The sequence below is a fragment of the Juglans microcarpa x Juglans regia genome, chromosome 6S (genome assembly GCF_004785595.1).
Source record: "Juglans microcarpa x Juglans regia isolate MS1-56 chromosome 6S, Jm3101_v1.0, whole genome shotgun sequence".
NCBI classification, from domain to species: domain Eukaryota; kingdom Viridiplantae; phylum Streptophyta; class Magnoliopsida; order Fagales; family Juglandaceae; genus Juglans; species Juglans microcarpa x Juglans regia.
The window spans coordinates 10,267,378-10,339,466 of record NC_054605.1 but is presented as its reverse complement, the minus strand read 5'-3'; the positions used below and the strand labels follow the sequence as shown (position 1 = coordinate 10,339,466).

Genomic DNA, 72,089 nt, shown 5'->3' with positions numbered 1-72,089 from the left:
CTAAAAATTATTTACACTTAAGAGGATTCTAACCTTAAACCTAGAAGGAGCATACCACCAAGATCAAGACTTTTACCACTTGAGCCATCCCTTAGGGATTGTAAGGCAAACAATTAGTATAAATGAACTATTGCACCTACAACATTGTCTTCTTGTCTGATGCTAAAAAAAGAGCTGAGAGGGAAAGAAAGAAATTGAGACAAAAGAAAAGAGATATTAAGGTGCAACAAAATTGTGCATTTGTGGCATTTTATCAACAGGTTCTATGCAGACCAACCCACGTAAGACCAAGCCACCTATGAACATCTCGTGGACATCATTCAGCTAAATCTGGTACAAAGATCATTGCATTGAAACATAATCCGAGAGAAGAGATTTTTTTACCCGCTTTGGCTCTTGGTTCGATCTGACTCGACCATTAGGGTTTAGTAATACAATTCGACCTACTAATTAGGATTTACTATATACTGTATTAAACTCTTGTACAACTGCACTGTATCTTTGAATTTTATTTGAATAAAATTCTCTACAGCTCTGTGGACGTAGGCACATTGCCAAACTATGTAAATCTTGTGTTGCGTATGATTGATTCTATTTTCTCCTTTACATTTTCTCTTATCGTACCTAATATGTTGTACATAAAATGCTTTTAAAAATTAATGCCCTTGTGAATGCATAGCTCTGATAGTGCGAGAGCTCTCATGGTTGCTGGGTGCATTGGTGTCACTATAACAAAAAGTTGAAATGAGATGAGATGAGATGAAAGTTGAATAAAATATTGTTAGAATATAAATTTTTAATATCATTTTTGTTTTGAGATTTGAAAAAGTTGAATTATTTATTTTATTTTGTGTGAAAATTTAAAAAAGTGATTAGATGAGATGAGTTGAGAAATTTTGTAAAAACGAACGAGGCCGTTTTAGAGATGAAATTAAAATTTCGTTCCTAAATACTGTCGGTAATCGTTTACCATTCGAACAATCACTATTACGTTCGAACGGGTTATTTAGGGATGCAAAATTCCATCCCTAATAAAAAGTTCAATCATGAAAGAAAAAAGCATTTGAACGAAAATTAATTACGACTGAACTAAAAACTGGCAGGATAAGTTAATAATTTAAGTGGAAAATTGGCTTACCCTTCGATCGATTTATATAATTGCTCGAATGCAAAGGGATTTTTTTTATGGAATTGAAAATAGAACAATGATAGTTTGAACGCTTTATATTTCATTCAATCGATATTCTTGGAGATGGAAGAAGTTGTTCCAAATAATATAATCGTTCGAACATGGTTAGCAACCATTTGAATGCACATTTAGAACGAGTTCAAACAGACAATATAGTTTGAACATAAAATATGGCAAAATCAATAATTTCTTAGGTGGGAGTAGAAAATCCGTTCATGGCTTGTACAATACGTTCGAATAGGATCAGAATTGCTATTTATTGTTATGTCAAAACAATATCTTAATCAATTGTGGATAAATATTTAATTCATATTAAGAAATAGCAGTTAAAAAATATATAGACTAAAGATCAATAAATAATTTAGGAAAGGAAAAGATGGATGGACATTAAAAAAACTCGATTATTAGAGAAAAATAAGGACAAATAAATGCGATAGAAGTGACGATGCTAGTACGTACGTCAGAGATAACACTTTGGATCTCTGTATGTACGTCAGAGATGACACTCAGGATCTCTGTACGCACTGCATCCATCGCCTCTATTGTGCACAGAGCTCTACATGCACTATATATGTAATCTCTTCATGAATAGTAGTGAGTGTTGCCCCTTGTGTAGAGGCCTCACCCGATATCTCAGTATCTATTGGGCGTGTATCTCTCCGAATTTCGGTTGTCTCAGTAGTGGGAGCAAGGGGCCTCTTGGTGGAGTGTCGCTTGTTGTGTGACAAGGTAGAGGAGTTGATCGGCCGAATGGACTCCCGAACACGCTCAGCAAAAATTGTATGATCAAGACCCTAAAGGGCAAGATATCTGTCATAATATAGTACGCCTCTGATCAAATCCTAGCAAAGGTATAACTCGCTAGGTCAATAAGCTCCCCCACTATGGGTGTAACCGGTCCAATTCGGTCTGGTTTTGTACATTTTTTATAATTGAATCGGTATATACTAGTTTTGAAAATTTAAGATTAATTTTATGTTATATCACATGTTATATTAATTTTATCTTATAAGATTAATAAACTTAAATAATAAGATTAGAATTTCATGTTATATTAATTATCAATTTAGCATATAATATATATAATATAATATAAAAAATTCTAAATACATATACCGGTCCCGTTCGGTTTAAATTGGTTTTCCAAATATGAAAATTGGTACTGCATCGATTTTGATTCTCAATAACAAGTACCGCACTGGACCACTTACAAACCGGATTGAACCCACCAGTTCGGTCCAGCCCGATCTGGTTCAACAGATTTTTGGTTTTTTTTTTTTTTTACACCTTTACTCCCCACGAGCGACGTATATCATAAATCATGCTCAAGACATGCCTAGCTCAGTCTTGCGCTGCGATGATTAAGTTCATTATCTTAAGAAAATCATATAAATCAGCTTGTTTGATGCTTTTCGTCCCACCATAGGGAGAAGAACCCAAACTCACAACTAATTATCGAACCTCATGATCAGGGAGGAAATCTAGCCCATCTACACTAGTGCCGTCATCCTCAACCGTCTCTCTATCACCTGCAGATGTAGACTCCCTAGACACCCCGTTCAGATATGCAGTGGGCAATCGAGAGATACCAAGAAACTTAGTGACTGCGTCCACTAAAAATGTAACGGATACACCCTAAATGGAGATTGTGTATGCCTCATCATCTCGGCTGGCACTGCCAAGCTCTCTACAAAGCTCAAATACCATGTCAATGTAGGCGATAATATTGTCTGTCCCTTCATCCTTCTGGTCTATAAAGATAGATGTCAATTATGCTCTATAAAGATAGATGCTAGGGACCACCCTCCCAGCAAAGATCTTGAAAGTTCGAGATCTTTACCTTACGCTCTAGTAATACTGTTCTCCCTCGGACATCCTCGTTGGAGGGCAGACTTGCCCTACCACGCTTCCTACCCCTATAAACTATGGTGAACCTAAAATTTCAAAAGTAATACAAACAATAATGGTTATAAAACAATTATTATTAGTGCATGTAAGAAAATAATTATAGGAAATAAAAACAATATTAATAATTAGCTTATTAATACAATGACTAATTATTTTATATGTATACCATTTAATCAAAATTGAAAATAATCACTTTCTGTTCAAACAAAATCGTTATTGTTCGAATGGGACACAAGCGGTCAAACATATGTTCGAATGTATGAATGCGGTTGAATGCCCAGTTTGATTGTTGGTTCAAATGGTTAATTAAACATTCGGCCAGTAAATAACTACCGATCGAATGATTATTGAAAGCATTCAAACAGTTTCTAGATCAAATTCAATAATGACTGAGTCAACTCAATTTCCATTAAAACCAAATGGTTTGGCTAATTCATTTGGTTATTCCACAAATAACAAGCAAACAATTATTGCTCTGAGTTGTGTACCCTTGGTGTAAAAGCGAAGGTTGATCGTGGTGGCGACAACGATGGTGTTGGGCTGCAATTTGAAGCGTTCAGCAGAGAATGAGGTTTTTTTCTTTTTTGAATGGTGTGATATCCCCAACCCTCATAAGTTGTTATATGTTTGAATCTATTCAAACGCTTAATTATTAAGTTTGAACGAAATTCCATGAGATGTGGTCGAAGGTTTCATTTCATCGTTTGAACATAAAGTCATGTGATACATAATGATTTCACGTGTTATAGATATAGTATTAGTCATAATAATATGTCCCTATACATATATTTTATACTATATATATAGTGATATACTAATATAGGTCACTAATACTATATTATATATCACTCATATATAATATACTAATATTAGTAATATCGTTATATATATTTATAACTAATCTATATATATAACTAATACTATATATATATACAATTATTCTATTATAGTATATAATATATATACTACTATATTATAATATTATCGCTAGTATACTAGTATATGTATTAGTATATTACTAATACATATACTAGTATGATATAGTGATTCATAAGAGATAATTTATAATAGATATATATTTTTTCATATAGTGATATAGTAATATATAGTAATATTGTGATTTATTAGAGATTTATACTAAAAGATATAGTAATTTATACATAGTGAGTAATATAGTAATATATAGTATCATATAGTGATCCTACATAAAATTAGCATGATATGTCATATGCTATATATAAGCTAGCTAATTAAAAATAAACATTCGAGCGTAGATTCATATGTTCAAATGAGTATGTTGGTGTTCGAATGTAGATATAATGAGAAATCATACATTTGAACGCTACGTGGTTATTTTGGGGCATTTGAATGTACTAAAACTAAAATTCTCCCAACAGAAAAAGGCTGGCACGTACAAAAATTCTCGTGTTCGATTTAATGTTAGTAATGTTTGAATGAAAATAAAAAACAAGACGCGCAAGTGACGAGATTTTCTATCATAATAAGCTTTATTTTAATTAGAACGATGTCATTTTGTGCTTCTCATTTTTACAATGACTTTTTTGGCCATAATAACTTTGAAATCCAAAAAAAGGAGACACATAGACTTGATAAACCAAGCTAGATTGAGGCAGATTTGGGGGCAAAGACAAGATGAGATTTCTCATTTCATCTCATCTCATCATTACAACTTTCTTAAATTTACACACAAAATATAATAAACAATTCAACTTTTTCAAATCCCAATTCAATTTTTTCAAATCTCAAAACAATAATAATATTTTGAATTAATATTTTAAACTTTCATCTAAAATCAAAAATTCTCATCTCACTTCCCAAACATAATATATCCAGAAAAATATAGGGTGTGAAAGAGAAGGAAAAATTCACAAAGAATTACCACAGTCGTTCGGTTTTCTTTCCTTGGTGTGTTTCTTGAAAGATTTCTATGCATTTATATTTACATGTATATTGTGTTTTTCACTTAATAATTTCATGGTATGTACTAAATGTGGTGTAGGTGATTTGTGGTTTATTGGGTTGCTTTACATTTGCATTTAAGGTAATTATTCCAATTTCTCTACACCATTTTTTTTTTTTTCAATTTGCTATGGATTATTTGGTTGATTTGGTTTATAGTGAAAAATTCAAAAAGGTTATAGTATTTGTTTGGTAATGGATAAACAATATGTGTTTGTGTTGTGTATGATGAAAGAGTTGTTTATTGTAGAAATAATTAGTTAATTTGGTGAATTCTTGTATGTTATTGATCTGTGTTGAAGATTGGAAACTGCCCAAAAATGGCTCAAACAATAACTATACATTTCAAACGTAAATTCAGGGGTGAGACAAACCGTTCGAACCAAAGGTATATCCGTTCCACCATGTACCCACCACTATTACAGACAAAGATGTTAATTACATAGTAAGACTTGAATGAGATATTTAAAAAGAAAAGACATAATTAATTATATTTTAGAACAAAAATATAACATAATTAACATCATAACTAATTAGGATAAATTACAACTTTATAATGAAAAAGAATTAGTTTACGTTAAAAAGGAAAAGAAAAGACATTTATATTAAATGGGAACAAAAGATATTTAAAATTTAGAAACATCCCATCTTATATGCAGTTAAGTTGTTCTCGTTCGATATTGTGATTTTGGTATAATCATCCCATCTTATTATCTATATATGCAGTTAAGTTGTTGGTGTAGATGCGTTACTCGTCGATGCATCTGACTAAACGAGTATATTTGGAAAACTATGAGAAGATACTGCCAAAGTTTCGTTGGACGTGACAGATAATAGTTGGGAGATTAGTGTAATACCCCGCTCCCCAATAAAGATATTTTTAAAATGTTCGGAGAGCTAGTGTGCTACTAAACTTGACTAAAAACTGTTGTCTTAATGGCGCGCTAGACGCGAAAGATTCCATAAATAAAATAAAATTTATTAAATACTTAAAATCTAAAATAGAGTCTGCGGAAACACTTATTAAAAAAAAATACTAAAATCTCATGTGCTTATTTATTTAAACCTTAAATCATAAACTGAACATGACATAAATTATCTAGGCCTCTGCCTCGCCTCCCTGGGTCAAGTTTTTTCTTGCAGTCTCATCCTCATAAATTTCATCACTTGAGGTGGTTTAAAAACATAAAAATATATAATAAAAAAAATCGAATACTCAATAAGCAACACATCATACAGTAAACATAATAAACATAAGATTTTTTGAAAAACATGCATACTCATAAATACATACATAAATAAGATGATCATGAACATGAACTTATCTTTCACTTGTCATAGGCCGATCCCCACTGTTGACTCCCGTAAGTTAGGGTTGTAGAATTCATACATAAGAAAGACATACTAGGTGCACTACCAGCATGTACAACCTGACAATGCAACATGCTCATAACATAGGTACCGTCTTCATATTATAACATATGTCATTACATATCTTATCATTCATACTTCATGATAATCATACTTGCATACTTGTCATAGCATAGATTTCAAAAGAAATCACATGCATACTTGTCATATCATATCATAGATTTCAAATGAAATCGCATTCTTTCATAATATGTCGTGATACATGACTCCTCACATAAAATCATGATTTTTCATAAATATTTTGATGCATAAATCTTCACATAAAATCTTGCATGGTTTTTCATAAATATTTTAATGCATAACTCTCACATACAATCATGCCTTTTCATAAATATTTTGATGCACAACTCATTTCATAAAATCATGAATTTTCATAATTTTATCATGACTTAGGTATGTAAAAAGGGGTTTTCAATGGAGGGCATACATGCATAATAATTTTATAAAAAACATGCCGTTTACCATACATAGGTGTAAGGATATTATCATGCTACTTACCTTGCACTGCTAATCCACTATTTTTGACGCGTAATCGGTCGCCTATAAAAATAAACACGTAATTTGCATAAATTTCTAATTAAATATGTGATTTTATTTAAAATCTAAACTACTAAAATAACTTATATTTCCTAAACCTAAAATCTTCTTAACACTAAATTATTCTCAATTTTTAATCCTAAAAAGGTAGGGACATTTTTATAATTTAACTAACCCACCTAAATTTCGTGCTAGGTTTCACGCATTTGGCAATGGATTTATGCGAGAGGCACTTACCATGAGCTAGGCAACGAGTGGCGGACTTAGTGAATTTTGAGAGCAGCAGTACCGCACTGTGATGAGTGAGAGATAAAGTGATGAGAGAGAGAGAGAGAAAGATGTGAGAGTGAGAGAGACCGCACGGGATACTCATCGAGAAGGCAGCAATGCGGCGGCAATAAGGTGGTTAGGCAGCGGTAGGTGGTGAAGGCTTATCCTCTGGCGTCTTTTGCTTTCAGTAGTGTTATTTGTGGCTTTGGCAACTGGTGGGACGATGGCTTATGGGCGGTGGGTTGGTTGAGTAAAATGCTCCGTTTTAGGTATATAGAAACAGAGGTACGATGGCTATTGGTTGTATCCAGTTTTCCGTTTGCTTGAGGATGACCTGGTAGCTTTCTTAAAAGGTGGATGCGATGGCTGAGTAGTGGGCTATCACGATAGTGGTGCAGGGACAACAACAGAGATGGCTGAAAGGTGTAGTCTTTTGATTGTTTGGATGGCTTGAACGTATGGGGTTGGCATGAATCAGGGCAGGCAGTGGCTTTCGGTGGTCGTCATGGAGGAGGTCTTGGGTGGTGGAAGGTTGCACATGGGGTACGATATGGACTTACGGTCGCACACATGTTGTGGCAATTCCATGAAGGGAAAGGCTTCGTGCAGGAGGTTAGGCATGTGCATGGTAGCGTGATGCATGGCGGTTTACACTTTGAGAAGGGAGAGACCAAGGGTTGTAGGATAGAGGAATGATTGTTTTACCTAGCTTGCGGTGAAAGTATCTGGAGGTGGTGCTTGAATAGAAGGGCAGCGTGCATGGAAGGGAAGGCTACAAAGGACTGCGACTTGGAGTTTTCTTTTCATCTAGAGGATGAGCATACTATATATAGGTGATTGAGAACCCAAAAAAAAAATCCTAGATAAAAAGAGACGTGCATGTGCATGGGAGTGGAGCTGTGGGTATAGACTTATAGTAGTTGGTATGGGTTAGGAATCTTAATGGAGACAGAACTCTAAAATAATAATCCGCGAAGTGGGAGATGTGTGTGACATAGGGTTTTTGTTAGAGTTTTTGGCATTTGACTCAACCTCTAAAATAATTCAGTTTTTTTCACAAAAATTTCTCGATAGATAAAAAAATTTCCACCTATTCTAAAAATATTATAACATGGCAAGCTCTATAACAAAATCGATATCTGCCATAATAAAAATCCTAGGCCCGTAATCTATTCAAAAAATACTCGAACACTCAATTAGGCTTCTATAATAATTGGCCCATTAACCTAATTTAGGCCCAATAAAATTATCCATAGTTTATCTCTAATAATATTGGATTGGGTCGTTACAATTAGCGACTATGATCTTACAATCCCGAATGAGGCATGACCAACTGTGAAACGTAGGGAGTACACAATAGATAACTATGTGCTTGCTTCTTGATGTGCATATGATTGTTTGTAATACAGTTTTAGACATAGATAAGAGTTGGATGTGAGCTAGAGATCGATTGGGTATAGATTACAACGTATATGCAGAAGGTGTTAAGAAATTATTGAAGTTTGCACACAGTACAATTGATAGTCACGGGCGAATCAGATGTCTATGTCTAAAATGAAAGAATTTGTTTTCTCAAAAGATAGACTTGGGAGCATCTATGCCAATGGTATTGACCATGGTTACACAGATTGAGTTTTACTTGATAAACCATATCCAACATTGGAGCCTCGGCATGATGAAGCTAACATCGATAAAGATGCATAGACAGAGGTTGTAGTGATGACTACAATGAGGATATGGAAGAAATGCTGAGTGATATTGGTGTGAAAATGTTTATGGATGAAGGTACTATGGACACATCAACTGCAAATGATGCAGGTCAATGTGAATTATATCCAAGATGTAGAAGGCACAATAAATTGTTCTTTACAATTATACTACTTCATATAAAATCCATATGTTGCATTTTTGTTAAGGCTATCAATATGTTACTTGAATTATTTAAAGAGGCACTTCCATCAGACAATGTTTTACCTCACAACTTTTATGAAGTTAAGCAATTGAAGGAAAGACTTGGATTTGACTACAATATAATCCTTATATGCAATAATGATTGTGTCATATTTTGGCAAGAGAATGAGCATGTGAATGAGTGTCCCGTGTGCCATGAATCAAGATGGATATATGATAAGCAGAATGTGCCCCAAAAGGTGAGAATATATTGTCATATCCTGTTGATTCTCAAGTTTGGATGAGTTTGACTTAGAACACCCATGATTTGCTAAAAAACTTCGGAATATGCGACTTTGGTTGGCAACAAATGAGTTTAATCCGTTTAGAAACATTACTAGTCATAGTACTTGGCCAGTAGTACTTGTGTAATATAATTTACCACTATGGAAATGCCTAAAAGATCCATATTTCATGATGAGTTTGCTCATTCCTGGTCTGACATCACTAGAAAATGAGATAGACATATATATTTACAATCATTGATTGAGAAGTTGAAAGATTTACTGGAAAATGGGGTCCAGACATTTGATACATTAACATGCGAGTCGTTTAAGATGCATGCTCCAATGTTATGGACAATAAATTATTATCCTGCACACGAGAACTTATCAAGTTGGAGTATTAATGGGAAAATAGTATGTCCAAATTAATAGAAAAATGCTTGTTGTAACCGCCTTGTGTAAACGTTGCGGAACTGGCACACCTTTTGATAAAAAAATAATGGCAACCCAGGCATTGAGAACAAGGCTTGACGTCCACCGACTCTTACTTTGCTTCTCTCCTCGTAACCATTTTCACTCTCTCTCACCATTCAGAAGAAAAGCATAGAGGTATGGGTGATAATTTCACTGTCCGGAGACCTAAACACTCGGTCAGTATTACAAATCTCTTTAGCTCTTCTCCATTAATGGCAGAGGCTTCCTGAGTAGAGCTATTATTTGACAAAGAAAGTGTTCTTTTGAGAAACTTTATGCTCTTACTACTGCTCGTTGCTTTTGACATGTTGGGAAGCTTTCTCCATTTCTTGCGAATCTATCAAAGCTAACAATCTCTCTGATTTTGTTACACTTAGTGAGAAGAGATTTTTTTTCCTTAGATTTTTTCCTAAGACAGAGCTAAAGAGAGAAGATAAGATTGGGAATTTCATAGTCCTAGCCACCTGTACCACAAACCACTATTTCTTCTAAATTTTAGTCTCAACCAGCTCTCCCACACCTATTTATCTAATTCTTTACATTTTTTTACCTTGGTTGAAAATTAAAAGGGTGAATGACAGATTTACTTCCATCACCATGAAGGTGAGATCCAAGTGGGGAAATTAGGTGAGTCATTGTTCGAAGAAGAGGTTTAGGACCAAGTTCACATAGGAGCAAAAGGACAAGATGTTGGGGCTGGTCGAGAGTCTAGGGTGGAGGATTCAGAAGAATGATGAGGCCGTGGTGCAGCAGTTCTGTAACGAGACCGAGTCAAGCCAAGGATTTTTATAAAGAAGCCAAGGATTCAGAGCACACACTTGGTAAGAAGCCCAACAAGAATTGAAAAAAAAATCTAAGAAAAAAAAAATCTCTTTTAGATGACATCGAGAGATTCACCACGAGAACAAGCTCGTGATGAGAGCAAGCATTGAAAAAGGAAGGCTCTTTCTTTCTTAAGACATTATTTTCATGATTTAAATGTTGATCCAAGGGTGAAAAGGATTTTCTTTTCTCCTTCTTTCTTAGACAATTTTGTGAATAATTTTGGAACTCCATTCAACTTCGGTGGCCTCTAAAGGATAGATATGCCCATTTGTAAAATTCTCATGAATTAAATCCAAGGATAGATATACCCTGCTTGATTCGAATGCTTGTTTAAAGTGAAATAGCTCCTGCTCCCACGAAGACGACGACAGAAATCAAAACTCTATTTTTTTTTTCCAAATATATCAGCTGACGTGACATTATGCCACGTCAGCCGTTTACCTGGCAGTTCCCCACCGCCTGTTGTATGTAGAAGAACTGAAATTAATATACCCAATCCTAATAACTTACATATGGGAGGAAACTATACTTTATGGGTCATCGTCGATATTTACTTGTTGGCCATAAATGGCGTGGAAACACTTGAAGGTTTCATGGTACTGTGGAATGGGGCACCCTCCACCAAATTATTCTGGACAAGATGTATTTACACAATTGGTGGATGTTTCTGATAATAACTTTGGAAAAAAATGATGGAAGCGGAAGTGAACTGCACATGAGTTGAATTGGACAAAGAATAACATATTTTTTTAACTGTTGTACTGGTTAACATTAAACTTGAGGGATAGCCTCGATGTTCTGCATGTTGAGAAAAATATATGTAATTCAGTGTTGGGCACATTGATGTTAGTTGAAGGCAAAACAAAAGATACAACTAACTCACATAAGGATCTGAAACGATTGGAAATAAGATTGGAAATGCACTTGCAACAAAGTGACTCATTTATCTATATGTCAGTTGCTTCTTATACACTGTGAAGGAACGAAAGGGTTAGATTTTGCGAGTGATTAATGAAACTTAAATTATCAGAATGGAATGCCTTGAATATAACAAGGTGTGTGAGTACACTTGATTGGTTGAGCATTGGATTAAAAATTCATGATTGTCATTTTTTTTTACAATGTATCTTGCTAGTTGGATTCCGTGGTTACTTGATGAGAGATGTGCGCGTGGCTCTAATTGAGTTAGGTGCATTTTTAAAAAATCTATGTGCTAGAACATTGAATGTACAAGCTTTGGAACTAATGGAACGAGAAATTACTATAATAAGTTGGAGTGTATTTACCCACCATTGTTCTTGAATGTAATAGTCCACTTAGTCATTCACTTGCCATGGGAGGCTCGACTTGCAGGACCAGTCCAGTATATGTGGATGTATCCCATTGAAAGATTCATTGGAAAGCTAAAACACATAGTGAGTAACTAATATAAACCAAAAACATTAATAAGAGTTCCCGAAATATTTGAACAACGGGTAATGACATTACAAATGCCTTTTTGAATAATAGCTTTGCACTTATGATTGTTTGCATATTGTATGTTTATAATATATTCATAATATAGGTTGTACAAATGCGTGTGAGTAATCCGAACAATATCTCGGAAGAACTGTATGCATTGCCTCGTGGCCCATTGAGATGTGCAGCTCGATTTTCTGCATATATTTCTAGCAGAAGTACGTATTACATAATAGATTGAGAACATCAAAAAACATAAAACAGTGGTGTCTTAGTTGAAGGAAGTCATGAGGGAGAAAATATTGATTTCTTTGGAATTATTGTCGATATAATTGGTTCGAAATATTTGCGGGAGCTTGTAGTATGCCTGTTTAAGTGCAAGTGGAGAGATTTAAGCATTTTTTGAAGGGTCACGCGCAATGATGAATATTGTTTTAGTATTAATACATTGCAAAAATGGTAACATAATAATCATTTTGTTTTGGCTTCTCATGTATTATTTTTAGATGATCCTGATTTAGGGAATCAATGACAGGTGGTATAAAGGCTTTCTCCAAGAATTATATATGGTTTTATTTCCAAGGCAGAGGGACAAGACAAAGATCAAGAAAATGGTTCCTCTACTCAAGAAACATACTAAGAGAGTCAACCCTTCTATAACTTGTTTGTGAATTTGAGTCAGTATGACATAATTCCTTTACATAGTGAAGATATTAAGATTGAAATTGTTAATGTAGCAATCGAAAAAAATCTTGAATCATCTAAAGTATCTACAGATGAAGAGGATGAATGGTCAACTGAAACTGATACTGATTAGTGATGTATTTTGTGTTTGCATGACACTTTATGACAAACTTTTTATGTGATGTATGTCTCAATGCTTTTAAATCATGCCACTCAAGAGGACGAAAATTCGCATCCCATCTCCACTCATTCCTATCTCTCCGATTGACTCACCAGTGAAAATTTAGCTCTCCAAAACGAGGTAAAATATTGATAAAAATTGTCTCAATTAAAGTAAATCATATATATTAAATATTTTATAATTTATCCTTTCCTTCATTTCTACCCTAAATTGATTTTCTTTAAATCTAACAGTACAATCTCATTGAGTTCGAGGCACTACTAGAGGCGTCAAATTAGAAAAATATCTTAAAATGGGTAAGATTAAACTTAACATTCCTGATGATTATATCAGAGGTGAAGGAGAACCAGTAGCTTGGCTAGTTTAAAATGTGGGTGTTTTTACACAAACTTATACACATTTGACTATGAGTTCATGGCATAAAATCTCTCAAAATGTCAAAAATCTTATCAAAAAATGTTGTTTGGTAATGTTTAATTTATTTATCAAATTATGTAATGTGTAGGCAAAATATAGAATATGCAAATGATTTGTTGATATAATAATCTTTTCAGGGATGACTTCGAATTAAATTTTGGCGTGAGCGAGGAGTGAAAGACTGTTGATGAGCTTATGTGTAATGCATTCAGAAAATATAAGTTCGAGAACAAAGACGAGGCGCACCAACATCCTTTTCAGGATGTCCAACCTTCTGATTGGAAAAAACTTTGTGACATGTTTGAAAATTCTGCATATAAGGTAAATAACTTATTTTACGTGTCATATTTTATAATTTTTTCTTACTAATATGAACTAATTATTTGTAGAAGTGAAGTTCTATAAACAAAGTAAATAAATCAAACTTGAAGATTCACCATTATGCACGCTCAAGATCTTTCCATCATCTGTCTAAGAAATTGGTAATGCTATTTTATATAATGGGTTGCTCAAGTTTATTGTTTGTCGTATTTTGATTAGTTTATATCTATAAAATATGTGTATTGTAGCAAGAATCAAATATAACAAAATTATATGTTGTATTACATTCTAATCGTAATGGAGAGTGGATTCATCTCGACATACGTAAAAATTATGTAGGCATTATTATCTGTTTTAATTAAAGATATTGGTATATTTGTCGCAATATTAATTTTTTTCTCCTATGAGTAGAAAAAATGATTGACCTACATGCTGAATCTGCATTTCATCATAATTCCTCAACAAGTGATATTGACATTTTTACAAAAGTTTTGGGTCCATGTTAGGACATTTGAGGGTTTTTTATCGTTGCGTCAAGCCTTCTAGTTTGTACTCATCATCCAATAATGCTTCCAACACTTCTAAAGTTTTAGAGAAAGCAAGGTTTGAGATTGAACAATTGAAGACAAAGCAGAATAGGTTCAATTGACCCAACAAGCAGATATGGAGATGCAATTAAAACAACAAGAACAACAAAACGAGCAGTTCAGGATAGCGATGCAACTCTAAATACAGATGATTATGCAACAATTTAAGCCTCCTAACAATTGATTTTATAATTTTACTACTACTTGTGTATGATGAACAATGTTTTCTTTATTTAGTTTGTACTTATGAGACTACTTTTCATGTTTCTTTAGTTAATTATAATGTATTTTTCAAGATATTATGTATATGTATTTAAGGTTTATCATTATTTGATATAAAAAAACTCCCACTGTTCGAACGTCCAAAAACCAATCGAACGCATAATCAGTCTAACCATTCGAACGAGTGCAAAAAATATTCGAACGTAATATGTAATTGGCGTATCAAACAAAGATACAACATTCGAATATAAAGAACTCCGCATTCGACCGTAATAAGCATTCAAATGATTTCTTACGACATCGAACATTACATCTACGTTCGAAGACTATATTGAATGTTCGAATGATTTTTCCTAATAATACGTTTAAATATATTAGAATTCGTTCGACCATTTAACGCAATGCGTTCGAACATAGTTGTATGGCCGAACACTAAATTTAACGATCGAACATTTATCCGTAATAATATGTTCAAACGTATTTGAATTCGATCGACTACTCAATCCAATGCCTTCGGACATAGCGTTACTGTCAAACGTAATGAATTAACTGTTCGAGCGTCCATTTGGGATGAAATTTAATCGTCCCAAAAAGATCTTTACGTTCGAACGCCATCGAACAATTTCATTTTGTTTCATCTTGGAAAGTATTTTTTGAGACGAAATTCAAATTTTCATTCCAAAAAATCTTTTGGAGCATTGATACTAGGACTACCTTAAGATGATATTTTTTTTGTTCCAAAAAAATTTTGGGATGAAATTGTTACATTTTGGGATGAAAATTTTCCTCCCAAACAAGTTTTTCTATTGTAGTGTGTAACGTGCACAAGATTGGTCATTTGGATCCTCGTTGCCCGACTAATTGGACAAGGGGTGGGCATGGTCTAGAAAAACTAGCATGGTCACCATCAGCGCTCCTTCCTAAAGGTAAAGTATCCCCGTACTATCTTCCACGTCGAATGAGATGGTCATGTTTGTCAAACGCCTTATCTACTTTGTCAGGTGCTTCTCTATGGAAAATACCTCCCCATACCAAGCTTTCCTAGAGTACGCTTCCTACTAAAGGAGGTGAGGCCACTTCCAACAAAGCCTCTGGCGATGGTACTAATCTCCCCTAGGGAGCTGTCACTGTGGGTCGAGGTCTAGAAAGGCGCTTTCTAGGTATCCCTTGATCCACTCTTCGCCGTTTAGGACTCTCAATCCTAAGCAGCCTTTGAAGCCACTCCATTCTTTGCTTTGACGATTGCCCTCGATCCATCGAATGTTGGGCAACCACTGGTTCCAGTTCTCCAATTCCCTTCATTTCTTCTATTTTCTTCTTGAGAGTGTAGCAATCTTCAGTCCTGTGACTTTCTATCCGATGGTAGGTACAGAAGTGGCAAGCTCTTCGTTCATGGTAGTCGGCGTCCCGAGCAGTTGGCTTGCTTTATGCTTGCACATCCAAACTGGCGTGTGAGTGACCCGCGCCTTGCCCTCTTGAAGATGTGTTATCTTTTCACCTTTGGTTGTGATGCCCCTTTTTAGACTTCTCTGGGGCCTTTGTACAACTCGGTCTATTAGATACCTTCTCTACTTGTTCTAACTCATCTTTCCTTGGGGCCGTTAAGGCCCTATGAGTCTCCTATTTTTTATGAATCTATTCACCTTGTCCATGAACTCTTGTAATGTTATCGGGGTCTTCCTCGCCAACTTGGCCATGAAAGGGTTTTAAGGCCAAATGTCTCCCAAGAGCATTGCCAACGTGGTCTTCTCATCCTGGTCGCTGTTATCATACACTCTTTGTTGAACCACACTAAGTACACCTTCAAACAGTCATCATCCCATTGCATGACGGTGAGAATGTATGTTGCAGACCATCACCTACTCCAGCTTGCCAGAAACTGCGTTAAAAACAGCCTTGCAATTTCTCCAAGGCTATCAATTGAGCCCGATGGTAAAGATCTAAACCATCCTCTCGTTGTTCCTTTAAGTGTCAACAGGCCATTTCTCTGCAAAACCCATAAAGAGTCATATGGGCCTTAAAGGTCTCCAGGTGCTCGAGGGAGTCTCTGTACTCGTTGTACATCTCTATTTGCAGAACCTTGAACTTTGGCAAGAGTGGTGCCGCCATCACCTCCACACTGTAGGATAGGTCCGTACTATTAAGCAACTGGTCAATCAACAACGACGCTCTCATTCTCTCGACCATCTCCTCATACTTGTCCACATGGCTACGTAGCATGTGGTGCATCTTCCTTCTTTCTTATTCGCCGGCATCTATCCCTCCATTACTCTGCGACTCGGCACCCTCATTTGGGCTTGGTGCTACATCCTCTTGAGTTCCTCCGCTTCTTCTCTTTAGGATTTTATTTTCCTATTAGAGATTTTTCATTTCCGCTGCCATCCTCTTCATGCTCTCCTCTATTTCTGCAAACCTTCCTTCCATGTTCCTCGAGGTTTCTTCTTGACCATGGGTTGTGTGAGAGCGAGTTGTAGCCAGCATGTGAAAGACAGGTTAATTTACAAAAATCCCACAAGCAGTGCCACTATTGACGACGTGTTTCACACACTAGTCCACGAGCTTAATGATCCTGCACACAAGCAATGTCAGGGCTCGATAGGTTATGAAACACCTCTAATGCCGAAGTCAGCCTACTAGGGGATCGAGAGAATTTTCTATGTAAGAGTGTGTGAGAGTGTTTTTGACCTAGGGCGAGGCTTTTATACTCCCTATCAATGTGGGCCCATTTTTTGTGCCAGGGATGTCCGTCTTCTGTACTCAATACAAGGCTATTACATTTAATGTGGCATGACTCTCCTAGGTCGCATCCTCAAGTAGGTGAGTGTAGCCACTATCCAGGCTCTTTGTCAAGAACAACGCCTCTCATCAGGATCTCCCGTCTGTGTTCCATATCTTACCTATTTAGTGCGGCGTGGTGTCCCTGCAGGTCATCTGGACAAGCTTATGTCAGAGCGAATATTGCCCCATCCTCCTACGTTGATCCTTTTCTTGTGTTGATTTTGGGCTCTCTTTCTCTTATCTCGGTTGGTGGGCCAATTACGCTCTAGCAGTTGGGCCTCCTAGAGGAGGACCAAGCCCAACCTAATGGGTAGTGATAATATCCCTTCCACATATAGTTTCCGGATTATGTTTATATGTTCAATGGAGAATGGGGTTTTGTTGATTGGATTATGGATATAGTTGAGTTGAATTGTGATTTGGATGTTTCATTAATTAATTTTATTCGGATTTCAGATTTTGATTATGATTTAGATTGGGTGTTCAATTCGAAATCCTAACCTAATTTAGGATCTTATATTGAAACCCTAAATGATTTTAAGGTTTTAGTTCGAAATCTTAAATTGGTTTATTCTTTATGACTTTGTGTATTTTAACTAATAGTATATTCGTCATTTTTATTTCTACAATAGCCTCAAATTCCATTTTTAGTACCGGATGGCGCATATTGGATCCCTTTAAGAGTTCATTTTCTCCTACTGAAATTACCCAAGTACCCCTGTATGTAATGCAGTGAAAATATCTACCAATTCACTCAACAAATTGGTTAGTATTCAAGCATGCAATTAATTTAATATTTAAACAATAACATAAAATAAATAAATTGCATAGCATTAAGATTGGTGTCGAAGGGAAACCGTTTAAAGAACTATTTAAAGATAAAACCCTACGGGGCAACCAAACCCAGGAAAGTCAATCTTATTATTTGAAAATCAATTACAAGTACTCATCAATTACAAAACCTTTGTAACTTAACTCTCTTACTTACCCAGACAAACGACCAGTTTATCTTCTACCACTGTAGCAGCCAGAACCGCTGGCGATCTTCAAATATTGCCTTTCCTCCTAGAACTCTAGGGGCTGAAATCCAATTACACGATCCTCCATGCACGAAGCACAATCACACTCAAAGAGAGATCACAAATATGAAAATTCGCTAAGGAATTTTCTCACCAACCAATTCACTAGAAAGTGCTCTAGAAAATATGTAGATCTGAATCTGATCCTTTAAATAAACAATCTGAAAAGAGTCTCAGTTGAAGTAGAATTCTGCGGACGGGCAGAATCTGTCGTGAAGACGTCTCCAGACGGATTGCTGACATGTCGCGATAACTCCTCTCTGTAATTACTGAACTGTATTCAACTTCTGTTCTGGATAATTGCAGATCTTGTTGAATTCAAATTTCATGTTGCTGACTTATCTAACCAACCTTAAAGACTCCTAGATAAACTTAATATTGTTTAAAATAAAGTGAACAATTATTTTACATTCATTCAAATTCAAACTTATTGATAAGATAAACTCTATCATTTTAGTCACATAATCCTATACAAACTTATCAACTTAGTCACCTAGTCCTAGTCAAACTTTACATCTACAATCTCTCCCTTTGGCTGATTGGTGACAAAGTCAACTTGAGGAATGTCTTGCATCTACAATCTCTCCCTTTGGTGGATTGGTGACAAAACCAACTTGATGAATGTAATATAAAACCTGTCAACAACACAAACAGTAGACCAAGAGACCGAGTAGAGATTCCAGGCCAAAACTAATCACATAGAACAATAATTAAATTTCACAAGATTTAAAATCTATTCATGTTCTAGTCTTGGAGTTGAATTATATCCATATTTTAGTTCTCCCCCTCAATATAAAACTTTATTAATCAGAACAATAAAAATTCATTCAACTCCCCTTCAACAACTCACTTACTCAAACTCATCCTAAAACAATACCTGAAAGTAAATCAATCTTTTAATATATCTCCCTCTTTTTGTCACTAATCTGACATGACTTATAACTTTCCTGTGTCTCAACTTTTCATGGATTAAATGCATCTGATGTATGAGCATGAATGCAAATAAAATTATGACAAAATGAATAAATAAATAAAATTTAACAAAATCTTTATTTTTTTTTTTTTTTTATATATAAGCAATGAGGCAAGTAACATGCCTAGATACATCTTAGTTTAAACATAGTGTCACTCATAAAAAAAAACTTTCAATAGAGTACACCTTCTTATTTGCAACAACCACCATGGATGTTCACACCTCATAAGATCATCAATGTCAAAGTTCATGTGAGTGTGTGAGTGAGAAAACTTATATAGAAAATTAACTCTTTATTTCTTTTTCTCTTCAATATATTTTTGATAACTTTATTCATGAATATTTTCTTCTTATAGATGCTCCCAAGAGATTTTCACTCACCTCAAAAGTCAAACTTTATACTAGGGCCTAGATACATGAGTATCTCCTCCAAACACTAGTTTGCACAACCCTTTTTTTTATGTCCATTTTTGTTGCTCATCTTTTTTCACAATGATTTGAACCACGATTCTTTCTATAAGGAGTTAAGGGATAGATCTGTGTATGATGTTTGTCTTTTTCCATAATGATGTAACACCGACTTTTTCTATATGGATCAACTATTTGTATTTGGCAAGGAAAGATCTCTCTATTATTATACTAGGTTCAACTAGTATTAGTCAATTCAAGGCATGGACTCCCTCTATGATGAGCATCTCAAGAATAAATATGGAATTTAATTATAAGGTGCATACACATAAGTTTCTCACAGTGCTTTGTAAATGAACTTTGTCAAGATGACTCAAAGGGTTAGTATGCACAAAGTGAACTGCACAAAGTAGAGAGATGCATGAGTTCAAAAATTTATTTTGTGAGAACACATGTGCTCAAAACTTTGATATATCAAGCATGTACTCCCCAAAAAAATTAGAAACAAACTAGAAAATTTTTTATATTATTTTTCTTATTAAAAAAACTGAAAACAGAAACATAACTTTAAAACTGAAAAATAAAATGTATGTCCTAGACTAATAAAATGAAAAGCAAGACTGTAAGAACATGCAAGTGGTCATATCAATTAATGTGACACGACATCTTCTTTGATCACCCACTTTGCTTTAAATTTTGGCCTATTATTTTCATTAATACCACTTTGTATGATCTTTTCTTTATTGTGAAAGTAAAATTCTACTAGTTCACAAAGCTTTAGAGTAATGAAGGTAATTTGTTGACTCATCTCATTAACTTGATTTTCTAGAGTCTTTCCATTCCTTTTTAACTTTCTTTCACCTCTATTTTTCTTTACTTTATTCAAGTTAAAGCAATATGGTCTTATATGGCCAAGAATACTACAATGATGACAAGTAGGAATAAACTTACCTTCAGACTTACTTTGGTTGGGCTTCTTTGTCATTGATCTATCATGTAAGGCTCTTGGAACATGAGTTTTAGACACAACATTCTTTGGAGCTTCCTCATCTTGACTTCCTTTAACAAATGTGATACTTTTTGATAAAGTGGCAGCAGATGATGAGCTTTTAAGTTCCATACCTTGGGAAGTCATATACCCCAAACCCGTGCGATCATAACTAGATTTTTGAGAACTCAACATCTCTTCTAATTTCTGTGTTGCTGTTTTCTGCTTGCACTCCTAAAACTTTTCTAATTCTTTTTCAAGTGCAACATTTTGATCTTTTAATATTGATATTTCATCATCAGAAATTTTTAATGCCTTAGAGAGATTGTTTTTCTTATTCTCCATAGTAGTAAATTTATTGTACAGCTTTTTGTTGAGTTTCTTTAATTTGACCACTTCTTCACACACATCATTGTATGCTTCATGTAAACTTAGTTCTTGGTTAGCATCAACAAGTGATACATCCGAATCACTGTAATCACAACCACTTTCAGATTTTGTTAATGCAATCTCAGGAAAATCATTCACAATAGAAGGAAAAGTCATAAAAGATTTTTTATCATCAGATGATGAGCTTGAACTTTCAGAATCTAAACTATCACTAAGTGTGACATTCAATGCTTTTCCTTTACTTTTCTTGAAATTTGGACATTCAATTCTTATGTGGCCATAACCCGAACATTCATAGCACTTTACTTTATTTTTATTATCAAATTTTTCTTTATTCCAATTTTCAGAATAATTTTTCTTTATAAAAAATTATTTACCTTGCTTTTGTTTTCCATTATGTTTCTTGTTAAACAAGAATTTTCTGAATTTTCTTACTATGAGATCTATATCCTCATTGTTAAAATTTTCTTCATTAGAAAATTCATTTTGATCCTCTTTTACTGTTTTTAAAGCAATGGACTTACCTTTTCTTGTTTGAGGAAGTAAGGATTCATACGTTTGTAAGGAACCGACCAGCTCTTCAACCCTTATTGCATCCAAATCCTTACTTTCCTCAATGACAATAACCTTAGGCCGAAATCTTTCAAGTAGAGATCTCAAAATTTTTCTCACGACCCTTGAATCTTTCACCTTCTCACCGAGATTAAATCTGAAATTAACAATATCGTTAAGTTTAGCATAAAAATCATTAAAACTTTCAACTTCCATCATCTTAATCTTTTCAAATTTTGAAGTAAGCAATTGTAATTTTGAGTTTTTCACAATTTTTGTTCCTTCGTGTGTAACCTCCAAAATGTCCCATGCTTCTTTAGCAATCTCACACATGGAGATTCTCTTAAATTCTTCCGGAGATACAGCCATGAATATAGCATTCAGTCCCTTGCTATTCCAATTACAGTTGTTGATCTCATCTTTTGTCCAAGCATCAACACTTGTTTCTGGTTTAGTCCATCATTTATCAACGGAATATCACACTCGTTCATCCAACGATTTGAGAAAAGCTCTCATACGAACTTTCCAATATGCATAGTTTTCCCCATCAAAATGTGGCGGGACATGTAGCGACATAATCAACAGGGGAACGAATCACACTCGAATGAGTGAACCAAGCTCTGATGCCAATTGAAATTATCCAAGTACCCATGTAATGCAGCAAAAATATCTACCAATTCACTCAACAAATTGGTTAGTATTCAAGCATGTAATTAATTTAATATTTAAACAATAACATAAAATAAATAAATTGCATAACACTAAGATTGGTGTCGAAGGGAAACCCTTTAAAGGACTCTTTAAAGATAAAACCCTACGGGGCAGCCAAACCCAGAAAAGTCAATCTTATTATTTGAAAATCAATTACAAGTACTCATCAATTACAAAGCCTTTGTAACTTAACTCTCTTACTTGCCCAGACAAACGACCCGTTTATCTTCTACCGCGGTAGCAGCCAGAACCTCTGGCGATCTTCAAATATTGTCTTTCCTCCTAGAACTCTAAGGGCTGAAATCCAATTACACGATCATCCATGCACGAAGCACAATCACACTCAAAGAGAGATCACAAATATGAAAATTCGCTAAGGAATTTTCTCACCAAACAAGGCACTTGAAAGTGCTCTAAAAAATATGTAGATCTGAATATATATGGATTCTAACTAGTAGGATCCTTTAAATAAACAATCTGAAAAGAGTCCCAGTTGACGTAGAATTCCGCTGTCGGGCAGAATCTGTCGTGAAGACGTCTCCAGACGGATTGTTGACATGTCGCGATAACTCTTCTCTGTAATTACTCAACTGTATTCAACTTCTGTTCTGGATAATTGCAAATCTTTTTGAATTTGAATTTCATGTTGCTGACTTATCTAACCAACCTTAAAGACTCCTAGATAAACTTAATGTTGTTTAAAATAAAATCAACAATTATTTTACATTCATTCAAATTCAAACTTATTGATAAGATAAACTCTATTATTTCAGTCACTTAATCATATACAAACTTATCAACTTAGTCACTTAATCCTAGCCAAACTTTACATCTACACCTACCACTGTTGAAACTTTGATTTGACTCAAAATTAGACTATTGAGGTCCAAGAGGTAGTGGACTATATGGACTACTATGAGGAGGAGGACAAGTAAGATGGAAGCGATAATTACTGTTAATTAAATCTTTGTTGTAAATTGTTTTATGTTTCATATAAAAAATGAATTTTGATTTCAATTGAATCATTGAGGTAAGTTCAGATTTGGAAAAAGAGGCTCAATCCCAATATACTTCGAGCGGATGTTGATAAATACATGGTTTGTAATTCATTCTTTGTAGGCTTATATTTATTTTCTTACATTTTCTAATTCAAGTTCCTTTTCTTTTTAGAAATCATATTCTCATTTTCATCCATGTTTTTTATTTTTCTTTTCAGGTTCTATATGGTAACATGGTTATTAACTATTGTTCAATGCATCTTGGACTCTTGGTGCCTCGGAAGGAATATTTCATTTGTGATAGATTTTTCATTCTTAGAGTACTCAAACTATTTGTAATAGTTTTAGATTAATTTGTAATATTTTTGAATTTTTACTTATAAACTTTATTCAACTATTGAAATTATTTTTAGATTAATTTGTAATAATTTAAAGCGTTTGAAACGCATGTATTTTTTTTCTATGGGCTGAAAACCATTTCTGGACCACATGGTTGCAAAACGGCCCCTAAAACAAGTTATAGGCTTAAAAAAGGATTATGGTCCCATTGAGGCCCACAGGTAGCCGAATGGCCATGGGTCAATCTGCCCGCCCGACCGGTCTGGCGGGGCTGCCCGCCTGCATATAACGGGCCAGGTGGCGGGGATAAAAATAGGCCCCCAGCCTAGGCAGGTGGCAGGGATGGCTCTTCCAGGCGGGTAGCAGCCCTATGACAAGAATTAGCTATTCATGTAATGGTCACACTAATTTGAAATAATTCATACAAAATAAGCCAACTTTTTTCCTACTTTATCTCCATTTATTCCAACTTCCCAATAATTATTCAACTCAGCCTTCTTCTACCCTTATCTTCTAAACACCTCATATAGAGCACATTTAATTAATTACTCATCAAATTATAGAGACTGATCTACCATTTCTTGATCTCTGTAAAAGGTTATTTTATCCAGCATAGCCATACTATCGGCATATAGTTTGTATAAGCAAAATTGCAAAGGTGCACAATAACATAGATTGCTGCTGATCAATGCTGACCAGGACCATGGTCCTTCTCTATTCACTAAAATCACCAACAGGGGGAAAAATTAAAATTGAAAAAGCAAGAGCAGTTTACAGAATTTATCTTGATTGCCAGGGATTATCTCCATAGTAGTAAGCAGTACCAACCATCAGTGCTACTGTGGCACCTTGTGCAACCACACGAGTTCTCATGAGTAGCTGACCCAACTGAGAATTGCCTTGCCTGAAACTTATTAAGCCAGCCGTTAGCACCCCGGCTGTCATCAGTGCACCTGCAGTATTTAAATCCATCAAAGAAAACAGACTTAATAAGTATTCATTGGATATTCAGTATACAGAAGAGGTACTAAGAATTGTAGGTAAAGATGAAAGCAGAGCGTGAGGAAAATGTTGTTGAACTTCAGAGTCTCAGCTTAACTCATAAAAACTGACAATAGTGATTGCATGTACATTTAAAAGGTCTCTTATAAATCCATTTCATCTAATCGAAGAAAACTCTTGTAGAAGTAATATTACAAGACCAACAAGATAGTCATTTATTCCTTTTTCTCTTTTAGAAATATGGATTAACCTCACCTTTTAGTAATGTGGAATGGATTAACCTCACCAAAAAGGGGGTGAGGGACAAAATAAAAAGATTCTTTTATGGGACAAAAAAAAAAAAAAAAAACCCTTTACAAAATAGAAAAATGGATAAATGGTATGCACAACAGCCATGGATAAATGGCTGCTTCGACAACAGGGAACGATCAATGGGAAGGTTTAGGGACTTTTTCTATCATACATTGTTACTTTGGGCTTCAGCCATTGTATTGAATGGGACTAGCTTCAATGACTTTTATACTGACTTTCACAGCGCTTAGCTTTTAATTAGGTTAATCTCTTGTATACTCCTTGTGTACCTGGGCTATGCCTAATTATGTGGATTAATAAAAAAATTCTTATAAGAAGAAAAAAAAACAGCCATGGTGATGGATTCCCACCGTTCCTCACAGGAAAAACCAAGAGGAAACATAAAGAATTGACAAAAGCAACAGCTGGCCTGTAATATCTTAGTGTCCAACTAAAAATAAATTAGGAAAATATATAATTTTAACACCCAAGATACGCAGTGTACGGACTACCGAACCCATTTTTCAAACCTCAGTGATTTATTTTTAAACTTTAAAGTAACATTGGTAGTCCTAAAAAAAGTTTTGGAAGTCTCATTAAGGTACCATTACCACATCAACAACCTTTCTGAAAGTCACCTTCGAGACCTGCTTTGAAGTCTCTTGCCAATTCTTTCAAAAGGCCAACCCCATAGTGTCCTCGAAGCTCTTAGAACACAATTTCTCTCCAGAAACCTATACTTCCATACTAGAAGCTATCTCCACAAACTGTCATTAACCAATCTCTAACGTATTTCATCACAAGAGCTAGAGTCATAGACAACCAATCATAGGGAGAGTGAAACGAATACTGCCACTCCCCCTAGGCAAAGAAATGGTACCTTAATGAACAAGATCATACCTACAAGGAAAAAGGAAAAAATGGTGGGCTTGGAGGCATGTGGATCAAGATTGTATGAAACAAGTGACGTGTAATTCAAAAGAAAGAACAACTCAACGGAAATCCATGCACTCGGGTGCTTAAAGCATTAATCTTCAAAATGGTGTCGAGTTGTTGATAACAAATATGAGGATAAAACAAATTTTCTTGCATTCCTAATACACAAGACCCAATATATTCCCCAAGAGAGAAACTCTAAATGACGGCCTTTGCACTCAAAAGTGAAGAGTCCTATAGAACTGGCAATCCCATTCCCAGATGAGATCGAATGAATCTGCCCCCACTTCTGTTAGAACCACAAAACTCCATTCCCACCAGTTAAAATTTAGCAGAGGCCAACATCTCAGCCAAAACTCTCTCCTTTTCCTCTTTGTTAAGGAAACACAGATTAATATAAGAAAAAAAAAATTGAGAAAAAATTAACATAAATATGGGGCATCGAAATTAACAAAGATCAAATATAATAATCAAACGACGTAAATGTGCAAAGTAGAAAAATATTGAGATATAGAAAATGAAAATGGGGGTTTACCAATAGGGACAAGAGGGTTCCTGACGCGCTTCTTCTCCTCGAAAAGTCCTTCCAAATTGGGCTCCGCCGTACCCATCTTCTCCGATCAAATAACCTTACCAGTTACCAACGGCTTAGACCCAGAAAAAACCAACAGATTATTGTGTCGCAGGTATCTAGAAATACAAATAATCTGCAAAATGGGCAATTATTATAGGAGTTTTGTTAAGTAAATTCAAATTTACGTACCAATCTTTGTTTTCATATTTTAAATTTAAATTAATATTATTTTTAATAAATATTTTAAATTTAAATTAATATTATTTTTAATAAATATTTTAAATTTAAATTAATATTATTTTTAATAAAATTTATTTTTTGATGATTCAGATTGAATGAATGCGTATGTTAATGCATAAAATCGTTTAAATTCGATTTTTTAGGTAAAAACCAGTGGTTTTAGGAATTGCAACGTTGTTATCTGGTCCTCCAAGTAGCAAATGAATGGCCCAAGTTTACAAGAGAAAAATTAGGTTTTGAATATTATTAAGGAAGGAAAAGCCCAGTCATACCGAGAATACCCGCCGATTGTATTTTTAATACTTAAGAACTATTTTTTAAAAAATATTTAAAGAATTTAAAAGATGTTTGAAATCAAAATAAAAATTTACATGTTTCGGATTCTCGGTGGGTAAAGATTTTTTTTACCCAAGTCGATAACTAGATTATGAGTTTTGCTATGTATAAGTAAATTTATATATCAATCTGCGTATTAATGTTATTATCTTCATCTTCTAAATTTAAATTAGTACTATTTTCAATAAAATCTACTTTCTAACCAATCATATTGAATGAGTGTGCATATTAGTATGTAGAATCGTTTATAATTAAATTTTTTCCTAGATTATTCACCCACCCATATTTGGCGGCGGATACTCGGATACGAGTACATATGAGAGTAGCTGCAACCTGAATTTACTTTTTTAAAAATTAAGTTATGTTCAACTCGGATAAACTTTGAGTATCTGAGTTTTCCGATACAATCCGAGACTACTTGAATTTGACAAAAAAAAAAAATCATTTTTTTGTAAAATTTAGTCCTTCAGGATTTTAAATTTTTCAGATATGCGCTGGAGTTGACCCGGGTTACTGGGCAAGTATCTGGACTGCATTACACGCCCGGACCCGAGTATAGCCGAGTGGTACTCCTATAAACTTTTTGATCAAATGAAGAGAGAGTTGTATGTACTATGTAGTCTATCTACATCTTGATTATTGGGTCAATTCTTCAATATGTTGTCAGCTGCCAATGCGCAATAGTGGTGATAACATCAAAGGGAGTCGCCCAAGGCTTGAGCTTTCGTGACGACCAACAAAACCACTTTCACGTACATCTATGCATAAAGAGTGCCTCGTCGACGTTGCGGTCAATTGAAGTTTTATTTTGAGCATGTTGAGAGGATCAGAGGTTCGCCTTTTATTTTGGTCGTTTGGCCAGCTTCTTGATGGTCATTGTAGTATGTCTCATCACCCATCCCAGAATTTCTTGTGCCCCTTGCCCATGGCAAACATTGTTACTAAAGGGCCAAATCATTTCTAGACTTGAGGGGGCCGTGCTTGTTGAAAACACAATATATCCCTATATTTTATACATAATTCTATAAATATAGAAAATGATCCTCCAAAAAAATTATAATCTCCATATACTCTCTAAAACTTTTTAAAATTTCAATATACCTAAAAATGCCTCTCTCTAATTTTTTTTCTTATAGTCCCAAAATTCTATTTAATTTCTATATATTATTTATTTTCAAACATGTGTTCTCTTCACAATTAAACTTAAAACTAAGTTTAGGAGAAATAATAAACTTACTAATATGGATCCCAAAATTTTTTGTTATACAATATTGGGCTTCTTAATATGGAATCCAAAGTGAAAATATAAGAAAAAATATTAAGGTCGATGATCTATATGAAAAATAGTTGCGAGTTTTTATCCTCTAGATTTCATTGAGTAAGAAAAGAATTTATTTAAACTTTCAATTATAGCATTATATGTTTAATGTGATATAAAAATATCTAGATTTTGCATGAAATCTGATAAAGTAGCTTACATACTATAATAAAAGATAACATTCTAAAAGATCTTTTCATAGTTTATATGAAGAAAATAAATTATAAATATTTCATTACAAAATAACAATAGATGAATATTATTCCATGAAACATATATTAAGTTGTGTTTTTATAATTTTATTTCTACATATACTAAGCAAATTACCGAGATATACTTTTATATGCAGTTATGTTTTTATGATTTTTCAATGTCTTTTTAATTTACATAAGAGAAATTATGTTTGCAGTCCTAAGATGTGTAAGTCTCGCCCACTCCTTTTGAAAAAAGTAGGTAAATCTATAATTCACATGAAAAAGTTATTTTTTAATGGTGGACCTCACTTTTTTTCAAAGGAACTGCATAGTACTTGCACACCTACAACTGTATCTATTATTATTCTTTACATAAATATGTCACACAGTAAAAAAGTTAGCCCTTCTCAACACAATTGTTGGTTCCGCCACTGCATCTAGAGATATTGTTGCAAAGAGAATGAAGGAGTGACGTTTTATAGTGGAAATATTAAGTTATATTTAGATATTGAGATGATATCAAATTATCTAAGTTGATTTGTAAATAGTAATATTTTGTGAATCTCATTGAGATGTATTTAAATATAAATAGGTTGATATATATGTTTAAATGACTGATCCGGTCCAGTTTTGGAGTGTTAAAAAATGTGTGATGTGATTTGTCAATGTGTAGGGATGTAACCGGTCCGGTCTTAAAAAAAATGACAAATCACATATTAATGTGTGGGTCCCAATGATCTTGGTTTAAATGTATGAAGTAGGTTAAGATGGATTTAACTTTTTTTATGAGAAGTTGAAAAATCAGTAAGTCCTATCAATGATTGAATTGAGATGAATTGAACTGAGTTTGTATTCCAAACATATTCCTTATAAATAAGAGAGATTAGGGTTAAGAATACTCCTAGTCCATCACAAGATGAGGTATGCAGCAAAAGGTTGAACGTTGAGTGGCCCTAGATAAGATTCTCGCCATTGATAGTCTAGGAAGAGATGGCTCATGAGTTTCACCGAGAAGATTACAAAGAGGACATGATGTTGATTCATCACCCGTATAAATTATTAGTTGTATTCGCTATCTTGACTCTAGTGGTGAGCATCTTTTATGCATTTTCCTAAAGTAATAACTTTAACCTTTCATGGATATATATATTTATTATTTGCTTACCAGAGTTATATCCGTTCTTATATAAGGTCCATATCCATGAGTCAAGTTTATTTCCTTGGGAGAGAGGGACCTTTTTAATGATCTGGTTGAGAGAGTCTCTCGAACAATTATCTTATTTTACAATTGTCCCATCTATATATATATATATATATATGCATGTTGCTGATGCTAAAGTTCAGATACCTTTGTGGGAACCTTTGTCACATTCGTTCTTGGTTTTGGGCAGGAATTTGTGTTGGGATCATTATCATTTTGGTTTTTTTCTCAATAATCGCGTGACTCTGTAACAATAGCCTTTTCTAAATAAATAAAAAAATCGCTTATCATTTCTTACACCACATATCAATATGTAATTTGTCATTTTTTTTTTCTAAATATATCTATAATTTTGATAATACATTTCCATACTCAAGAGGCGTTGCCTTGGGCCAGAACATCAAGGAGAGTAGTTTTTTATTTTTATTTTTTTAAGTATAAGCTATTAAAGTATTTCAAGCATTAGAAATTATATTTGTAATCGTGGAGTGCACAAGCGTCGCGCAATTCTTTTGAAAAAAATGAGTAAATATGAGACTCACATAAAAAAAAATTAATAGTAGACCTCACTATTTTTCAAAATGATTGCGCAACATTTACGTACTCTACAATTATATATGTAACATTACTCTTCAAGTATTAATGATTAGGCATATGTCAGCCAATCAAAATTAAAATTTAGATCCCAAGTCTATCAATAATAAAAGAAACAGTTTATGGGCTAGGTAGCAATAATTCATGTGATGATTTGAACCAAAATGTCTCTCTATAAATTTCATATTGGACTAAAAATAACCTTACTAGAGATACTGATTTGGCCAGAGTGTCCCCTCTATAGTTCCCGGGTTAAGCTAAAATGCCCCTACTACATATATGAATGGACTAAAATACTCCTACAACAGATCAAATTATGTAGAAATATCCTTGATCCAAATCAAGCCATAAACCTCCTCAACCAGAAACTAGCCTATCAACAACAAAAAATCTCCATTTTAGGTCTCAGTCAATCATGAAACAAACATAAACTCATGGTAGAGTCGTCAATATCATTATTAATATGAGAAACAAGTGACCTACCACAACATTGCAAATCAGCATAATCAAAAGCAAAGCAATGGTAGAGTCGTGGGTCTTTAGTGCTAAGATTCACAACAATAGCAACGCTGCGTGTTGATATCAACCCACAGATAGACTCACGACACCACTATGGGTCCAAATCTACCCAGCAATGGATCAAAAAGTCGACGTGGGTTCAGATTGACCAAGCGATGGACCACGACGCCGTTGTGCGTCCAAATCGGCCCAAGGATGGACCATTTTGTCAAGGTAGGACCATTTTGCCGGGATGGGGAGCATTTTGTTTTTCATGGTGCTCGTCGAGGTGGTGTTCCCGTGGTACTCACTTGGATGGCAAGCACTTTTATACTCTTGATAGTGTTAGTTTGGGATGCGAGCACTTTGCCTCCTAGGGTGCTCACCGGGGCGCGAACACTTTGCCTCATGTGGTGCTTGCCACTCAAGAGACGAGCACTTTTACTTTTCATGGTGCTCCCTTAGGGGCAAGCCATTTGCCACCCTTATGCTCGCATGGGTAGCAAAATGCTCACCCTTAGGAAGAGTAGTTTTACTTGCCCTAGGATGAGCAATTTTGCTTGTCCAATGCCAGAGTACAAGCATTTTGCCTCCTATAGACATTTTTGCTCTCTATAGTACTCGCCCAACCCATGCGAGCAAAATGCTTGCCCTTAGGACGAGTAGTTTTACTTGCCTTGGGACGAGCAATTTTACTTGCCTAGTGCTCATCCGTATAACGAACACTTTTGTCCACATTGGATCCAAGTTGTTGCTGCTCTTCCAAAGGCAAGCGCTTTCTCTTTCCACTCTGCTCATCGAGGTAGCAACGTTGATGCTCTTTCACAGTGCTCATCGAGTAGGTGAACTTCATGCTCCACCATATGACAAAAACAAATATTTTGTAATTATAAAAATGTAAAAATTATAATTATTTATAATTTATTTATAATTATTTTTCTTGGCATAAACTCTAGTTCTAAGGACAAAAACAAATATCTTTCGAATGCGACAATAAACTCGCGATCATTGTATTCTCACAAATGCAAGCAACAAAAAATGTTAAGAAATAAAGGGAATAACAATTTCCGTATATTTTTTTCATTGATCTCATACACATACATATACATGAATAGATGATTTATACATGGAAAGAAAATGATGTAGATTTACAAAAAATTATGTAACTGACAAATGGCTGATTTGGTGGGATTGCTGAAATTGTGGGATTGCTGATTTGGTGGTATCTTGGTGCTGTAATACTCCCCCTCAAGTTGGCGCATGGAGATCTGTAATGCCCAACTTGCGAGACAAATGATGAAAAAGATCACGACCCAAGGCTTTGGTGAAGATATCTACGATTTGCTCATAAGAAGGAAGGTGGGCGGTGGTGAAGAGACCAGAACGGAGTTTGTCATGGACAATATGGCAGTCAATCTCAATATGTTTGGTGCGCTCATGGAAAACAGGATTGTGAGCAATGTAGAGAGCCGACTGATTGTCATGGGTGTGTGAGATGACGAGATCGTGGAGAAGGTATTATAACCATACGAGTTCACAGGTGGTGACAGCCATGGCAAGGTATTCAACTTCTGTAGAGGATCGAGCGACTGTAGTCTATTTCTTAGTGCGCCACGAAATAGGACTAGATCCAAGAGTAATGAAGAAACCAGTGGTAGATCGTCGAGTAATGGGGCAGCTGGCCCAGTCAGAGTCTGTGTAAGCACTAACATGAAGATCAATAGAGGAAGAAAAAGAGATGCCTTGACTTGGAGTACCTTTAATGTAGCGAAGGATACGGGTGGCAGCTGTCATGTGAGGAATCCGTGGAGCATGCATGAACTGGCTGAGAATATTCACTGAAAAAACTATATCAGGTCTGGTAATAGTGAGATAAATGAGATGTCCAACTAGTCGTCTGTATGGAACAGGATCAGGAAGTAGATCACCATCAGTGTTGTTAAGCTTCAAGTTATGTTCCATGGGAAAGGAAGCAGGGCGGGAGCCAAGTTGTCCACTATCGGCAAGGATGTCCAGGGCATATTTTCCCTAATTAAGAAAATGCCTGAAGAGGATCGAGCAACTTCAAGTCCAAGGAAATATTTGAGAGGGCCAAGATCCTTGGTTTTGAAGTGAGTAGAAATAACAGTCTTGAAGAAAGTGACCTGAGAGAGATCATTACCGACGACCAGGATGTCATCAACATACACTAGAACAAGCGTGAGATTAGTATCAGTAATCAAGGTAAATGGAGAGCGGTCGGCCTAAGATTGAACAAAACCTACAGTAAGAAGAACGGATGTTAGTTTAAAAAACCAGTTTCAGGATGCTTGCTTGAGGCCATAGAGGGATTTCCGGAGGCCGCATATGCGTGTCTCCCCCTTAATACAATAACCGGGTGTTGGGGTCATGTAAACTTCTTCATCAAGTTCACCATGCAAGAAAGCATTGTGAACATCCATTTGGTGAATGATCCAATTTTTTGTGGCGGCAACGACAAGGACACAGCGGACTGTGGTCATCTTGGCTACGAGAGCAAAAGTTTCATGATAGTCTATGTCTTCCACTTGAGTCAGGCCTTGTGGCGCTCAATGGTGCCATCTGCTCTGAGTTTGGTTTTGAAAACCCATTTGCAACCGATGAGTTTCTTACCAGGAGGAAGAGGTTCAAGAGTCCAAGTGAAGTTTTCTTCAAGGGCACAGAGTTCAGAGGCCATGCCTTCACGCCAGTGGGAGTGGCGAGTGGCTTCTGAGTAGCAAGTAGGTTCAACAGATGCAGCAAGAGCAGTTAAAAAGGAATAATGAGCAGGTGAAAAACGAGAGTATGAAAGAGAAGCAGATAATGGATAAGAAGTACCTGAGGACTGTGCAGCGGTTGAAGAAGCAATGGACTCCGTGGGTATAGGAGGACAAACATAATCAAGTAGGTATGCCGGATAAGTAATGTTGCGGCGGGGGCGAGAAGAAATAATGGGAGTGGGTGCAGACTCTGTAGATTTGACCGGTGATGGAGTAGAAAGAGGAATAGGTTCTGGAACAGGTAAATGAAGAATTGTGGGATTAGTGGGATGTGGAGTGAGAGGATTTTGGAAAGGGAATTGATCTTCCTGAAAGGTGACATCACGTGAATAACAAGTTGTGGCGTTTTCGAGGTTATATAACTTATAGGCTTTGCGGTTGCTAGGATAACCCAGGAAGATACAGCGGGATGCTCTGGGTGAAAATTTATCTCTATGAACGGTAAGATTTTGAGCATAACAAAGGCAACCAAACACACGTAGATAAGTGTAGTTGGGTGGAATTTTAAGAAGGAGTTGAAAAGGAGTTTGATTTTGAAGAGAGGGACTAGGAGTCCTATTAATGAGGTATGCAGCAGTAAGAACACATTCACCCCAAAATTTAAGAGGTAAATGTGCCTGAAAACGAAGGCTCCGAGCAATGTTCAGGAGGTGCCGATGTTTACACTCAGCAACACCATTTTGTTGCGGAGTTTCAACACAGGTACGTTCATGGATGATGCCGTGAGCATGAAAGTAGGTTTGGAGATTATGGGAAAGAAATTCTTGGCCATTATCAGTTCGAATAATTTTAACCGATGAATTGAATTGATTTTTAACAAGAGCGAAGAAATGCATTAAATGACTAAAAGTTTCTAATTTAAAACACATTAAATAAATCCATGTAGTGCGTGAAAAATCATCAACAATAGTCAAAAAATAATGTGCGCCACAAATAGAAGCGGTATGATAACCACCCCAAATATCACAATATAATCGACTAAAAGGAATTGTACTTTTATTCGCATTATTTTGAAAAGGTAAGCGGGTATGCTTTGAACGAGCACAAGTATCACAATGAGAAAGAGTACATGGACTATCAAAAATTTTAGGGATAGTAAAGCTAGAAGGATGACCTAGACGTTAATGCCATAGGGTCTTATTGTCAATATTGTGAACTGAGAAAGCAACGGATTTTTGGGGCCGAAAAACATAGAGTCCAGCAAGCTTCACCCGCTCCAATCAGCCTCTTCAACTGAGGGTCCTAAAAAAAACAAGTAGAAGATGAGAAAATTGCTATGCAAGATAAATGGGTAGTGAGTTGAGGGACGGAGAGGAGATTAAAACGAAAAGCAGGGACATAAAGAACATTATGTAGAGTGAGGGTTTCGGATAAAACAATGGAGACGATGCCTTCAACTGGAATGGAGGCTCCCATGGGAAGTTGAATCGACCGAGCCATAGGTGGCTGTTGAAGATGAGAAAAAAAGGAACGGCAGTGGCTCATATGATCACTAGGGCCACTGTCGATGATCCAATCTTGTTGTGGATCGAAAGGGCACGACATCGTGGAGGAGTTACCAATGAAATTTGCAGTCGGGGCAGCAGGGCAAAGGAGGTTCATCAGTTGCTGATAATTTTCTGGTGAGAGGCCTGGGACTGGGCTCGAGCTAGACCCAGCGAGGTTGGCAGCAACAGGTGGTTTGCCAAGGATCAACAGCTTGCGGTTGTTGCGTGGCTCACAGCCAGGAGGATAACCGATGATGAGCCAGCAACGGTGACTAGGGTGTCCGTCTTTTCCACATTCTGTGCACTTGACTGGTGGTCGATCGGTGTGAGAAGTCCGAGCGGCAAGAGCAAGGTTCTCGGATGGCAATCGGGGAACTTGTAGGAGGCACTGTTGTTCCTCTTGGAAGAGAATGGAGAAGACTTTGTTGAGAGGTGGGAGAGGATCAGTGGTAAGAATTAGGGTTCGGAGAGCGACGAACGAGTCATTGAGTCCCAGTAGAAACTGAAACACACGTTCGTCCTATGCTCTTTTTTCAAAGGTGTTGGCATCGGTGGGGGTTTGAAGATTGATGAGTTCATCCCATAATTGTTTGATGCTATTGTAGTAATCAGGGATGGAGAGCTGATTTTGGTGAAGATTGGATATTTCTCATTTGAGATGGAAGAGACGAGCGTTGTTGCCATGGCAAAACCGCGACTCAAGGTCAAGCCATACATCTCGAGGGTCATCATGGTAGTCCAGAGAATTGGCTAGGGAAGAGGTTATGGTGTTTAGGATCCAAGTGAAGACCATATCTTTGGTCCTGCTCCATTGAGCATAATCGGTGGAAGTATTGGATGGGGCTTTGAGGGTGCCATCAACAAAGCATAGTTTGTTTTTGGCATTGAGGGCTCGGCGAAGTGCACATTGCCATTTGAGAAAATTATCTCCAGTGAGATGGCCAGAGACAAGGATGAGGCTGGGAGAATCAGAGGGATGAAGGAGATATGGGGAGGAGGGAGGAGGAGCATCGGCAGAGGAAGCCATTGGAAGCTATTGGAAGCTGAACAAAGGTATGTCAGGATCGATTTTGGCCTGACCACACTGAGTAACCCAGCTATGTCAAAAGGGATGAGTCACTATGTCTTCGTTGTCTACTCAAATGCCCTTGCCACTCTCATCCTCCTCCCCTCTTCTTTCATTATCCATAGGTCATCTCCTTGGCCACCAACAAACTTCCTGTTTTCTTTCTTTCTGTCTATGTTTCCCTATTACGAATAAAAATAAGTGTTTTGCTTTGTTTTACCTTTTCGTTTCAAAAACAAGAGGCCTCCACTGGCCATCTCTCTCCTTTGTAAATTCTTCCTCCTCAGTCTTGCTGGGTATGAAATTTTTTATTAGAGCTCCACTTGATCAATTTGGGGAATGGAATTGCCTTTTTTTCGTTGAAGAAAATTATGTTACCTAAAATTATGTTACCTTTTTTGGGTTTTCAGGATAACAATGATGTAGAATTGTGTATTCACTGGCGTAAGCTACAGCTCTCCTACCCTTGCATTTGTTATGAGCAACTTGGTGCCAGCATTCACTTTCTTGCTTGTTGTAATCTTCAAGTTCTTAACTTCGCCTTATTCCTTTAGATATCCTTCAAAATTTAAGGGCTAGAGGTGCAATATAAATAGAAATTTTGATGAACGTACAGTCTACTTAGTCACAGCTACAACATCAAAGCTGAAGTATTCGAATGAATATCGAGACTTCAGTTACAGGGTTGAGATGGGATTTTCCAGTTCTACTAAACAATGTATGCCTATTTTGGGTTTTTAAAATCATAATCTAGGATGGAAAAACTATGCTTGAGAAGCTCAAGAAGTCAAATCAAGATTATGGGGACCCTGGTATCAATCTCAGGAGCATTGATTGTTACCCTTCACAAGGGCCCGGCAATTGGCGATCCGCAAATTCAGTTCTCTAAAACCTCTCTTCCACGGCAACCATCTCCGTCCACTATGTTGGCAACAACAAATAATTGGATGATTGGGGCCCTTTTTCTTGCAACTGCTAGTATATGTCTTGTAGTGTGGAATACTGCTCAGGTAATATTGTCAACAATAAGAACAGATGTGTAATTGTCTTTCTTCATTCATAGTCTCTTGTGTCATGGAACTGATCTTAATTCATGCTATATATCAAGGCTGCAATCCTAAAAGGTACCCATCAGAGATGACTATAGTCTCCTTCTATTGCTTCTTTGGGACAATCCAATGTACAGTAGTTTCTTTGATTGCAGAAAGAGATCCAAATGCTTGGAAATTAAGGCCTGATATTGAGCTTGTCTCAATTGTCTACTCAGTAAGCACATACACTATAGTAATTTATATAATCAGCTTGTGTATACCTTGGCGCCATTGTCACTAGAAAATCTTATAAACAGTTTTTTATTTTGTGTAGGCTCTTTTTGGAAGCGTAGTGATGTTTTCTGTATTAACATGGTGCATACATAAGAAAGGGCCTTTATTTGTCGCCATGTTCAAGCCCCTAGGGATTGCTATTGCTGCTTTAATGGGTGTCATCTTCCTTGGCGACACACTCCATGTTGGAATGTAATGTTCTCAGTCTCTGCAAGATCAATGTTAGCAGTATCACTGATCGATAATGCTAATACCTAGCCTGATTAAGCAAGTCTAAATGTACCTGTGCTGCATCAATAGTGTGTAAATCTGTAACTTGGTGTTGAATATGTACCACGTCGAAAACCATCAAACAAGAGGGATGTTATAAACGCCTTTCGTCTATCATTTCTGAAAAACTTGCTACTCAGCTAAATGGGAATGATAATCATTTCATTGAATTGCATTTTTCCATGTAATATTAGGTAGAATGATTGTATTTGATCTTATGTAATGCAAAGTCTAGTGGTGTAAAAACACGCCCAAGAGCGCTCAGCTCCAGTGATCGTCTAATTAAGTTTTTACCGACTTTTGCAGTGTGATTGGAGCAATTGTAATCGTTGTGTTACAATCCCACGTCGACTAAGTATGGGATTAGTTGATGGTTTATAAGCCCCTAGGCATCCTTCCCTTGTAAGCTAGTTTTCAAGGGTGAGTTCTACCTAGTGGGTTCATAACAAATGGTATCAGAGCCACCCCACATCTAAGTTCATGTTGCAACGGTTGCAATCGTGCGGCACGGGGGGTGATGCCGACATGGCAGTGTTCACCCAGAGCTAGGAAAAGACCTAGTGCACAGCCAGCTTGTGTGAGCGCCGGGACAGCTGTGGACGTCGGCTGCGGAGCGTGGTGGTTGTTACGATCCCACATCGACTAAGTATGGGATTGGTTGATGGTTTATAAGTCCCTAGGTACCCTTCCCTTGTAAGCTAGTTTTCAAGGGTGAGTTCTAACTTCTACCTAATGGGTTCATAACACGTTGCAGGATTTTATACTATAATATGGACACAATACAAAGAAGAGGAAAGGGGTAAATCCCTTGAAGTTGATAGGCTACCAGCACCTCACAGAAGAGTCCTCTCTTGGAGAGGCAGACAGATGCATAAAAAGCAGTTGAATCATCACTTGTTTATCATCTTTAGAACATATTCAAGGCAATCTACTTTCATAATTTTATACAGGAACAGAAAATTAAGAAAAGAAAAGTGAGTAGATATGTTCTTTGTCTCCTTTTGGAATCTGCCAGTGTAGATGGATTATATCATGGAAAACCTAGGGCTCACTATGCTTTGAGTTCCAAACCGGGATTTCCCTTATGAGAAACATGTAATAAGAGTCCACATGGGAGTATGGGATCCTAGGATCGCTTGTGGGTCTTGAAAATGGTGGTCAAGAGTCCCTTACCCATGTTAATAGAGATTTTTTTTTCCCTGTTAATATGAGGAGAAACCTTGTTGATAGTGAGTGTTATGAGTGGATCATGATGATGCACAGGCTGTTAACCTTTGAACATTTTGAGTTGTCAGTGATCCAATTAAATCTAATGGTTGATAATCAGATACCCAATTGTGTTGATTATGTAAAATATGCATCAAAATGGAATAGGATTCTCTCAAGTTCAATTGAAATTGATAGCATCCATTTAATATAAAACATAGAATATTTTGACCATTACATATAATGTCGACCAAAACATATCATGTTTTTGATAAATGATAGTATCTATTTTACTTGAAATGAAGAGGATTCTCGGTACCAACTATATGGTCTCTTCTACTACATGCAAGGAGCGAAAAACAGCCGATCACTGGCGAGTTATGCACCCGAATTTTCTCTAAAGACAGTAGATAACATATTGCATAGGAATAAACTCAATGTATAAGAAACTACAAATATAGAGGGATCGATACCAAGTCCAGCCTCCATAACTGGACATAAATCTTGTCCAGATGTTGTAGAGAATATAAACCTCGTGACTTTAGATCGTCGTCAGACATTGTTAATATCACATAAACATGGTAGTTTGGTCAAATTATTATAAGATGGAAAATATTTATTTATTTATTTATTTAAGAGATTTTTATATGTGAAAGTTCAATTAATTCCAATTTTACAGAGATTGCTTAAATGCAGGTGAAGAATAACTGGAAATTACTAAATTGAAGGCTTCGATTGTGTTAAAAGTTATTCTGTATATTGTTTATTTTCATATATGTATATTTTTGGTCTTATACACGTCAGTAAGTTTGTTAAAGTTTGTTAGGATTCTTTTTGTCCTTTTGCCTCACTGTCAGTATAGAACAAAGGCCTCGTGTATATAGTGGTCATGACAGACACCTTTTTTTTGTACTGTATGTTTTTGTATTGCCTCTTCATTTTCAATAGAGAAGTTTTCTTCACAGCCTCTTCTTCCATTCTTCTATTCTATTCTATTTTTGTCATGGTATCAGAGAACTCTTGAGAAAAGAGTTTTCGTGGTCCTGCTTTCCTCCTCTTTCTTGGTCACCAAACAAAATTCTCATGGCTCAACCTCCACCTATTGTGCCTCCACCTACCGTGAACCTAGATCATCCTTCAAACCCTTATTACCTCCATTATTCGGAGAGTCCAGGCGCAATGCTTGTTTCCCAACCCCTTTCTGTTTCAAGGGACAATTACCATTCTTAGTGTCAATCCATGCTCATTGCTTTGGAAGCCAAAAACAAGCATGTTTTTCTTGATGGAACTATTGCTTGTCCTAATCAGAAGAACTCTCTTTTTGAAGCTTGATGCCATTGCAACAAGATGATTTTCTCTTGGCTTTTAAATGTTGTTTGCAAAGAAATTGCCAACAGTGTTTTATACATTGCCAATGCCAAAGAAGTTTGGGATGACTTGAGAGATCGTTTCTCTCAAGCTAATGGCCCACAAATATTTCAACTTCAGAGACAAATTTCTAGTCTCTCTCAAGGGGCTCTTTCTGTTTCTGCCTATTTCACTATTCTCAAAGGGTTGTGGGATGAACTCAGTAACTACAAACCCGACCCTGTATGTTCACGTGGTGCCCTCAAAGAAGTTGAAGCTGCTCAACACTCTGAATATGTCATTCAATTTTTAGTTGGTCTTAATGAATCCTTTTCAACTGTTAGAGCTCAGATCCTTCTTATGGTACCCCTCCCACCCATTAATCAAGTTTTTTCTATAGCCCATCAATAAGAAAGACAATAGGAGATTCTTCCCACCCCTCATGTGGAACCTATAGCTCTTTTATCTCGACAAGACCATACCAAAGCTAATAGACAGCCTTTCTCTCGCGCCAAAAAAAGACCTCTATGTAGCCATTGTGGTGTTTTAGGCCACTTTGTTGATAGTTGTTACAAACTACATGGCTTCCCACCTAGTTTTAAATTCAAAAATAAACCATATGCAGCAACTGTCACTACTGCCTCAGATTCAACTCATGCTTCTTATGATTCTCTGTTTCAATCTAATGTTTCTTCCCCTATGGTAACATCCACTATGTCCTTCACCACTGAGCAGTACCAGCAGCTGATTTCTCTGCTGAATTCAAACTTTGTGAAGCCCACAGGTTCTACTACTCAGTCTGCCAATCTAGCATTTTCTCACAATATCTCAGGTATAGCATGTTCTCTTCCTCTCACCCTTTATCTTGTTCTTCTACAACCTGGATCATTGACACAGGTGCCTCGGATCATATGATAAATGATCCTTCCCTTTTTACTTCTTCTATACCTTGTTCTTCACTTGTCAAACTCCCAAATAACACATCCATATCTGTTTCTCACATAGGAACAGTTCAGCTTTCCCCTGACTTGATCTTGTTTAATGTCCTTTGTGTTCCTGCTTTCCATTTTAACTTGATTTCAGCTAATAAACTCAGTATTGATTCTAATTGTTCTCTTCTTTTCATACCTAATTCTTGCTTGATTCAGGACCTTACCAGCAAGAGAATGATTGGAGTGGGTGAAGAGCGAGATGACTTATATTTCTACAAACAAGCAGCCATGAATAACTCTATTTCTAGTACTACAATTAAACCATGTCTTTTTTATTTATGGCATTTCAGACTTGGGCACATTTTTGCTTCCACAATCAGTTTGTTACAAAAATTAGACTCCAATATTACTTACTCAAACTCCTTTCATTGTAATACTTGTCCTCTAGCAAAACAGAAACGTCTCCCTTTTAATGTTAGTAATTCTATTGCTTTTCATCCATTTGATCTCATTCACTGTGATATTTGGGGGCCATTTTATGTGCCCACTTATTCTGGTTTCAAATACTTTCTCACTGTTGTGGATGATTGCACTAGATGTACTTGGACTTACTTGATGAAACATAAATCTGATACTAGGTCCATTCTCAAGTCTTTCTTGGAGCTTGTTTGCACTCAGTTTCAATATGGCATTAAAAGTATTCAAACTGATAATGGCCTAGAATTCCTTATAACAGATTTTTATAATTCTAAAGGTTGCATACATCAAAGATCTTGCATTGAAACACCACAACAAAATGCTAGAGTTCAGACACTGTTAAACATTGCAAGATCTCTCAGATTCCAATCAGGTGTTCCCTTCTCTTTTTGGGTTGATTGCATAATGACAGCTACTTACCTCATAAATAGGATTCCCTCACCAGTTATAGGTAACATTTCACCCTATGCTGCCCTTTATAAAACCAGTCCATCCCTTGATCATCTAAGAGTTTTTAGGTGTCTATGCTATGCTACAACACCCTTCAGTCATAGACACAAGTTTTCCCCTCGTGCTAAACAATGTGTTTTTATTGGTTATCCGTATGCTTCAAAAAGGTACAAGCTCTTTGATCTTACCACTAAAAAAGTTTTTATATCAAGGGATGTAGTATTCCATGAAACAATTTTTCCCTTTATTACTTCTATTTTGCCACCTCCACCTTCCAATGATCCCTCTCCTCTTGTACTACATTTATCATCACCTGATTCTTCCCATGTTTTCTCCATTTATTCACCTCATGATTCTGCTTTCACTACACCTTCTCTAAACTTAGATTACTCTCATTCACCTCAAAATATAGAACCTCCTTCTTCACCCCTTAATCCTCCCATTTTACCTACTCGTGCCTCTAATAGAATTAGAAGAGTTCCTGGCTACTTGTTTGATTTTCATCACAGGCTTCTTCCCTCTCAGGCTCCACTTCAGTCTTCATCTTCTGATGGTCCTCTACAAGCAGGTACTCCCCATTCACTAGCTTCTACACTTTCTTATCATCAACTCTCACCATCTCATAAAGCTTTCACTCGCAAGTTATCTACTGTTTCTGAACCAAAATCCTTTAATGAGGCTGTTTGTTATTCTCACTAGAGAAAAGCCATGGAAACTGAAATAGCTGCACTAGAAGCAAATAATACATGGGAATTAACTACTTTACCTGCTGGTAAATCTGCCATTGGATGTAGATGGGTTTACAAAGTTAAACTCAAGTCATATGGGTCAATTGAGAGGTACAAGGCCAGATTAGTGGCCAAGGGTTATACACAATTAGAAGGTTTTGATTATTATGAAACCTTTTCTCCAATAGCTAAAATGGTAACTGTTAAGACAGTTTTGGCCCTTGCTTCCATTTTTCATTGGCATCTAACTCAATTAGATGTCAACAATGCATTCTTGCATGGTGAACTTCATGAAGAAGTTTATATGAGCTTATCACCAGGATTTGCTAAACAGGGGGAGAATCAACAAGTGTGTAAGCTCCTTAAGTCTCTTTATGGCTTGAAACAAGCATCGAGACAATGGTTTAGCAAATTTTCAAGAACTTTGATCACACACGACTTCATACAATTAGCTGCAGACCACTCACTTTTCACAAAGGTCACAGGTTCATCCTTTATAGCTCTACTTGTTTATGTAGATGAAATTTTGATAGCTTCCAATGACATGAATGTTGTTCAAGAACTCACTCTTTTTCTAAACAGCAAATTCAAATTACAAGACTTAGGACCTTTAAAATATTTTCTAGGTATTGAGATAGCTAGGTCAGCTAGTGGAATCATACTTAGTCAAAGAAAATATGCACTAGAGATTCTTGAAGACAGTGGAATGCTAGGAAGTAAAGTGCAGAATTTTCCAATAGAGCAGAATTTGAAACTCAGCAAAATAGAGAGAAATTTGCTTGATGATCCAACACCATACAGGAGGCTAGTTGGTCGATTAATATATTTAACCATTACAAGGCCTGACATTTCATATTCAATGCAAGTTCTTTCTCAATTCATGGACAAATCCAGTCATACACACCTTGCAGCAGCAAATAAAGTACTTCAATACATCAAAGGTACTCCTGGACAAGGCCTCTTTTTGTCATCAAAATCAAAGTTACACAGGCCTTTGCAGATGCATACTGGGCAGGCTGTGTAGACATTAGGAGAAGTGTCACTGGTTTTTGTATTTTCCTTGGGGACTGACTCACTGATTTCTTAGAAATCCAAGGAACAATCAATTGTCTCTAGAAGTTCTGCAGAGGCAGAATATAGATCTATGGCATCAACAGTTTGTGAATTAATGTGGTTGTTCCAGTTACTCAAAGACTTACATGTCCCTCACCCACATCCAGCCTTGCTATTTTGCGACAACCAAGCGGCATTGCATATAGCAGCTAACCCCGTCTTCTATGAGAAAACAAAACACATTGATATAGACTGCCATATAGTAAGAGAGAAGCTTCAAACTGGTTTGATCAAGACATTGCATGTTAAAAGCAATATGCAGTTGGCAGATGTCTTCACCAAGGCTCTGGGACAACAACAATTCAAGGCCTTAATTTCCAAGATGAGACTATTGAATGTACATAGTCCATCTTGAGGGGGAGTGTTAAAAGTTATTCTGTATATTGTTTATTTTCATATATGTATATTGTTTATTTTCATATATGTATATTTTTGGTCTTATACACGTCAGTAAGTTTGTTAAAGTTTGTTAGGATTCTTTTTGTCCTTTTGCCTCACTGTCAGTATAGAACAGAGGCCTCATGTATATAGTGGTCATGACAGGCACCTTTCTTTTGTACTGTATTTTTTTGTATTGCCTCTTCATTTTCAATAGAGAAGTTTTCTTCACAGCCTATTCTTCTATTCTTCTATTCTATTCTATTTTTGTCAGATTGCTCGCTCTAGCAACTTATGATGGTGTCAACAGTGCATGGATAAACAATAACTCACTCTTTGCGTGAAGCGTGCCCTATTCTATGGTTGAGTCTGTGCATGCATGTAACAGGTCAAAATCTCCCATTTTCCACTTAATAAAGACACCATGACTCCTCGCTTTCATGTGTAGTCCTTTCCCTCCTTGAGCCGAAGACAAAGACCCATTGAAAATCTAGGTACCAATTTACTTGGCTTTCATTCATTCGTCACGCAAAAGCAGAACATGTTGAGACTCATGTATGTCAATGGCATCTTTCCACCATGCATGAGTCAGTGTCGATCCTTCACACAAATCTAAATAAATTGGGAAGCTTTTTGGAATCCAAAGTTTGTTTATAATATTGACATTTATGTAAGGTGGGTTATGTTGCAAACCTAATCCATGAAAATCCTTCGCCCCCAACCGGATCAATCATCACACAGCTCACAAAAACACTGATCCAAGAGTATTAATATTACAAGTCATTATTATGCTGCATAGATAGATGCGTTTTAAATTAAGGAAACATTTAAAAATATGCTCCAATTAAGAGACCTAACTTTTAGTCAAATACATGGTCATTATATTATATACAGCTTTAAGAAAGAAACGCCAAGCAATTTTATTGATTTACAGCATGCATGCAGCGGTTTATTTCTAACCACTATTCACTATCTCACACCTTATAAAAACACATATATATCCTATAAGAAAAAAAAACTGTAGGTATGGGATGTGAGAGTAAATAATGACTGATGAGTAGAATTCATCTTATTTTATTACCATTCTTTCAACATCTCATAATGTGCCATTGAATAATTAAACCATAAATCGGATATAATAATTAATCTTCAATCATTTAATACTACGTATATAATGAGATGTCGGGTAGGATTACTGATCTCATTTATATATATTTTTTAATTATATTTCTTCCATTGTTAGGCAATCTTCTTTTTATTATATATATTGCTTAGCGCTTACTTATGCCTCCGACCAACACTTTTTAAGGCCTTTTAATAATTCTACTTGCCTCACCATTTCCTAACCTTCAACTTCAAAAATAATGCTAAAAACTCTTCCTTTTCCAACTTGGTCTCTTAATTTATCCCTTTTTTATTTCTTCCCCTTGGACTTGACGACTCCATTTGCAATAGCTTAAGAGCTTTTTTGAGGAGGAATTTAAAAAGATTGGAATGATAGTGATCCCCATTTCTTTAATAAATTTTATTCACTCCTTGCCGAGATTAATTTTTTTGTGGGGTTTCGAAACTAGTGGTGGGATCCATAGAATACATTTGAATATTTATTTTTCCAAAAATATATTTTTATTTAAGTTGAGTTTTGAAAATAAAATTTTTGTGAGATGTGTTTTCTTAATATATTTTGTCGCCAACAAATTGAAGTAGACAATTAGATAATTTCTCTTAGAAACAAACAATTGTTTTGGTGATTAAATTTTGTTAAGAAATAATTTGTACAATCCTAAAGTGTGTTATAAGCCTTATGCAATCCTTTTGAAAACGAAAACAAATACGAGATTTATATTAAAAATATATAATTTTTAATGCTGAATCATACTTTTTCAAAGGGAGTAGGCAATTCAATTTTTTTTTAAATAATATAAAACTAAAAAAAAAAATCTCTTTCGTTCCATCTAAATACGTTTTTTATTTGTGGTTATTTTCTTTTTATAAACTCACAAATGCAGTAAAACTAATATATCCAAATATTTTTTTTCTGTGTCTGTTAGCTTTGAGAAGTTGAGGGGCACTTCTTTGTTCGGGAAGAAGTCTGGAATGGATGCCATATATGTCGGACGGCAAGATAGTGAGATATGAGTATGGTGTATAGAAGGACGGCAAGATAATTCAATTTGAATGGTACCATAATCCATTAAAAAAATTAAAAAAGAATGGTCCCATGCCACAATTAAATACTACCATATTTATAACATACATGGTCTCTCTCACATTACCAAGATGTGGCCAATTTTGTTGTTACCTTATTGACACTTTTCAGTCTAAAATATGTATCAATGTTTTAGTTACTTGGGTCTTCACCAAGGATCTAGATTTCCTCATGTTTCCTTATGAGCAACGCAATACATTAAGTAATATTAGATATAATTATAAGTTGTATAAGCGTCACATATTCTTTTTAAAAAAAAGTATGTCTACTATTAAAAAATTAATTTTTTTTATATAAAACTTATATTTACTTATTTTTTTTTAAAGAAGTGAACGACACTTACGCACTCTATGATTGCAAACATCATTTCTCTTTTAAAAAAAAAATTAAAGATTGGTAGGTAATGTCACCTCATCATAGTGTAATGTGAGAGTGGTGTATAGAATTTTCCTTCCAATATATCCGTTTTATATAATTTGTATAGACTTTGGACTCTAAATGTATTTAAAGTTGGGGTTTATAGTGTCAACAGACAACATTTAATAATGTAGAGTCTACAAACTATAAATTTTTTTTAGGTCCATTATTGGTAAATATGTTGGATTTAAAGAAATATCTCTTAATTTGTTGGAGTCCTGAGCTTCCAATGTTCATCAATTATTTTCTTAGATCAAGTTTCTTTAAAATTGTTTGGCTATTAATCAATGATTTCTTTTTTCTTAGTCTAAACAATGTTTTTAATTCATACAGTAACATTAATGCCACATAGATCAGCAATGAGATGGGTATCTGTATTTCTGTCCGAAACCAATTAAGATATACTATTTACAAGTTTGATGTGTAACGTAAGATTTATTTATTAATAAAATAAATTAAAATATTATTATTTTTTTATATAAGTTAATGTAACAGATTTTTAGTATTTTCGACGTGTGAATAAAGAAATTTCTAAATAATTTATACAATCTGCATTTGTGCAATTCATCCGCCAATTAAACGGGCAGATGTCTGGCACGTGGGTACAAAATATAGAGTAATGCTAAATACAAAAATAAAATATACAAATTTCACACTTTCTTTTAAAAAAATAGTTTATTATTAAAAATAATAATTTTTTCACGTATGTCTTAAATTTCTCTAGTTCTTTTATAGAGAATGTACGAGACTTGTATATCTTAAAATTGTAAATATTATTTCTTTCAAATAAAGTCCTGCCTGTTTGGATAGTGAAATGAGATGAGAGGAGATTGTTTTAGATGAAAGTTAAATATAATATTGTTAAAATATTATTTTTTAATATTATTATTATTTTTGAATTTAAAAAAATTAAATTATTTATTATATTTTGTATAAAAATTTAAAAAAATTATAATAATAAGATGAAATGAAGGAAACTGTTTCGTATCAAACGGGACCTAAAAGCCTTGCAAGTTGCAACTCATAAGCTTTTGCTACGAACACACAGAACAGGACACATCCTCTTATTTCAGGAGCTAGCGGTAGTAAATGCACAACATGTTAGGTGGTTCTAACCAACCTAAACAAGAAACAAGGGGAATTAAAATACATGAATAATTAAATATTCTTTTTCTTGGCAAATAAGTTAATTATGAAAGTTACAAAGTTCAGAATTTAGATGAATAGATGTGAATATTTTAAGTTGAAAAGTTTTTAATAAATAAAATTAGAAAAGAAAGGAAAAGGGTGGAAAGAAATTGCCATCGAGACGGTGAATGAGTGAGTATCATGTGAGCTGCCTCTCTCTCTCTCTCTCTCTCTCTCTCAAAAGCAACAAGCTTGTTGAACCCAACAACCACTTTTACTTTGTTCAAGAGTATATTTGAGCGCTGAGAGCTTTTTTCTACTCCTTCTTCTTGGTTTCAATGGCTTCAAGCGTCTCAAGGTTCATCAAGTGTGTGACAGTGGGAGATGGGGCTGTGGGGAAGACGTGCATGCTTATTTGCTACACAAGTAACAAATTCCCCACTGTATGTTCTTTCTTCTTTCAAAGCTTCCTGGGTCTCTCTTCTGGGTTATTTTTATGCATCTTTTTGGTCTATTGTGTGGTTCAATTTTTGTGCTTTTTTATGATTTTGTATAGAAAAATTTGCTCTCTCTCTCTCTCTCTCTCTCACGAAAAGCTTCCATTGGGTTTTACCTTCTTTTCATTATTCCTAATGAAATAGTTGTCTTGGTTTCAAATGATGTTTCAACTCTAGAAATGGGGAAAAAATGTAGCTGTTGCTGTTCCTCTTTTTTTCTTAAACTCTTTCATTCTTAGCTTTTCTAGATTCAAATGGATTTTGTTTTCTATTAATCAGGATTATATACCAACGGTGTTTGATAACTTCAGTGCAAATGTGGTAGTTGAAGGCACCACTGTCAACTTAGGTCTCTGGGACACGGCTGGTATAATTTCTTTGATGCCTATAATCGCGCTTTTAGCTTCATCATTTATCTGCTGTGTTTTTTTTGTTTTCCAGATAGATTTGTTTCTACTATTAAATAGGTTTGCCAAACTGGGCAAGTTTGTTAATTTTTCATCTGTCTTCACTGAAATTCATAGGGCAAGAGGATTACAATAGATTAAGACCATTGAGCTACAGAGGGGCAGATGTCTTTGTATTAGCTTTCTCATTAGTTAGTCGTGCAAGCTACGAAAACGTACTAAAAAAGGTGAGTTTCCCCGGAAGTCTTTTAATTCTTCGTCATCTTTGTTCTTTGCATAAATTAGCTATTCTAATACTTAATTTCTTGATCAGTGGATCCCCGAACTTCAGCATTATGCCCCTGGAATTCCTGTGGTGCTGGTTGGTACCAAATTGGGTGAGTTTTAAAAAACAAATCTGTAGATGCGCTTAAAGCAGCTCTGTGTAGGAAAGTGATATCGGCAGCGCACCCTCTATCTACTAAACCTGACCCTAATCGAGAAGAAGTTTGTTTTGTTAAAACATGGAGACATGAGTATTTGAAATGGTTAACTCATTTTTTTACGAGTGCACGACTTCCACACAGTAATAATTGTAACATGGTGGGAAGAGCAACATCCTTTTGATAGGACCCCTATTATGTTGACTCATGAATGTCATTTTGGAGCATGGAATAAGGGCGGTCCCCCCACTTAAAAGAAGTTATGGAGGTAGATATAATGAAAGTGCCGGCCATTCACCATTCTATGCACACGCTCTACTAACTTACTGCTCTGAATGGGTTCATTTTGTATAACATTAATAAGATTTCTATTTAACCTTGCCGCATACCTATTATTTGTGAAACGACTTTATTTTTCTGTTACATTTTTTGTTTTCTGTTACATTTTTGTGAACCTCGCCCTTGGTCCATGATTTTAGCAGTCTCGTCAAAATTGTTTAGCTCTAAGAGATCGTTTTACCTTTGACATTATGCTTTATTTGATATAATGAAAGTGCAAGTTTAATGTTTTAATAACCTTAATGAAAGTGGCGTTGCAATTGTCAATGGTAATGGCACTCATATCACTGAATATTACCTGCAAACGACATATTTTTGGAGGTCGTTATTTAGGCCTCTAATAAGCATGACTAATATAAAACTTATGAATTTTAACTACAGTAAAAGGAAAAGTCACAAAATTAGCATTTATTTAGATAGTAGTGGCATTCATCTTTTGATTGTTATGTTGACTAACTAAATTCTGTAATTAATGTGGTTTATAATGCACAAATAGATCTTCGTGATGATAAGCACTATTTGGCTGATCACCCAGGATTGATGCCTGTGACAACTGCACAGGTGTGCTTTTTTCCCCATTAGTTGCTCTCTACACGTTGATGGTTATGTTTGGTTCCATTCATGGTAATGGTTTTCATATAATCAGGGTGTGGAACTCTCTAAACAGATTGGTGCTACATATTATATAGAATGCAGCTCAAGAACTCAGCAGGTACGAATGAACTAGCATTTCTTAAGATGTAAGTAGTGCAGCAGTGCATTTTTGGCTTCAAATAAAAAATGTGGCATGCTCATTCAATTGTAATCACTTCTTTTGACTAAAGATACAAAGGGAATTGACCAAAATCCCCATTAGTTTTCACCATTTGCCAAATTAGTACTTGACAATTAAAGGTCTAGGTTTTAATAGAAGGTCTGCCATGTGTCAAATTTCACACATTAGACCAATCACACGCTGCCACGTGGCCAAGAAAAAAATCCCAAAGATGCAAAGTAAAAATTGTAAAATTAATTATTAGGAAAAAAGAATGAGGGTATGCCCTCCACTCCACCCAATGGGGTGGGACATCTGGGTGAGAGGGGGAATCCCCTACTTGGGAAGGGAAGGATTCCCTTCCCTCTACCCCACAGCCCATCATGTGGTGTAGGACAGAATGGAAGGATTGGAAATGGGCTATAATTGGGATCATGATGACAAAATGAAAACTAGGGTCTTAAAATCTGACTATAACTTAAAAGAACTGGATTACAGGACCTATTTTTCCTACTTAAAAAAGTTTGAATTCAAAACTTGGAAAAATGCAGTTTGTGGCATGTTTCATTGATCTGTATTAGCGGGATCCTAAAAATTCAAAGAAATCAATTACCATTCTAGCCTCTACCACATAATTAAGGTTCCAATGTTCAGCAGCTAATTACAGATACTTTAAATAAATCTGATGTATCATTGAAAAAACCAAGACCAGGGCATATATTTTATTTTTGAATATGATGTGTGGTGCTGCAGATGCAATTTTGAAATTATGGAAACATTCGACAAAAGGTCAAAGGAACTATTTTACATTATGCAGTTATGATGCCAGTTTCGTGCAAATGATATCCCTACAGCCTTATTTGGCTCTTTCTAATAAATGATCTCAATGTTAACAAAAATGGTGTTTCTGTTATGAAATCCCTCTCTGGAAGCTCTGCTGTTTAGCCTGTATTGAACCGTCTACTCTCCATATAGAGTGGATACTTGCAATGTCTGCGATGGATATCAGTGTTAAATTCTCACTTTTAATGATCATGTGTGGTTCTCCGCTTGCATGTCTTTCTTTTGCTTTGGGAACTTTCTTCAATATTTTGCCTTACGTGTACAGAAAAAAAGCATGATAACCCATTGTTTTATTGAAGAATCCTCACTTGTGGTAAAGGAATACCGTAGTTACAAATCTGCCACCTTAAGTTGTATCTGTTTTTTATGCTGTAATTGACCATTTACATTGCAATGGCAGAATGTGAAAGCAATTTTTGATGCTGCAATCAAGGTGGTTATCAAGCCACAACAGAAACAAAAAGAGAGGAAGAAAAAGCCACGTCGCGGATGCTTATCGTTAGTACCTTTATTTCTTACAATTGAAAGGATTGCCTACGGTCCTTCAATTATTCAGTTTTTGTTACTTATCAAAAAAGTTATCCAGGGTTTTGGGAATTATATCCCACTCTGGGATTATGGATCATTGACATGGTCTGCGAATTGAATGTAGTTCTAGCCTTACATGCACTGTGCTATTATCAACTTTCACCTTAAATTAAACCCTATTAAGATTGTTTTGCTTCTGCATCATTTGCTCACATGGCTATTGCTGTAGTTTTTTCCATAACTAGTTACATGATGTGTAATAATAGTTAGATTTATTAAATGAAAAAGACTACAACTAAGTTAAGATGCTTTAAACCATTATCATACAATAAAATAGAACTTTTGAGAGTGTCAATGTTAACACCTTGATCTCCAAAACTTGGTTGAGCATTTTGACCTTCTTGTCTCCCCTTTCTCTCATGGGTTTCTGAAAAAAATGATGAAAAACATCATAAACTTTGTTTGAGTAAAGAGAGAAAAAAAATTATTTATACGCTTTCATAATTATATATGTTAATAATAGATAGATAATAGATGCCTCGTTTGTTTTTGCAAATAAGATGAAATGAGATGAGTTAAGATTAAAGTTAAAAGTTGAATAAAATATTGTTAGAATATTTTTTTTAATATTATTTTTGTTTTGGGATTTGAAAAAGTTGAATTGTTTATTTTATTTTGTGTGGAAATTTGGGAAAGTCGTAATGATGAGATGAGTTGAGAGGAGTTGTGAAAACAAACAAGACTCTTATTCATCAAAAAAAGAGAGAGATAATAGATTAGTGTTGTTGACTTGATAATATTTTACTGGTCCCTGGCTTAACTGATAATGCCGAGACAAAAAAGTTATTTTAAATATTATTTTTCTGGTATCTCCTGTATCCTGATTCTTCAGTTTCTTTGGCATAATTTGTTACTTAAAAACTGCAGAAATCTGCTTCCAGGGAGGAGTCTCATCTGTCTCAAATGAAACCACCTAGTCTGGAATTTCTACCTTGGCCATGTCACCCAGAAGCTGCAGTCTGCTGTAGGGATCATGTTTCTGAAGTATGTCTGAGCATAGCTCTCTATAAAGGTCACCTGCTCTGAGACAATTTTCTTTTTTGTCATAATTATCAGGAAAAAAGTAAATCCTTCCACTGTAATATTTGTTTATTTGTTCATTGTAAAGAATTTAAGTTCCAAGTTTTTCGTCATTTCTTCCCTTTTGGTGTATTCCAAGCAAGAGAACAGGTCTGTTGAATTGACTCTATTCAAGATATAGCCCTAAATTAGCTGTAATCAAGAAATGATGAATTAGTAAACTTCACAAGGTGAACTTGTAAGGTGTGGTTTGGATAATGAGATGAGATGAGATGAAATAGTTTTAGATGAAAGTTGAATAAAATATTATTTTTTAATATTATTATTGTTTTAGGATTTGAAAAAGTTGAATTGTTTGTTATATTTTGTGTGAAAATTTGAAAAAATTGTAATGATGAAATGAGATAAGAAGAAACACTTTCACTATTCAAACAGGGCCATCTCTCGTCTCATGTATTTATGTATACAAAAACTCTTATGTAATCACTTTTGTGTACATCTTGCGTACTCCATTAATGTAATTGGTTGCGTCATTTTTTTTTTAATATAAAATAAATGTTTTGGCCAATTACATTAATAGAGTGCACAAAGAATACGCAAGAGTGACTGTACTTAGTAGAACTGTTATGTATAAGGAATAGAAATGCATGAATCCACAGGCATAAAACTTGTGTGGAACACCCTATGGAAGAAATGGCTAATCAATTTGATTTGTGCTGGAACCTACTCTTCCATTTTTGCACATTGATGTACACCGTCCAGAAATTTCAGGCAGACAAACAGTACTTAAATGTTTTAAGATATTAAACGTTTTAAATTAAAATCCACACATTGTATGCATCTTTCTCTCTTCTAACTGAACCATCTGATTCAGACAGATTGAATTGAAGGGGTCCTTATCCTGATGACTTTCTTATCGAATTTTGATTATATTCTCCCATTCTTGCACAATTGATTACAAATTTTATTTGAATAACAGCAAAACTAAATTTTTTTTTATGTGAAATATGAAGTTAGATAAAGACAGGTGCTTTATTCAGACAGTACAAAATGCACATGAATGCACCTTTTTCCATCCCTTTTGGCCGAAATCTGATGAATCACAATCAATGTAATATGCAACATATTACCTTTTATTTGGCTGACAAGGAATGGAAAGAGTTGCATACATGGAGAAAACACTAAAAGAATTTCTCGTCAATTGGAAATTACCCTTTGCCAAAACCTTTTCCCATCTTTCTTACACTGCACAAATCCAAGAAACGTTACAGAGATTCTCTCTCTCTCTCTCTCTCTCTCTCTCTCTGTGGTGAGTAGACTATGCACATTAGAAGTGACAAATATATAATCAATAACTTGAAAGGTTTAACGAGTCACCAGATGGTGCGATTTCTCAATTCTACTGCCTCGATGATTGCTTGTACCCATCCCACCCACCCTCAGGCTCCTTCCTCTTCAAAACACCACCAGCCATAGGATAAATCCTTGCTTGCTCGTCTGCAATAGCCTGTGAACTGGCAACAGACAGTTGCCTTGGTGGAAGAGAAGCCTCATCTCTCCCTTCTATATCTAAGCTTCCAGGACCCGCGTTAAGGTCTAAAGCACGCCTACCCCATTTCCTACTGCTCTCACCACTACTGTTATTACTACCATCAGGAAAACTTACATAAGGTCTGGGGTAATGGGATGAAACTGCACCAGCAGGTCCTAAAAATTGTGGATGCACTGCAGGGAAGCAAACCTTCCCACCAGATGATGAATCCGCATATGCTGTTGAACCACCAGAAAAAGTGGCTGAGGGCAATGGAAAGCTAGTTCCAAAAGGGAAGACGGGGTACGGAAAAGGGCTGGAAGGAAAGGGCACTGCAGGCGAGGATGACAACACTGGTCCCCTGTATATATCAGGACTGAATGGGTTGCTACTACCAGTGGGACCCAACCACCTTTGCAGTCCACCTGTTGCAATAACGGGAAAAGGCTGCTCCCCTCTATCAGGCATAATCGACGGAATCGCGACTGCTGAATAATTGCTTCCCGAATGAAACCACGGAGAGAAGTTCCCCATTTCTGCATTGCTCATTCGAAGGCCTGAAACAGGCAGTTGGGCTGGCAAACTGCTCCTGGCAAGTTGAACAAAAGGTGAAGGTTCAGCATTCATCTCATCAACAGCAGGCCCATTGTTTAAATCGAAGTCCCTGCAGGCACTAACTGCATCATTAAAAGGGCCACCTGACTTTGATTTGACTGGCACAGGTGGGACATCCATTCTACGACCACTGCTTGCGGGGTAGTTTCCCATATCAGAAGCATCATCAACACGGTTCAAATCAAGATCAAGTGCTTCAGAGCATCGAGCAGGAGCAGAACCAATCAGCTCTTCACGTGCCATTTCATGGTTATTGGTCAGGCTAGATAAATTGCCTAGCTCATTAGCAGAATCTTGAGAAGCCAAGTCCTCGAGTATTCTTTCATCAGGTACATTCAAGTCAATATCCAAAGGAAAGCGACCATTCTTGCCAGCTGTAGCATCAGGAAGAGAGATGGTTACAGTTTCCTGAGGCATCTCAGGAGCTTTCCTAGGTTCAGCAGGCCGAAAGGCACTAGTGGCTGCTGATCCCTTCCAACCAAGTTCCCCTTTACTCTTCAACAGGTCAACCGGTGGAACAAAGGGGCCTTTGGCAGCAGCAGTCACCGTAATTGAAGCAGGAATACCAGTAGACACCGAAGAAACAGGAAAAGGTAATGGGCTAACCAAACAAATAGCAGCTGAACATCCTACTTCGGTGAAGTTATTTGTCTCCCCAAGCTTTCCATCGTCGACAGTAAATCCTTCATTCAAATCAAATTCCACTTTGGCCTCCATATCAGACACCCCTGCAACAGATAAACAAGAAGCATCTGCAGCGGCTGATGCAAATTCCTCGGCATCATCTGCTTCTGCTCCAGTTAACTTGGACCCCCTAGACCTCTCATGTTGATCTGTTTCTTGCATGGGAAATGCAGGGGACACCTTGTGAGAAGCTGGTCTACCACGTTTCTTATGAACTTCTTTGCATGCCAAATTCTTCTCAAGATACTTATCATCATGATTAGTGTCAGCTGAACCTAAACCAACTAACATTCGATTCTCAGGGCTTGATGGAGCATTACCTTCCGGCTCGTTACTTTCTGTTTCAGTCTTAACATGAATTGTTGCATCTGTTTCCTCATTTTTTTCAGTCTTCAATTCAATGCCCTTTTCAGGAACCAAATCTTTCCCACCACCAGAAGAATGCAGCACTTCATCAATTCCTTTCACAGCCTCAGAATGGATTATCAGAGCAAGTGGCTTTTCCTCTGTCTTCACACCACTGTTCAACTCTTCACTCATAAGCTTCTTGTTCTTGCCATCAATTTCTAGGGATGGGTAAGATGATGACCCTTCAATGGCTTCCATCTGGACTTCTGGACTTGCAACCACATCACTGACCTTATCCTTGTCCAACAAAGAACCACCTTCTTTTTCTTTAGCATCTACAATGGCATTTGCATTCACCCCATTAATTGCCTTCTTATTATGAAGAGGTTTGGCTCCTTCAATATCCATGGTTTTCTCCATTGTGCTTGCAGGGGAGGAAGCCACTGTAGCAGCTACTGTTGTTTCAGTTGATTTTCCATCACTTTCTAAAAATCGATCTGCAGTTAGCTGCAATTCCATACTAGAAGAATTAAAATGCCCACTGTCCCCTGCTACAGGTTTCTCCCCGGACATCAAAGAGGTAGGTTCATTACCTCCATCTTTAAGCCCAACATTACTGGAAATTACAACCTGCTCCTCATCCTCAACACCAGCACCATCAATTGTGTGGCTTGGAGTGAGGTCATTTACAGGAGATGACTTGACTTTCAAATCACTACCTGTGCATGAGAGCTCAACTGCAGGTGTGTTTCTTTGCAGAGAATCAGTGGGTGAAACCAAATCGGTCTTGGACATCTCTCCAGCAGCCACACTAGCAAGCAGGTTCATTCCAACGTCATCTCCAATGGACATAGACACATTAGCTTCTGAGTACTTGACACAACTTTCAATCAAAGCATTTATCGAGCGCAAAGAAGCCTCATGTGAATTCCAAACTTTAAGTTCGTTTCCTGATGATAATGAAGCACCTTTAGCTTCTGCCAACTTTTTACTCTCATCATCAGTCTTACAGCACTTTTCATCTGTAATGGCAGCAGGTGATCCATCACCCCCATCTGAACCAGTCAGTACATCTTTGAAATCATTACTCTGCCATGATTCAGTATTCACATCTGAAGTATTATTAGCTCGATAACCATCACTCTTTTCCTTCAAGCTACGATCAAACTGGTCTTGCTTCTCTGAAAGCACAGGAGAAGAAGCTCTGCTATTCACCATTGAGGGGTCTTCAAACAATGCTCCACTGGCACTTTGTGCAGGACTGCGAACTCGATTTGGAATCTTAACAATCAATTTATGACTGTTACCCTCCATGATGGGTCCATCAAGTGCCTTCTCACATGAAAATCCCGATTGTGACTGTCTTTCTGAGGCTGGATTTTTGTTTAAGGGACTCCCGCTTGAACCACTTTCCCTTAGAACTCCAGAAAGTGTGGAGCCAGGGAGTCCATTTATTGACTTCCGATGCCGTGAAGAACCACCTGATATCTTATTTCCACTCATTGAACCAGCGGTAGGGCTCCTGGCATCCTCCTTCACTGAAAGTCCAGTTTTGGTATGGTCACTAGAACAAGATTGACTATTGTGCGACTGACTGGAACTGCTGCTTTTTTCATCCCTCACGGTAGTCAGAGGGAGATCAGAGGCGACTCCAACAGCATGTTGAGGTTGGCTATCTCTGAAGTTAGTACTAGCCTGTGCAGGTGATGGCACTGATTTCATAGACCCTAAAGATGCAGATGCGCACCGAGAAGTGCTCTCCCCCAGGACAACCTTAGCTGGAGCAATTTTGGAGGCAGAGAGCTGTGGAACTGAGCTCTTCATAGCAACATCAGCGGATGCTCCTGTCTGTCTGTTCCCACCATGGGAAACTTCTGGAAGACGTGCTTTGGCAGGCCAGGGGACAGCCTGATTTGAACCGGACTTTGCATCATTGATGTTCATTTCAGCCTCAACACGCTTCTTCCAGGTATCAACTAAACTCCTTGCTTTCTTCTGGATTTCCAAGTTTTTATGAGTACGCAAATGGTTCACAGATTTCCCAATGTTGCACATTTGCAAGGCCTGAAGATTTACAGGGAGCTTATCAAGTGCACGAAGTAAAACCAAGAGAAACTCCTCGATAGATTTATCACCATCCTTGGAGCCACTACCATCACCAATCCTCCCTTTATGTACTTCTTGGAGCCATTCGTCTAATACAGGCAGACCCTTGAGCTGCACGAATCGACTAAGGCAATCAAACTTATCTGTGGCTGCTAAAACACCAACAAGCATTGACCGCCCAGCTAAATCTATTTTCTCAGTTCTGTCAGGTTGCATAACCTGCACAAGTCTCTCAACCCCTTCAGAGTCTATAAGCCCTCCTTTCTCTGTAATTTTGGCAGTTTCAGACTTTAAATTGCTTTCCAATCTACTGCGGTTGGAATCCCCATCATCTGCTTTTGCAGTACGCTCTCGTTTGACAGGCTCAGAGGACTGATCTCCCCGCTCCCTTTTTTTACCCTTTACTTGAGTCGGAACAGAGGAACCACTATTCTGAACACTATCTGAGCCAGCTTTCAGCTGAGATGTTGATGTAGGACCACTCATTGGCTTTGGAGATCGAATGTCTGACTGCAATGTTGCGTGCATTTCAATTTGAGTTTTATATAACAGCTGATCTACTTCTTCCTGGCGTTCCTGTAAAAGAAGGGCATTACCACTTTAACTATTCAACATATTAGAGCAAAATGGAAGATTCCCAAAAGCATAAAAGCTCACATCAATATAATCTTGATCAGTCAGCCACCATAAACACTTGTTCGTAATGTCATAAACCTGCCGACACACAAATGACGAAATCCCTGATGGAAGCTCAACACCTTTAGGAAGGAATGCAACTTTACACGGATGGAGTAGCGATGCAGCAGGAATCTCATCCTTATGAAAGGAATAGAAGATTTCGTTCGGCGCAGCTTCCAACTGGACGCCTTTGCCAAGCTTTACTTCAGCAGGACGATAAAGCCAGTTCACACCTAACTTCAATTTATCCTCTTTACCAGCAGCCAGCCAACGAATTATTCCAATGAAAGGTGGGGAATCCTGAGGGGGTTTGAAAAGAGCACAGTCACCAACACTGATTCTGCGGCCATCCTATAAGAGTGATAGGAAAAAAAAACTTCAGTTAATCAAGAAAAAAAATGCTCTTGAAGAAAAACATACAGTTCAGAAATAGATATACATTAGAAATAGCTGGTGTGGCCCCCGGGCGGGGGGCGGGGGGGTGTCTAGGGCCAATCATATGCTTAGTCAAAATAAAGAGTTTTGCAGAGAGTAGAATTTATGAGATTGGGACATGATTGCAAGATTATGTCTTTTTCAATGCTTTATATTATGTTCAAAGGAAGGGAGTTGAAGATAAGCATTATTGGGTTCCCTTGCAAAAATGTCTAAAGTTACAGTGAGAGTTGCATTTATCATGCAGACAAAATGCTTAGGGAATTGGGAAAACTATTGATCATCTCCTTCTTCATTGTGATAGATTTAGGTTGATTTGTCCTCAAAATGTTTGAAGTTGACTAGGTTATGCCTAGACAGGATCTAGAGTTTTTGGCATGTCGGAAAAGAAGGGTTTTTCAGAACAATCTTAATATCATTTGAAATGTATTGTGGTATATTTGGAAAGAATGGAATATATTTTTTACAAGAATGGAATGCCCAAATTTGCAAGAAGACGAGTTCAGCTCTACAACTTTGTTTTCTTAAGTCACTTTTCGGAGTGCTATTCTGTTAATGCCCTCAATACTCATAGAACATTTTGCATTCTTTTTCATTATCCTTGATCTTTTTTGGTTGTTTTCTCTTGCATACATCTTGTGTACTAGGTTGTGCTCTTTGTGCAAATAATATTGTTGTTGTCACTTAACAAAAGAAAATCAAGAATCTGCCAGTCAAGATGAGTGTGCAACTTCATTTTAGAATAAATGAACTCATATAACAAAGTGTTAAAATAGCCACAAGATTTAAAAGGAAAGATTTAAAAAATTGTAAGGGAAAACTAGGAGGGCTTTTCAAGCACCTAAATAATCATGACTATTTGGTCCCCCGTCCCACAAGTAGCCAGCAAGTTTTTTATAGGAAATCAAAATTTTCCTTATATAATGCCAAGTCTTAGTCCAAGTACATAGGAACTATACAAGAGAAACACCCAACAAGGAAAATAAAAAGATACAAGGACCACCAAAGAGGCAAGGAAAATAATTTGAACCGAATGACATTTCTTGAGGTACTTTAGCCCCGAGATGAAAAGTATGGGATGCTAACCCCTTGGAATAATATTAAAATATATAAATTTCGAAACATGAAACTCTACTCTTCTTTAGCCACATCATCAACTTTCCCATTATAAGTCATTAAATAAAAATTATATACATGTAGTTAATGTTAAAGTTATTATATGTTAAATACAAGGCTAACTAAATTTTCATTTAAAGCCAGTAGTATTTTTGTTCCAACACGTTTTTTCCTCAACTCATGCCTTTCTAATGTTGCAAGTAAAGGATTCGTAAAAGTTCAAAAAAAAAAAAAAAAATCTAGAGGAAGCTAAAGGACTTGTAAGTTATTACTTTTGATAGTCAATTTTTCTTTGGCACACTAAACAAAAAGCTCTTTACTTAAGCAAAATTTAAGGTTTCCCATAACTATCATAGCAACAAAGAAGAATATAGGGATTGAGAAAAACAAGGCGTTCAACCAAATTGTGGAGATAAATTTGTAATACTCTTACTTCTTAAAAAAACGTGTAAAATTCTTAGAACTTCTATTTATTGCGTAATGGGTCAAGGATATTAACTTAGTCACGTATAGCATTTCATTTAATGCACCATATGCTATCTTGACTGTGAACAAAAACAAGAAAACTGACATCATAGAACATCCATCAACTAGAGAATGAGTAGACTGCAGAGAATAAGCAGCTTTTTTTGTCTGGACAGCATCTTTGGACAAGATTCTCACCACAGATAATTTGAAGAAACGACGGACATTGGTATTGTATGTGTAAGAAGCATGGGGAGTCAGTTGATCATCTGCTTTTACACTGCGAGGTGGCCAAGGCTATATGGGATGATTTTTTCTCAAGAGTCGGATTGTCTTGGGTTATGCCTTGTAGATTGGTGGATTTCCTCGCAAGCTGGAGAGGACTATACGGAGATTCTCAGGTAGCAGCAATTTGGAGATTGGTACCAATATGCATTTATTGGTGTATTTGGAGGGAGAGAAACGCTAGGTGTTTTGATGATCAAGAGAGAACAATGGATGAGCTTAAAGTTCTCTTTTTTAAGTCATTGCTCCTATGGGCAGGGGCTATAGTTTGTAACGGACGTAGTGTCCATGATCTTCTTCTTTCTATTGTAACCTCTAGCTAGGCATTTTTTCATGCATACTTCCTATGTACCTGGGCTTTGTCTATTTCTATGAATGCAATATCTTTTACTCCACAACCAACATTTACTTTTTTATAGGTACCAACACCAACATTATTCTCAAAACTGACGTAAACAATTCAATGAAAAGAAACCCTTTTCCCCAACACAAAAATGCGGATGCCTTTGGCAAATTCAACCCCTTTTAACATCAGAAAACTTTTTTTTATATAAGTAAAAGGATGGTTAATATAAGACCTCATTTAGGTGAGACTTAAATCACAATGTTATGAATAACGGGTTGAATAGTTAGTCTTGGTGTCCCAGACCCAACGACACTTAAGCGGACAAAAAAAAACTGAATAGCTTTCCGGTTACATATATCAATCGATTCCCCATTGTCCACGATTAAATCTTCAGAATTCTTCATTCAACCTACTACGAATTGTTTGTATCACTCAAGCCAATTCAATAATCGATAAAAATAAAATCATTAATTAGCTCGATTCCCCTATCAACCAAACCAATTCAATTATATTTATGAGGAAATAAGGTTCATTTCCTACTTTCTAAAACAATCAAACCTATATCACCTCAACCACCACCCCCCCCCCCCCCCCGCGGGGGGCCCAAAAAACAAAACAGACGCCCACAAAATCTCATCCAAAAAAAATCAAATCCAGCAACACATAAATTTCTAAGAAGAAAAAAGCCCGGAAAGTATAACCTTGCAGAATGAATTAACTGAAGACGAAGAAGAACCATCGGCAGTGGCGGCTACGATCGTACGCGTAGGGACTGTCCACATGTGCGGACTCCGTTTCCTCTCCTCAACAGCCCGCCCAATCCCATGCATAGCCTTGCATCTTCCCCAATCCCTCCTCCTTCGATCCCACCTTCAATTCCTTCCGCTAGTACCATCAATTCCAGACCTCCGTTCCCAAGTCACCAATTCTCCTACCTCAATTTCTTCGCCAATTCAAAAACCACAAAACCCTAGATCGATCCAAACTCATTTCTTCCGCGGACAAAACAGAAACCCTAATTCTCTCCCAGCCTCAATTCGAGTCCCATTCTGCCCGGATTACTCGGCCTAATTGAAGCTCAGATCCACCGAAATAGTGCGAGTTTTTGGGTCCAGAGAGAAGAAGTGCGAGAATCTAGAGAGAGAGCCAGACGGGGAAAGGAAAGGTGTAGTTAGACTTGGCAACGGGAATGAGTTGGGTCGGTTTCGTATCGGCGTCCAATTTGTTGGAGTCAATCATCTGAAGCGGGTCGTTTTTACCCGGTTCTTGCCATTCAAATTCTTGTGTTCTTTCCTACGTAATTCAAATCAGCTTTGCTAGAAGTAGGGGTGTGCAAAATTTCGAGAATTTCGACTCCGTCCGACCTCCGCTCCGACGCCGACTCCGACAGAGTCGGAGTTGTCGAAATTCGGAACTACTCCGACTAGTGATTCAGAAGCGGAGTCGGAGTCGGAGCTCCATGTAGCTCCGACTCCGACTCCGAATTTTTTTTTAAACCCAGCTGTAAAACGACGACGTTTTACAACTGGGTTTAAAAAAAATTATTGAACGACACCGTTCCACTTAATATGGAACGGCGTCGTTTCATATGTCTTCTTAAGGAAGCCTTCTCCTCATACGTTCCCGTTCCCCCCTTCTTCTTCCTTCTCCAGTTCTTCTTCTTCTTCCTTCTCCCTTCTCTCTTGCGTCTCCCTTCCCAGTGACTGAACTATCCCTTCTCTCTCGCGTCTTCCGTCCTAGTGCCAGCGTGCCGCCGTTCGTCGTTGCTCCTCCGTGCCGTCGTTCCTCGTTGCTCCTCTATTCAGCTTCCACCTACAGTGAGCCCTAAATTTAATTCAACCACGTCTCTTATGAATTGGAGCCAGCAGTTGTGATTCTTGTGAATTGGTTATATTCAATATTCAATATAGTCCCAACACGGCGCTCAAAACCCTAAATTTTACATTGTATTGCAGACTTGCGCTCGAGCGAGGTGTCGAGCGCAAGTTGAGCGCACGTTGTATTGAACATTGGCTCGAGCGCCACGTCGAGCGCAAGTCGAGCGAACCTCTCTGGATGGATTCTGCTCGAGCGCCACGTCGAGCTCAAGTCGAGCGAACCTCTCTGGATGGATTCTGCTCGAGCGCCATGTCGAGCGCATTTCGAGCGAACCTCTCTGGATGGGTTTTGCTCGAGTGTCACGTCGAGCACACGTCGAGTGAACCTCTCTGGATGGGTTCCGCTGAGTCGAGCGCAAGTCAACCGAACCTTGATGTAATAATACATCGATACAATAATATATTATGATACAATAATACATGTCCTATTGTATAATACAATAGCGTAGTTTATTTTTAAACTAATTTTTTGCTTCTAATTTAATTTTTTCAGCTTCATTAATTGTGATATGGATCCTAGACATAGTGGAGATGATCGTCCACAAAGGAATGTGGCGGATGCCAATGCTACAACTCCTACACCGGTGGGTACTTCCACCCCTAGAGCCACATCTAGGGTAGCTACATCTAGAGCAGCTACATCTAGAGCAGCTACATCTTGTGCGAGTAGTCGACTCCCACTCCCAGTTGATATAGAGGATGAGGATATGTTCAACGAAGAGGAGGAGATGCCCATTGAGCAAGATCAACCACCACGACCTTCTAAAAAGAGGTCGTGGACATGGGAGCATTTCACCAAAATTCCTGGTGAAATTGCGAACCCAGTAGCAAGATGTCATTACTGTGGATCACTTTGTGGATGCCATTCGAAGAAGCAAGGTACCAGTGTGTTAATAGCACATCTAAATGGTTGTCAACGATATAAGATAGCGAAGGGATTGCAAGCCACTGATCAGACCAACCTCAGTTACCAAACTTCTACAGCCACTGATGGTACACAGACTAAGAAATTGGTCATCCCTCAATACAGTGAGAAGATGTTGAGGGACATGCTTGCAGAGATGATAATTACTGATGAGATGCCATTTACCACAGTCGAGAAAAGAGGCTTTCGAAAGTTTCTAAATTTTGTTGAGCCACGATTTCTCATTCCATCACGATATACAGTGATGCGAGATTGTATGAAAAGGCATGCGAAGGACAAAGAGGAGATAAGGAAGATGTTTATTACCACTAGCCAGAGAGTGTCTTTTACGACTGACACATGGACTTCCATACAGAATGTCTGCTACATGTGTATCACAGCACACTACATTGACAGTGAGTGGATTTTGCATAAAAAAATTATTGGTTTTAAAGAAATTGTAGATCATAAAGGTGCATCCATTGGGGCGAATATGGATGATTGTTTAAAGGACTGGAGAATTCGAAAAGTGCTGTGTATTACAATTGACAATGCCAGTGCGAATGAAACAGCAATTGATTGGTTTAAGCGGAACACGACGGTGAGAGATGATGTCATTCGGGCCCACGAGTTTATTCACGTTCGATGTTGTGCTCATATCATTAACCTCATAGTTGTTGAGGGATTAAAAGAGGTTCATGATTCCATAACCCAAGTCCGCAACATTGTACGATATGTGAGGGGTTCCCCTCAAAGACTTGCCAAGTTTAAGGCAATAGCAGAAGATCTGAAAATTGAATGTTCTAGTATGCTGTGCTTGGACGTTCCGACTCGATGGAATTCTACATACATGATGTTGGATGTGGCACAGAAGTACCAAAAAGCATTCGAGCGGATGGAGGTCGAGGATGGGGGCCTGAGGTATGCTTTGTTGGAGCCAGCAGGACAGGGGCTCGGTGCGCCGGACACACATGATTGGACCAGTGTGAGTTATTTTGTTGAATTTTTAAGAACTTTTTATGAGATAACCATGCGGCTATCTGGATCCAAATATACGACTGCGAACTCATTTTTCAACGAGCTCTCGGAGCTTCACTTCCAGTTAGAAAATAGTTGTACTGACTCTGCTGGATTGTTATCTGCTATGGCTACGAGGATGAAGATCAAATATGATAAATATTGGGGGAATATTGAGAAGATAAATAGATTGCTATTTGTGGCTGTGATCCTTGACCCCCGAGTTAAGTTGGCCGTTCTAGAATTTTGGGTAAATTCCGTCCTGGGGGCAGTGAAGGCTGCAGAGTTTATTAAATTGCTAAAAAGTGATGTTGATGACTTATATCATCACTACAGTACTAGTGCTCAGCCTTCATCCGCAGTTGGTAGCTCCTCACATTCGAGGCTGACAGGATTGACAGTTTCCTCAGGTGATACTGACCCATCTGTAGGGGTTAGAGGCAATCGTATTATACAGCAGTATCATCAACTCATGTCAACAAGGAATATTATGCATTGTATATATGAGGTTGAACGATATTTTATGGAAGTTGTCGAGGCACCTAGTGATGTATTTCAGTTATTAACTTGGTGGAAAGTTAATTCTACCAAGTATCCAGTCCTTTCCCGTGTGGCCCGAGATGTGCTAGCCATTCCTGTCACTACAGTTGCCTCAGAGTCGGCATTTAGCACTGGAGGTCGCATGTTGGATGCTTATCGGAGTTCATTGTCACCGTCAACCGTGGAGGCCCTCGTTTGCACACAGAATTGGATAAGTGAAACGCCTATTGGACTAGATACTGTTGGCGTTGATGCCGAGAGCTATAGGCTTGAATCGGGTAAGTTTATATGCTTTTAAATGATGATTTAATTATTTTTAATGTTTCTAACTTCTAATTTTTATGATTTTATAGATCTAATTGTGAACCCTAACATAATTACCGATGATTGAGAGTCTGGAACGGACGCTACTTGAGAGTTGGGATGGAGTTGGGAGAACCTCCTTTCTTGGTAAGAATCAAATTATTCTTTTACCGTATTCAATTTTTTATTATCAATTTTTTTTCATCTATTGATTGCTACTTTCTATCTTCATTTCAGGCATGACCAATGGAACAAAAATTATTTGACTGAAATCCGTGTTTAATCGAATTGTAGTTATATTTCAAATTATAGTCATATTGTTATTACGTTATAAATGAGACTGTTATAACTTATGGCTACATCATACATGTTATTTACTTTTTAAACTATTTATATAGTTATATTTATGTAGTCATATCCCGAGCAAAGACGTGAGATAAGTACTCTTTATTCTATAATTTTTATTAGTACTTATTCATCCTCTCTTAAACGTTTAGAATTTATTATCCAACTGAAATTAATCGAATTATAGAAATTCGTACCATCATTCTTTTTTATAAAATTTTAAATTTATGTAATTTTCAACTCATGAGTCATGAGCACTTTTAATGCTAAATTTCAGGCGGACATAAAACAAATTAAAGATATAATCAAAATTCAGTAACAAAATCAGAACGAATATTTAAATTATTGAAAACTCTTGAATAAACCAAATATTTGTAGATCGTTTCACTTTTAAAAAAAATATATATGTTGCTCACTATCTGAAACGAAATTGAACAATAAAATTTAAATAATAATAAAAAAAAAAGAACAAAATTTTGTTTGGAGTTCGGAAATTTTGTTCGGAGTCGGAGCTCCGACCTCCGTTCAGAGTTCCGATCGGAGTTCGGGGCTCCGACCTCCGTTTGGAGTTCTGATCGGAGTTCGGGGCTCCGACCTCCGTTCGGAGTTCCGATCGGAGTTTGGAGCTCCGACCTCCGATTGGAATCGGACTCCGACTACGTTCGGAGTCGGAGTCGGAGGGAAAATCCGACTCCAACTTTTGTCGGAGTCGGAGGTCGGAAATGACAACTCCGACTCCGTCGGAGTCGGAGCCCACCCCTAGCTAGAAGGGTCTGACGCACCAAACTGCATATTGATATTGACATATCTTTTTATTGAAAAAAATAAAAGAAGAAAAATTTTGAGAGAAGAGAAGATCTTATGTCTCACGAAAATTATTTTTGTCTTCAATTCACACCATTTTATTAAACGAATGACTTACATGTCAGTATCGGTACGCAATTTGATGCGCGAACTCGCTTGCAATAAGAATTTTTCAGTTCCAATTCGATAGTACCAAATGAAGTCTAAAAATAAAAGATAAAAATAATAAATCACATGTTAGTACGTGGTAATTTTTCTAAAATGATACCAGTTAAACTATCAATTTGGACAATCACATCTCCAAATTATTAAAAAATAATTACAATGTATTATCTTCTTTTCTATTAAAAGGGTACATTTTTGTTTCAAATTTTTTTAGAATTATTTTATTTTTAATGAAGATCATTTTTTTTTTCAATTTTTTATGAAGGGCTACATTGTAAATTTATGATAAATTGATAGCGCGAGATAATTTCAAATTAATAATAATTTTCCTGAATATCATAATTGGGATTCTCTAAGCAATGCAAAGCTTAGAGTGCTGGCGTTGGCTTCGTCATATGCCCATATATAAGTTATCTGAGTTATGAGCTATAGTAGTTGCCCATGTATGTAATTAAACAATAATTTATCCATTTAAATTATTTATGAAGTTAATTTAGGTTGGCTAGACAAATTTTATATATTTTGATGTATACATGGTTGGAAATTATGTAAAAAAATAAAAAGTTTTAACAAAAAAGAAAATATATATATATATATATATATAAGCTTTTTACAAAATGCAAGTTTCTTGGCTTAGCAAAAAGTAAATTCAAAGATTCAACTTTAGAATAAAACTGACACGTAAGCATGTAAAATTATATTTGTGCATTTCTCATATGGACCAAGTAATTTTCTTAGGTCTAGTTTGGATAGTAAAATCCTTCAAACTCATCCAATCTCATCTCAATATCTAAACACTTTTCAATTTCAAATTTTCAACTTTTTCGTTCAATCATTATTTAATCATTATAACTCTCCCAAACTTCTAAACAAAATACAAAAAATAATTTAACATTTTCAAATATAAAAATACAAATAATTTTAAAAAATTATATTCTAATAATATTTTAACTTTATAATATTTTTATTCAATTTTTCTCTCCTTTCCCAAAATCTCTTAAAACATATTAACTCAAACAATTTAACTACTACTCACAAATTATTTCACTACTATTTATAGATTATTTTATCTCACCTCACTATCTAAACAAGGCCTTAACGCAAACTAATTGTTGGTATTACAGTCTTTTTACCATTATGCCTATTCACCTATCCATTATTTCCTTTGTTTTTTCAAGAGTGTAAAGATACTTTCTACTCAATATGTAGGGTCCTCCCCCTCCCTTATTGGTCCATATAACGAGCTCATGAGGGGTCTTGGAGGGAGGGGGAGAGAGCCCGATCAAGCCCAACAACCCTCATTTAAAAGGAGTCAATGGGCCTCCACAGAGTACTTAGCCCATAGCAAAACTCACCCAGGAAGCAACCACTCGCGTGGGAAAATTAGACAGTAGGAATAGATGGGACTCACCGCCTTGACACCCAACCCTCGAGAACCTACGCAGGCAAATGGGCCAGAGATACAAGGAACCCTCAATCTCTTGAAGGCAGAGATGGAGGGGTTTAACAATGAACATCTGCGGGATAAAATAAGTCAGAGAGTCACGCCTTATTAAAGGCTCATTACTAGATGAACAATTGAAGTGACATGAACTCCCTGAGGCAATATATGAGTTGTTCTCGCCCAAAAGCCTAGGAAAAAAGCTTACCCCAAGTACGAAAAACTCTATCTAATTCCTCTAAATTCACACACAAACTACTAATGAGATATAGTGATATATTGACTTAAGTATTGTAGACTCCCCGGCTTCCACCAAAACCCCCTCACTCTCTGTGTTTTCTTAAGTGTACAGGTGCGAAAACCAAGATCCGAGTTGCTAAAATTCAACCCAAAGGTATATCAAACACGACGTTAACACAATACATTATTTGTAATATACAAGTTAAGAAATTTGTGTTCAAAGAGTTTCTTGCAAGTTTTGTTTGAAAAACATAATGAGGACTGATAATGAATTAGCATAATGATTGCTTGCATTTTGTAAGCTTAGTTTTACTATAAACTTCTATATTAGTCAAAAAATTGGGACCCAAATCGATAAGGATATAGTGTGATTGTTAGTGGTTTTAAGATTCTAGCATTGTCTATAAACTTTTAAATAGTTTTTTAAAAAAATTATTAAAAAATAAGGAAAATACTAATTTGCCCCATAGTTTTTTATACTATAAACGATATACGATGGACTGCTACCGATGCTAACATTAATGTCTTAAAAGTCCTAAAAAAGGGCTAGATATAGCCTACAATAATATTACCAGTAGCCAAATATAGAGTGGTCATGGATTTCTATTGAGTTTTGTAGACTTTAGCCGTAAAGATTCAAATTCCAATTGAATGTTGTAAACTGTAATTGCAGGTAGTACATGAAACTTCATGGGTGGGAAACTTCCATCATAACATGTGATATGCTTCGATTTTGGGAGTTTAATAGTAAAAACTCCATAAGCAATAATTAATACTTGGTCGTGACGGAATTTGTTTGAAGGTAAAAACTATTAAGTAATGATTTGTATAACTCCCCAAATATACAAGTGCAATTCCTTTGTGAAAAAGTGAATCACACTATAAAAAAATATTAAAACAATTACTTTTTTAATAAGACTTACTTTTTTACAAAAGACCTGCGTAAAACGTCTACAGTTTAAATTTGTATACAACATTACTTTTTGTATTAATATTTTGTGTAAAAGCTAGGTTAGGTCCTCTTCAAAATTACAAAATTCTATTCTCACTTTGCTAATCTTTTGGTCTGCTCCATTAAATACCACCTTTCAAAATCAGTGAAGAGAGGAAGGTTTGGGGTACTAATATGTTGTTGCAGCATTTATGATTCATATCGATCAGGAGTTTTGCTACTCATCATCTCCACACACCACACACCGTACCTATTTTTATTATTTTTTAGTTCTTTTTTTACTTTTTTTTTAAATTTTATTATTCATAAACTAATTGATTTCTTCTACTTTTCATCCGTGCACCGCACATTTGGTAAGAGTAAAAAATAAAACTAAAAATAAAAATTATGAGTAACGTGTAGTATAAGGATGATGAGTAAAATTTTTTATTTGGGAAATGATACAAATACAACTGTTGGAAAATTTGTACATCAAAGTCAAACAAAATTTAAATGAATTCTAAAGAAAATTAATTATCTTATAACATAGTTTTGCATAAATTATAAAATAGTAGCATTTTATAAGTCACAATCTAGTCGATTATGATTGTAACATGGCACTAATTATGATTATGAAATCCCTCTTATCTAGTAACTCTCCAATTTAGCTTGCATCCTTTTTTTTTTTTTTAAAGATATCTTGAACTTACAACTGTCCCAATGTAGCCTAAAACTCAATCGATCCTGGTATTACTCGACTTGAATTTAGTTAATTTAATAAACAAAGTTTGAAAAAAAAAACTATGTTCATTTATTTATTAAATGGACCAAACTAGTACAAACTTGTTTCAATTCATATGAATTTGTATTTATTATTTTGTAAAATAATTTTTTTTTTTAATAAAAAGAAGTATCTATCGAGTTTCAACTAGAGTACAAAAATAATCAAAACAAGCCAGAGCTCAGATACAACTCATTAAGGAAAAAAGAGAAGAAAAGGAAAATTGTTTAGAGTAATGATAAACGTACAACTCTTTATGCAAATAACAGTGGTTTGAGATGCAGTCCACCTCCTCGACTAAGTTACAAAATGCAACTTTTGAAAATCCCAACTAGGGCTGAACAAAAAACCCGTAAACCCGACCCGACCCGACCAGTTTTTCCGAATTAGTCTGGTCTGAAAATCCGACCCGTTTTCGGTTAAAATCGGAAACGGGTATTACCCGTTACCCGATTTTAACTTATTCGGATTTCTGATTTTCAGCTCATTTTCGATATCTCTCTCTCTCTCTCTCTCAAACCATCTCATTTTCGTCTTCTTCTTCGTCTGCAAACTGCAACATCGTATCCGTAAAGCCTAAAGGTGTGCACAAATCAATTCATTTCAAAGTTTTTCTCGTTGCTAGCTTTAGAAATGAAAAGCTAAAATTTGACTTTCATGATGGTTCTTGAATATTTTGAAATATTTAAACAAATATATTTGTTGGAGCTATGCAACAACATCAGGCTCAGAGATTTGAAAGGTATTTGGAAGTTTCGTGTGAAACTATTTTCTATGGAGAATCGAAGGACATCCGAAAGCAATGTTCAATGTTTTTTTTTCTGATTTTCATTTCTGGGTTTTTCTTCTTCTCCTATGTTTTTCTTCTGGGTTTTTTCATCTGATTTTTTCTTC

At 36.3% G+C, this 72,089-nt stretch overlaps 2 protein-coding genes, 2 long non-coding RNA genes and 1 pseudogene across 5 annotated transcripts; 3 read left to right on the top strand and 2 right to left on the bottom strand.

Annotated features, from left to right (window-relative positions):
- Positions 1–24,690: 24,690 nt before the first annotated feature.
- LOC121237926 lies at positions 24,691–26,750 on the bottom strand. Its single transcript, XR_005935017.1, has 3 exons — positions 26,639–26,750; positions 26,048–26,067; positions 24,691–24,827 (listed from the first exon to the last, which is right to left on the bottom strand). It is a non-coding gene; the product is annotated as an uncharacterized LOC121237926 (long non-coding RNA).
- An 8,947-nt stretch (positions 26,751–35,697) lies between these two features.
- Positions 35,698–39,308, top strand: LOC121237904 (annotated as a pseudogene).
- Positions 39,309–41,059: 1,751 nt separating this feature from the next.
- Positions 41,060–41,902, top strand: LOC121237733. The gene is made up of 2 exons (XR_005934962.1): positions 41,060–41,368; positions 41,685–41,902. It is a non-coding gene; the product is annotated as an uncharacterized LOC121237733 (long non-coding RNA).
- A 6,605-nt stretch (positions 41,903–48,507) lies between these two features.
- Positions 48,508–53,274, top strand: LOC121237875 (rac-like GTP-binding protein ARAC8). Of its 2 annotated transcripts, none has more exons than XM_041134789.1 (9): positions 48,508–48,811; positions 49,145–49,232; positions 49,390–49,499; positions 49,586–49,649; positions 50,530–50,594; positions 50,680–50,745; positions 52,031–52,128; positions 53,100–53,188; positions 53,219–53,274. In XM_041134789.1, exons 1-9 carry the CDS (start codon positions 48,707–48,709, stop codon positions 53,242–53,244), a joined length of 711 nt encoding a protein of 236 aa, XP_040990723.1. In that variant the 5' UTR covers positions 48,508–48,706; the 3' UTR covers positions 53,245–53,274. The 2 variants fall into 2 exon arrangements, 1 of the variants encoding a protein (XP_040990723.1); XR_005935008.1 differs by having other exon boundaries at positions 48,511–48,811; positions 53,086–53,188.
- A 1,076-nt stretch (positions 53,275–54,350) lies between these two features.
- LOC121236466 lies at positions 54,351–63,045 on the bottom strand. Its single transcript, XM_041132894.1, has 3 exons — positions 62,549–63,045; positions 59,180–59,551; positions 54,351–59,098 (listed from the first exon to the last, which is right to left on the bottom strand). Exons 1-3 carry the CDS (start codon positions 62,675–62,677, stop codon positions 54,638–54,640), a joined length of 4,962 nt encoding a protein of 1,653 aa, XP_040988828.1. The 5' UTR covers positions 62,678–63,045; the 3' UTR covers positions 54,351–54,637.
- Positions 63,046–72,089: the final 9,044 nt, after the last annotated feature.

Bases quoted from the DNA above. Each gene is read 5' to 3' on its own strand.
- LOC121237875 (XM_041134789.1), top strand. From the start codon at position 48,707: ATGGCTTCAAGCGTCTCAAGGTTCATCAAGTGTGTGACAGTGGGAGAT. The intron at 48,812-49,144 runs GTATGTTCTTTC...TCTATTAATCAG, and splicing joins CAAGTAACAAATTCCCCACT to GATTATATACCAACGGTGTT. The intron at 50,746-52,030 runs GTACGAATGAAC...TTGCAATGGCAG, and splicing joins GCAGCTCAAGAACTCAGCAG to AATGTGAAAGCAATTTTTGA.
- LOC121236466 (XM_041132894.1), bottom strand. From the start codon at position 62,677: ATGCATGGGATTGGGCGGGCTGTTGAGGAGAGGAAACGGAGTCCGCAC. The intron at 59,552-62,548 runs GTTATACTTTCC...TCACTCTTATAG, and splicing joins CAGTTAATTCATTCTGCAAG to GATGGCCGCAGAATCAGTGT. The intron at 59,099-59,179 runs GTGAGCTTTTAT...CTTCTTTTACAG, and splicing joins CTGATCAAGATTATATTGAT to GAACGCCAGGAAGAAGTAGA.